The sequence below is a fragment of the Eublepharis macularius genome, chromosome 7 (assembly GCF_028583425.1).
Source record: "Eublepharis macularius isolate TG4126 chromosome 7, MPM_Emac_v1.0, whole genome shotgun sequence".
Classification (NCBI taxonomy): domain Eukaryota; kingdom Metazoa; phylum Chordata; class Lepidosauria; order Squamata; family Eublepharidae; genus Eublepharis; species Eublepharis macularius.
This window is the reverse complement of record NC_072796.1, coordinates 61,435,530-61,507,618: the sequence shown is the minus strand read 5'-3', so window position 1 is coordinate 61,507,618 and position 72,089 is coordinate 61,435,530. Positions and strand designations below refer to the sequence as shown.

General features: G+C 43.1%; 1 protein-coding gene across 1 annotated transcript; it reads right to left on the bottom strand.

Moving 5' to 3' along the window:
• Positions 1-22,876: 22,876 nt before the first annotated feature.
• CDH19 (cadherin 19) lies at positions 22,877-67,721 on the bottom strand. The gene is made up of 8 exons (XM_054984760.1): positions 67,658-67,721; positions 63,669-63,853; positions 61,392-61,645; positions 57,789-57,925; positions 55,272-55,393; positions 33,495-33,615; positions 26,443-26,682; positions 22,877-24,209 (listed from the first exon to the last, which is right to left on the bottom strand). Exons 2-8 carry the CDS (start codon positions 63,840-63,842, stop codon positions 23,764-23,766), a joined length of 1,494 nt encoding a protein of 497 aa, XP_054840735.1. The 5' UTR covers positions 63,843-63,853; positions 67,658-67,721; the 3' UTR covers positions 22,877-23,763.
• Positions 67,722-72,089: the final 4,368 nt, after the last annotated feature.

Sequence of the window (72,089 nt, the reverse complement as noted above, 5' to 3'; positions counted from 1 at the left end):
ATCGGAGCCAGCGACGACCCCAAATCACCAATCCACTCCGATCCTCTCCCATTTCCGATCCATGGATCAGGGATTGGGGAGGCCAAAGCGGAGGGGTGCCCCACTGTTCACACACACACACACACACACACACACACACACACACACACACACACACACACACACACACACACACACTTAGAACAGAGGGGGGGAGTTTTCAACCCGTCCCTGCCTCTCCGAATAGAGAGAGGCACCATGTCAACATGTTTCAGCCAGCTTTTTTTAAAAAGCAGGGACAGAATCCTCCATTCTTCCCCACCCAGTTTTAAAAGCAAGCAGCCAGTCTTCCAAAAGCATATTTTAAACACACACACACAGCTGTGAATGAGGTTTTCCCACAAAATACAGTGTTTTAAAAGCAGGTTAAAAACAGAGAGTGACAGACAGAAAAACAGCCATTCCTCCTACAAAGCCCCGTTTTTTAAAAAAGCAAAAAACGTTTGGAGTGCCCATGGCTACAGAACACCCCCTTCCCCCTCCCTCCCCTGGCTGTCTTCCAACTGGTGAGTGCGTTGCTGCTCCGTGGTGGAAGGAAGCCCTGCTGATCAAGGCAAGCTGGGCTTCCATTCGGGTTTCCAGGGTGACAGAAGGAGGGCAAACTCAGCTCAGGCATTCCCCTGGCTCCATTGCCATGGGAATAGATTACTGGTGCTGGAGTGATACTGATTGCCCCGATCAAGCCCCCCCCCCCCCGAAAGCTGGATCGGTCGCCATGGACGGCACCGATCCACCGGGTCCCGATCACGCGAACGCCATTATTGTGGGTATTTTTCTATCGTAATGCCGATCGTGCCCATCTCTACTTATGAGCCATTGCTACTAAGCAAGTCACAGTGTGGGAAGAGGATCAGTTCTCCTATTGCACTTCACTGTGCTTATTGCTAACTTGGGACCTATGTTTTTGTCTGTAGAAAGTGGTGGTTTGAGGAAATCATGAACCTGCACTCCTTGAAGTATATTTCTATTTAGTGAGGAGAGCTGCTGTAGCTCAGTGGTTAAGCGGTTTGGCTGTGAATCAGCACTCTACTGGTTCGAATCCCACTACTGCCATGAGTACTGTAGGTGGCACTGGATAAGCCTCTCAGCCCCAGATCGCTAGCTGTATTGTGGGGATAATAATAGCGCTTTGTTCACTACTCTGGGTAGGGCACTAATCTGTCTAGTATATAAGTGCAGTTATTGTTATTAATATTATTATTATTTCTCTATCTTAAAATTCAGCACATATTAACCTTCTAAAAGTGTTTCATTCCTGGTAGAATATGAGAAGAATTTACTAGATCTTCCTAACTAGACATGAGCACGAACCACATTACGAATTTAAAAAACCCACGAAATTGGCGATTGCGTGATCGCGATCCGGCAGGTCATAATTGTCCATGGTCAATGAATCAGTGTTTGGAAGAAGCCTAGTTTGGTGCATTTGGCCGCAGTTCGGGAAGCCAGGCAGTCAGGCGCCAGCAATCAATTCCCCTGGAAATGGAGCCGAGGGAATGTCTGAACACTGTCTGCGCTCCTTCTGTCGCCCTGGAAACCCGAATCGAAGCCCAGCTTACCTTGATCAGCAGGTCTTCCTTCCAACCATGGAGCTGCAAAGCAATTACAAGTTGGGAGAAGACACCGGGGGGAGGGGGTGTTCTGACTCACAGACACTCCAATCTCATCCCTGAAAACCCTGATAGGCAGCTCTGATGGCCAAACACAGACCTCCTGCATCGCTCTATGGGACCTCAGTTTATAAAAAGCACTGCACTCCCAGTTCTGGTTTTACTTTCAGTGAGCAGTGGAGTGGGACAGAGCTCTTGCTTGCCACTTGCTAGCCTTTGGGGAGAGAGACTGAGAGTATAATTGAGCTGGGATTTTTGGGATAGGTATCTATCTCCTCTGGTGCCAGGGCTGCTGCCAGGCCCTGGGGCCAAGCTCAGTGGGCACCTCGGCTGAGGGCTCACAGTATTATTACTAGTGCCTGATCTGGTCAGGCCTCTGGGAGTGGTGGGCTAGGGCTCTGGTCCCTCCCTCCCTCTTGTGCCAGGGCTGCTGTCAGGCCCTGGGGCCAAGCTCAGTGGGCACCTCAGCTGAGGGCTCACATAGTGTTATTAGTGCCTGATCTGTTCAGGTCTGTGGGAGTGGTGGGCTAGGGCTCTAGTCCCTCCCTCCCTCTGGTTCCAGGGCTGCTGCCAGTCCCTGGGGCCAAGCTCAGTGGCCACCACTGTGGAGGGCACACAGAGTCATCTCCTTTCCTGTCCTCCTTAATTCTAGTTTGGTGGCACAATGTGTCTTCCTCTTGTGTTGGCCGCCAAGGGTGGTTGTGGGGTGAAGTGCAATGGCAGTCCTCCTGGTTTCCTTGTGGAAAGCAGTATTGGGTGTGGCTTGAGGGCAGCAGAGAGTCCTCCCGCTCCCCCCAATTCACCTGTGGAGACTGTGAAGGAGGCCAAAGAGGTCTTTCTGCAGGGGGGCGAGAAGCTCTCTCAACATTTTGAGGAGGGATAGGTGGGAGATGGTAGCAACCTCTCATTCTGCAGGCCACCAATGAGCTCACCTAACTTGGGAGCCACAAGTTTTGTTAAGATAGTTGCAGTTATAATGAGATCAGGATCCTAACTGCAGGTTCAACCGAGTGTATTTACTAGTAGTTAAAGTATGATGATGAATTTCCCATCTAAATATACAATAAAGTCTGATTTTTAGCCTCTCAGATCTCATAGTTATTCAAATGCTTTGGAGTTCAAAGAAATGGACATTTGTTATGTGAGGAGAAAATCCAGAAATCAGAATCTTTTTAGCTAAAGTGCTTTCCTAATAAACATCATGAAAGCCCTTTTATGAAATACCCCAGCTGGCTGCAACTGGGAAGTTAATCACAATATGAAGCTGTGCCTCGATATCAGGATTTCTTCCAGTGAGCTCTGTGATCTGTAAAGAAGGCTCTGCCATAGCATTTCTGTGCTTTACATGCTATGGCCTGAACTCACAAAAATCATTTTATGCTGAAAAGAAAGGAAAGAAACACAGTAATCAGAATTTAACCTAATAAGGGAGCATGAAAGGATGTATATAATCATGGACTTAGTGAAAGCTGCTTGTGCGGTAATTCTCACTAAGCACTCGTTCATAATGTCCTTAGTAAAGCACTGCTTAAATAGATAGGGAAACTATTCTTGTCAGCAACTAAAATTACTGCAAGCACAGCAGTTCTTAAAATATTTTCAAAAAATTTCAAAGCGCAGTGAAATTGCTGTAAAGTAATCTAGTGGTCTAGGGAGACAGCACAGGAATGCAGATAGAGGTATTCCACTTTTAATGTCATGGCTGATTAACTCATCTCTGACTGAAATTCAGAGACATATCTTGAATATGGTTGCATTGACCAAAGTAATCAAGTGCAATTCTAGACTTAGTGATTGGCTACAGCCCAGCTCTATGTGTTGCATACCAGAAAGATGCACATTTCCCAGCCATTAACCTTGATCCCGCATTAGGAAAAATACTAGGTTGCTTGAAGTTCATCCAGCATGGGGAATAGATATTTTGTATAATAGCCCCCTATGCACTTTCTCTGGCCATTTTGCAGTAGTGTGGAAACTAGGTTGAAATATGGCTAATGAGAAGCACAAGGTTACATATTTTGCTTCTTTTTATATTTGTTTATATTGTTTATGTTGCTTTTCTGCATTTCACTGTTAGGCTTGAAGTTTGGTTTGTGTTCTGTATGCAAGCATTGTACAGATTTTATATGCAATATATGTGTTGTTTATAATACATAGAATGCTATTTTCTCGATGCATAAATAACATTTCAATATGTACATGTTATTGGAAAAAAATGTGATACAAAGAAAAAGACAATAGCCTGGAAATAAAGACTCATGGGTCTGAAATCAAAAAAGGAAATTTCAGGTTGTAATATAAGTTATGAGAAATTCTAGTAATTTCCCTTGTTCTCAATGCTTACGCTGGTATTTATAGCATGCACTAGATATGCTACTAAGAGAATCAAAGTGGTGGGGGTGGGTTGGTAGGAGCATGTGGATGGTGATATATTGCTATTAACTAGACATAGGTGCGAACCAAAAAAAATTAACGAACCAGCAGTTTGCGGTTTGGTGCCGATGATGATCCCGAAATTGTGAACCGCAACGAACATTTCCTGTTACCGAACCAGTTCGCGGTTCACGGTTCATTGGGCGCCGAATGGCCCCCGTGGCACTTATAGAGCCTATATTCCCAGGGAGTCTTTTGCAGGCTCTCCCCTACAGCCATCACCCAAGTTTGGACAAGATTGCAAAAGGGATCTTGGAGTTATACCCTCTCCAATCCAAGGCCCCCAGGAAACTCCCACTCAACACAATTACAGCCACTGGTTGACATTGGCCCAGTGTACAGAAGGTGGGTGGCAGGCACGGGGAGGCGGCAATGAGCCACCTCCCCTTTAGGGGGCGGGGGGTCTGGCTGCTCACCGGTGGCACTCCCCATGTGCCTGCCCAACAGGCCTAAGAGGAGCGCACTGGTATTCCTGGCGTTGGTGGGAAAGGACAAGTCATTCGGATGGGGGCCTGATCCCCCAGCAAGCAAGAGTCCTCACCCGAGGGTCCCAGTGCGGAACAGTGAGGAACAGTGCGGCGGCAGCCGACAGCACACACCTTCCTGCCTTGCCGGAAAGGACGGGAGGGAGAGGAGATGTCTTTTGGAGGGGAAGTGGGAAGATCCACAAACAACAGCGAGGCCTCCTCTGAAGCTCCTACTGAGCTACTCTGTGGTGGCAGCCAACAGTACCCGCCAACAGTACCCACCTTCCTGCCTTGCCAGAAAGGATGGGAGGGAGAGGAGATGTTGTTTGGAGGGGTAGGAGTGCTCCAGAGAGGGACAGGTCAAAAGAGGTTCTGTGAAGTCGGAAGATCCTAACAGCCGTGAGGCCTCCTCCGAGGATCCCACAGAGGAACTCTGCAGAGGCAGCCAGCATCAACCACCTTCTTGCCTTTGTGGAAAGGATGGAATAGGACAGGACCGGAGAGGTCGTTGGGAGGGGACTGAGTGTTCAGCAGAGGACGAGGTGATAAGAGGGACCACGTACTTGTGTGGGAGAGGAGGGCCGAGCCCGAGGCTTCCTGGTCGCATTGCGTAGCAGGACCGGGACAGAGGGATCCCACATCCACCCGGAAGGAGTGTGCAGACTGTTGTGGCAAAGGCTTGTCCACTTCCCCTGTGTCACAGTGGAGTCTGCCGCCAGCATCACCCACCTTCCTGCCTTTGCGGAAAGGACGTGACTGGTCGTGGCGGCATTACCCATTCACCCCTGCCCAGAGGGAACCGCTGTTGGCAGGGGCCACCATGACGTGGAATTTTATGCGCAACAGCAGTTGATCTGTCACTCGTGGCCCAAAGCCGAAGTATCATACAGCACCCACTGTCTGGCCTTCATGGAAAGGGTGTGAGGGCGAGGGACCCATTCCCCTTGCTCAGAGGGGGCAGCAGGTGACCACAGAAAGGGGGGGTACCGTGCGGCACCACACTAACACCAGCAACAGCTCCTAAGCTGCCCCTCATCCCCAAAAGCAGCAGCGGCAGACCTCAACCACCTTCCTGCCTTCACGGAAAGGACATGTGACTGGACGTGGGTCCCATTCCCCCCATGCACAGAGAGGACAGCAGGTACACATGGATAGGGGTGCACTGTGCAGCTCAAACCTGTCAAGCTCAGCAAAAGCTTCTGAGCTGCCCCTCAGGGTCCAAAGCGGCGGCAGCAGACAGCACCCAACTTCCTGCCTTCGTGGAAAGGGTGGGAGGGACCCATTCCCCCCTGTTCAGTGGGGACACCACGTGCCATGGAAGGGGGGTACCGTACAGTGCCACTCTCACATCAGCAATGGCAGCAGAGCTGTTCCTCGTGCCCAAAAGCAGCATCAGCTGGTAGCACCACATCTTCCTGCCTTCTTGGAAAGGACTGGATGGACTGGATGGGAAAGACAGGAAAGGTTGGGAGGCATCTGAGGAGATCCAGAGAGGGAGAGGTGTGAAGAGGGAATGGGAACTTGTCTGAGAGAGGAGGGCAAAGGGTCACCAGCCATGGAAGCAGCCCCGAGAACTGAGGGAGGTTTGAGCCCACTGTGGACAAGCTGGGCAGGCTACAACCCCAGGGTGGCTCAGAGCCCGGGTAGGTCCAGGTCCATGGGAGGGTGCCCCAGTAGGTTGAGATTCACCTTGATGAATGTCAACATGTCCAACAGGTCCCGGTGCAGATGTGCATGGTGGCAACAGAGGAGGTCTCCCAGGTGGGAGAACACCCGCTCACTCTGCACGCTGGTGGGAGGGCAGGACAGGATGTTTGTTGCCATGATGGACAGGTCCGGCCATTGGTCCAATTTCCTCGCCCAGTACTGCAACGGGTTGGCATGGGGGGGGGGCTCGATGGGCTCAGAAAGGTACTCGCGCACCATGGCCCCCGCTGAGTCCTCCACTGACAGGGACCCACCCGCCGTGCAGCGGCCAACCACGCAGTCCACCGACAAGGCCCAGAGGTCGAATGTGTCAGTTGGGGTGGTTCTTCCCTGGCATGACTCTTTTCCCACCTCCTCCCTGTCCCCCTCCCCCTCCTCCACTGCCTGCCCCTCACCGCTGCCCAGTTCCTTCTCTCCTGGCCTCTGTGCACTGTGATGGCATGGTGAGCCATGTGGCAAAGTGCTGAAGCAGCAATTGGAAGCCCATGCCCTCCACGACCAATAGGGGGAAGCCTTGCAGGGTAATCGTCTGAGCCACCACACGAACACCCACTTCCTGAGCCCTTGACCTCACCCTTTTCAGCGGAGCCACCCCCGACCCCGATGGAACAACTTCCTCCAGGGTGGCCTGTCTGACCCTTCCGCTCCCACCAGCCACACCCTCGAGGCAAGGTTTCTTGCTCAGGCTGCATTCCAGCGACCCTCCCATCGATCCTGGATCAGACGAGCTGGTGGCCCTCGGTCTCCCCCCGATGGATGTTATGCTGGCCGAGGACGGAGACCACAAGCTCGGGTGGTGCCTCTTCAGGTGCTGAGTCAGGGCCGTCGACGACAAGTGCTTCGGGTCATTGGCCCTGAGCACCAGGCCCTCACACACACAGCACCGCACCATGCAGAGGTCAGTAGGAAGGGACCGAAAGTGCGTCCAAACATTGAGGTTGAACCGTGGCCAACAAATGGTTCCAGGGGAGGGAGGATGAAGGGTTGCTGCTGGATGTGCCATGGAGCTGGCAATGGAAGATGGAGTGATGGGTGGACTGTAGGCAGGGACAACACCACCAGTAGTTTGGGATGGGGACGGGCTGGATGTTTCCTTGAACCCCAACCATCCCTCCAAGGATCCCTCGGCCTCCTCCCCCAAAATTTTCAGGAGTTCCTCTTCTGCCGCTGGCAAGACCTCTTTGGCCTCCTCCACAGCTGCAGCTGGTGATTTTGGGGGAGCGGGAGTCTCTGCTGCTCCAGAGTCCTGCACAGCACTGCTTCCCATGCTGCAACTGGGAAACTCTCTGCACTTCCCCCCACGACCACTCTTGTCCCCCACCTGAAGCCTCATTGTGCCAGCAAACAACAATTGAAAAGAAGAATGGAGATGACACTGTGAACCCTCAGCCGAGGTGCCCACAGAGCTTGGCCCCAGGGCCTGGCAGCAGCCCTGGCACCAGAGGGAGGGAGGGACTAGAGCCCTAGCCCACCACTCCCACAGATCTGAACAGATCAGGCACTGATCATAAATCAATGTGAGCCCTCAGCTGAGGTGCCCACTGAGCTTGGCCCCAGAGCCAGGCAGCAGCCCTGGAACCAGAGGAGATAGATCCCTATCCCCCAACTCCAAGCTGAATTAGTCTCTCTCCCCAAAGGCTATCAAGTGGCAAACAAGAGCTCTGTCCCACTCCACTGCTCACTGAAAGTCAAACCCAGCCTGGGAGCCCACAGCTATTTATAAGCACAGGTCCCATTGAGCTACACAATGTTTGGCCGTCAGAGCTGCCTATCGGGATTTGCAGGGATGAGATTGGAGTGCCCGTGGCTACAGGACACCCCCTTCCCCCTCCCTCCCCTGTGTGTCTTCTCCCAACTTGTAACCGCTTTGCAGCTCCGTGGTTGGAAGGAAGACCTGCCGATCAAGGTAAGCTCGGCTTCCATTTGGGTTTCCAGGGTGACAGAAGGAGCGCAGACAGAGTCCAGGCATTCCCTCGTCTCCGTTGCCAGGGGAATTGATTGCTGGCGCCTGAGTGTCTGGCTTCCCAAACCGCGGCCGAATGCACCGAACCAGGCTTTTGCCGACCGCTGGTTCATTGGCCGTGGCTGATAGCGAACCACCAGATCGCGATTGCGCCATCGCCATTTTCATGGGTTTTTGAAGTTTGTAATGCGGTTTGTTCCCATCTCTACTCTTATCCTTCTCCACAGTGGCACTGGAGCTATTTGCACATGTGCAAATCTCATGTTGCTGGAGATGTGTCCAGTGATGTACCCACAAGGATCACCTGATCACATGGATCTTTCTTATACACTAAAGTGCTTTGCAGTTAAGCCTGCTCCTTCAGACATAGACCTGTCTCCCATGTTATTAAGGATACACCTACAGGGCACCCAAATGAGCAGGTGTTCACATATCAATAGTTCAAGGGAAAAAACAATTCATATCGTACTGACAGGACATTGGTAGACTTCATTTCACCATATCAAGTACTATGATATGATAGTATAGGCTAATTTGTTGGAGGAGTTTGTACAGACTCCGCTTTTGTGTAAGGAATGGATCTAGATAAGTGGTTTGCAAACTGTTACCAGAGCCTGATATAATATTTAAAAACAGTGAGTTCAAAGTATGTATTCACAGTGCTTCAAGCCTGTCTTCAAATCTGTATTGTCAACAATGGCAGCAACTGAAATGTTGATTACAGTTCTGCAGTCTTTTCCTACCTTGTTGAATCTGTCATTCAGTATTGCTGCTTCCTCTTCCCATCCCAACAACTATTGCCTTCTCTTTCTACATTGCCTTTGAGGAAACCTTAGATTGTGGGAGGAAGACATTGTTAGATTTCCCTAGTTGGTGGAGACAGTCATGATGACTAGCAACAGGAAGACAAGTTATGGTTTGAAAGGAGCAAGGAGCATCTTGCTATTAGATTTCTTTATCTTATATGCCTTACCTGTATACATTACATCGTTGTGTCCTATCAGCACAATGGGGGGGGGGAATCACAATCAAGCTCTAGCCTTGCCCATAATCTGTTCTATTCTGCTTTAAAACAGCACAAAGTCAGTGTGCATAAACTCTCTTGTTGCTATTAGAAATCCTTGAAATGTCCCTGATGGTGCAGATGGAGCCTAGATAAGTATAGTTTTAGGCTCTGTGTAGAAACTGAAGTGGCCTGGGGGCCAGGCTAATTGGCATGACATGCTGCCTGAACATTATATTATGATAACAGGGGCAGTGGTCTCCAGGCATTCCTGCATGGAATCTTATCAGAGCCTTCGGTAAAATTGTTAATAGTGGTGAACAAATTTTCCTGAAAGACATCTCGTCTACTGCTATCAATTTTTCTCTGCAATGCAAACTTCAGGATCGTTTAGGGCACATTTCATGTCACCGACAGAGATTGCTCAGTTAAGAGGTAAAACTATTTCTCAAATGTACTGCTTCAGACTGCAGGTGGAGGCTTACATGACAGAAACTTGTCCCATATTAAAAATCCACAAAACCTAAATATAGAAATTTGTGAAGCAGGGAGAAGGTTAAGCTAGAGCTGCTATTCCTGAGTTTTTTCTCTGCAAGCATTCTTTTTGTATGGAAGACAATTCAGTTATTTGAGCTCCAACCTACAGCATAAAAAGGTTTTAGCAATCCTGGCCCAGCTGTCATGCACAAGGATATGGTTTGGCTGAAGTCCATTCCCTTGGCCTCAGACAAGCCTCCTCCTCTCCCCTAACTCTAATCTGTTCTGAGCTGGAAGCCAGAGCTGGTCTCTTTCCCTTGGCCTTCCTTAAGAGTTTTGAAGGCTGTACTCAGGGCTGAGACATCTCCAGTAGCCTCCATCTACCCAGAAGACCCAACCTATGAGGGACCAATAGTGCCTTCTGAGCAATTTCTGCCTTGTTACTTCATGCTCCCAGGATGGAGCTTCCCAGTTGACAGCTGGCTGTCAAAGGGTGAACAGCTGGTGTGTCACTCTTAATAAGGTATGTCAGTCTCCACACTGGGTCTGGTGGATACTGGGCTTCATCCTGGGGAGAGGGGAGAAGAGGGGTCATGATGTTGCCTCCATCCCCAACAGTGGTAATGCTCAGAGATTAGTATACCTCCTAATCTGTTGCTGGTGTAGGTGGCAATGAAGAGGTGCCACGATCCTGGCTTATGTGATCTGTTCCTATGCAAAAAAAGAGTGCCCTGGAAATAGGTTGAAAACCACTAAGCCAAAGACCTTTACAGGCGTCTAGGTTTATGTCCTGCTCATGTTAACAAAGAGGGAACACTGACCACTTGTATAAAGTATGGTTTTCTTTCTTTTTTTCTGTGAATAGTATGAGATGCAAAAGGAACCAAGCCATATACAAAGAATTTTTTTCTTTATGCATTTAAGTAGCTTACTGTCTTGTTCTGTTTTCACCATTTTCTTAGTTGAATATAGTATTCTTTCTTTGTCATGATTTACTGTCACAGAAACCATTCCACTTAGTACCCAGAGCAGATGTTCCCCACATAAAAAGGGATCTATCATAAATTATTTTAATGCATAATAATGAACACAACCTTTACTTTTTATTGATGAAGCTTTCTGTTTTATTTTTTATATTTAAAATGATTGGGTTTCCAATTGGAATAATATATTTTAAAAGTCCGTTTGAAATTTATACAGAAGCTACAAAAATATTATATTAACAGTGAAATCCTAAACAGAATTGCACTGTTCTAAGTCCATTAAAGCCAATGGTGTAATTACAAGGGTTTAATTCTGTTTAGAATTGTACTGTTAATGTAGCATTTTTGTATACATTTCAAGCGGAGGGTTTTCTTTCTTCAATAGACTTAGAAGATTATAACTCTAATGGCGCTGTAAGACTTCATTAGAATTAGGTTGATTATATCTTGCTTTAATGCCACAAGTTATTTGTGGTTACAATACCATAGGATTCATAAGGATCTTCTATAAATAGCTGAATGTTCATCTTTCCTATAGCTCTTCCCTCTAATTGGAATAAAGTGGAATTTAATAATACAGTGTCATATGTAATATGGCAAACTTCGTAAAAAGATGTCACAGGTATGATGGCCAGGTTCTTTTTTAACCTCCATCTTCAGTCACCACCCTCAGTGACTGTGGCTGATTTTTCTTTCCCATTCATGAGGGCTGTTCAGGGACTGTAGACTAGACATGGGCACGAATTGGAAAAAAAACCCCGAACGAACATGAACTGTTCTTGGACATGTTCATTGTTCATTGTTTATGGGGGGCAGAACCATCCCAACCCCCCCACTTAGCCCCCCTCCCTTCAAATCCACTTACCTGGCCCTTTAAAGATCCCTTTAAACTATCAGCTGACAGGTGGCAGGGTGGAATTCCCCCTGCCAACTGCCAGCTGATAGTTTAAAGGGCCAGGAAAACAGTCGCACAGCCAGGCTGCCTGCTCAGTGCGAGAGAGGTGGGGAGATTCTCCCCGTCCCTTCGCACCCAGGAGAATCTTCTCAATGTCCAATACCCTCCAAATTTGCAGGGGATATAGTCGTCACAGTCCTCTGAAGACCCCCTCCCCCAGTTTCAGAGAGATTGCACCCCAGAAGACCATGATCCATGGCTCTCCCCCTTTAGTCCTCACAGTTCTCTGAAGAACCCCCCCCCCGTTTCAGAGAGATTGCACCCTGAAAAAGGCATGATCCATGGCTCTCCCCCTTTAGTCCTCACTGTCCTCTAAAGACCACCCAGTTTCAGAGAGATTGTACCCTGAGAAAGGTATGATCCATGGCTCTCCCACTTTAGTCCTCACTGTGCTCTGAAGACCCCCACCAGTTTCAGAGAGATTGCACCCTGAGAAAGGCATGATCCATGGCTCTCCCCCTTTAGTCCTCACTGTCCTCTAAAGACACCCCCCCCCGTTTCAGAGAGATTGCTCCCCAAGAAAGGCATGATCCATGGTTCTCCCCCTTTAGTCCCCACTGTCCTCTGAAGACTCCCCCAGTTTCAGAGAGATTGCACTCCAGAAAAGGCATGACCCATGGCTCTCCTCCTTTAGTCCCCACTGTCCTCCAAAGATCCCCCAAGTTCAAGAGAGATTGCACCCCAGGAAAGGCATGATCCTTGTGCTCCCCCCCCTTTGCTGTCATTTTCTGTTCACAGTGGCAAAAATGGGACTCTCTGGTGAAAGCTACTTTGAGGGGTTACAAACTGATCTTCCCAATATCCAATACCCACCAAGTTTGCAGGGGACATAGTCTTCACTATCCTCCAAAGACCTCCCAAGTTTCAGAGAGATTGCACCCCGAGAAAAGCACGATCCATGTGCTGTTATTTTCTGTTTACAGTGGGAAAAACAGAACTGCCTGTTGAAATGCAGCTAATTTGAGGGGTTACAAATTGCCCTTCCCAATATCCAATACTCATCAGATTTGCAGGGGACATAGTCCTCAGTGTCCTCCAAAGACCCCCCAAGTGTCAGAGAGATTGCATCCCAGGAACAGCATGATCCACTTGTCTCCTTGTTCACTGTCATTTTCTCTTCACAGTGGCAATTTGGCACACCCGGCTGCAGCAATGCTGTATAAGCCGGGGGTCATGTTTTGCTGGCTTGCCCGGGGAGGAGACAGACCCCTTCCCGGGCATACGGGCATTTGGCTGGGGGGCGGAGCTTGTGCCTTAGTAGGCTGCTCCGCTCTCCCAGCCTCTCAGTGCCGCCTTTTCTGCTCGGCCCACCTGCCCCGCCCTGTCATAGTGCAGGATTAGCCGGCTGCTGTTTCCAGAGCCAGGTAGGATTTTTTTGCCCCTGTTACCTGATTGGCTGTTGGTTCGGGGTTTTTTTCACCTACTTTGCACTGCTGGCAGAGGTTGAGGGTTTTGGCCTGGGTGGTGCCATTTAGGTTCCCTGGCAGGAGATTTTTGGGGAATAGGGAGCGGGCCGGTGAGCACCCACTGGCATTTCCTTCAGATGTGGGGGAACAGGGTCTGCCATCTGTGCGGTATGCTTGTGAGGCTACCACAGCATGGGCAGATGCCTGTGGGGATCCCCAGGTACAAGTCCTTCCCTCATGCTGTACGGCTGGGGTGTTAGGAGCTTGGTGGGGGGATCCGTTAGCCTGGCTGGCCGGGTTGCAGCTATTCAATGGATGGCCTACACCCGGGGCTTTGGGGCTCGCCCAGACAGGCCAAGGCGGTGGTCAGGTGTGACCCCGTGGCTTGACCTGTACCGCATAGTTGGCCCTTGCCGTAGTTATGCAGTTTATATTGTTGTTATATTAATAAACGGCCATTTATCTCCAAGCCTGTGTCTGTCTCATATTCCAGCTAAGTTAGCAAAAACGGGAATATCTGCTGGAAGTACTTCGAAATGTTAAAGCCAGAAGGAAAGCCAGAAGGAGTTCAGATAGAGGTCAGTCCCTCCCTCCAGTTGCCAAGGGGATTGATTGCAGCAGGCGTCAGACTGCCTGGCTTGCTGAACGTCTGCCAAAGGCAACAAACAAGGCTTTTAACGACTACCTGTTTGTTTAGGATGGGGCCTCACGAACAGCTTGCTTACGAACAGCAGATTGGGCTGTTCGTGGGTTTTTTATGTTTGTAATGCTGTTTGTGCCCATGTCTACTGTAGACTGCTCCAGGACTGGAACCTGGGCAAATTGGAGATCTGATCTAGGGTACTGAGGATGTTTCTGCACATGTTGAATAATGCAATTTCAATACAATTTAGCAATCCTTTGGAAGTGGATTTTTTGTTTCACACATGAAAACAGGCTGATTCCGCACACGTTGGATAATGCACTTTCAATGCACTTTATCAATCGTTTGAGGTGGATTTTTTGTTCTGCACACAAAAAAATCTGTTACAAATGATCTATAAAGAGGATTGGAAGTGTATTATCCAACGTGTGCGGAATCACTTCCAGTTCCAAATGATCACTAAAGAGCATTGAAAGTGCATTATCCAATGTGTGTGGAAGCAGCCTGAGAGTAGATATTAGATACCACACAGCCCCCTCCTATACTTTCCTTTCAGCCTAGCAGTAGAATCCCAAGTCTCCACTGATTGATTAGTGTTTGGCCATCAGAGCTGCCTATCAGGGTTTGCAGGGATGAGATTGGAGTACCCATGGCTACAGAACACCCCTTCCCCCTCCCTCCCCTGGGTGTCTTCTCCCAACTTGTGACTGCTTTGCTGCTCCATGGTTGGAAGGAAGCCCTGCTGATCAAGGAAAGCTGGGCTTCCATTCGGGTTTCCAGGGCAACAGAAGGAGGGCAAACAGAGCTCAGGCTTTCCCCTGGCTCCGTTGCCAGGGGAATAGATTGCTGGTGCCTGAGTGTCTGGATCCCCGATCAGAGCCCGAACGCAATAATCCTGGCCTCTTCCGATCGCTGGATCGTTGGCCGTGGACGATCACGATCTGCCGGGTCACGATCGCGCGATCGCCATTATCGTGGGGTTTTTTCGATCATAATGCAGATCGTGCCCATCTCTATTCGTGGATAAGTCCCATCTGAAGAATTGGCTGCCTTTCTCTTCCTCTGACTCCTTTCCTTCTCTCTCTTACAGAGGACCCATTGCCTTTTATTGGGTGGAATCTCAACACATCCTGGGATTAGAGATTGGTAGTGATGCTTGAAATGCAGAACTGAAAGCCACCTGTCCCAACAGGAAACAGATACTGGGAATGAACAAGCTTGCCTAATGCTGTGCTACTTTTCCTGTAATATATCAATATGGTTGCTGCCCTAGGTTTTCATTGTCTGGTGTCCTGAGAACCGTGCTTCTCTGCACTGATTCATGGAACACTGTGGTTCCTCTTATTACATACCCGGCATGTCACCCATAACAGAGAGAAAAAATAACAGAATATCTCCATCCTGTTCTCAACAGGTCATTGTCTCCATGATCCTCAGTATACTGTTCTATAAACTGCTGCTTTCCACCCCATTCTTTCACAGTTTTCTTCCTTCGCCCTCCTAATTCTCTTTTCTGCATTTTCTAGATCATCTTGGTAATTGTTAGATGTCTTAAAAAGCTATGCCTTTGTTTTTGGTGCCAGAAGTTAGCAACTGGTTGTGGTTATTCATTGGTGAGGAAACAGAGCATTCTACTAGAGGCATTCTTTCTTTATTATCTTTTTACATATTCCAGGAAGGCTATTTGAGTTCTCTAATGTACCTGAAGAAGATATTATTATCTCTTTAAACAGCCTAATCTGTGATGATGAAATGCTTATTCTCAATCTCATTTTATTTCCTTCACATTCTCAAACATTTAAAAACATAAATCTGTGACAGCAATATATAGATTTGGGAGGTCAGCCAACTTCTGATGAATGGTCACAAAGGAAGACCAATGAGTTTCTGTTCCATTTATTATGGTCAACCTGACCTAATGTTATGACGTCACCCTCTTCTAAAAAATAAAATTCTTTCGCTTTCTCTTTTGTATCACATAACCTGGTTTTAAGTTTATTTCTCATATATATGGCAACTTGCATTTCTCCAAAGGAATAATTCTTTTTCTCCTCTGTCAATATTTCTAGCCTACCTTCTTGATTTCATTTTGTATCTTATCTGAGTTTTCCCTTGTGTTGCAACATATCCCATTTTTATCATCAGCAAATGCCATTAAAGTGCTCTTTATCTCCTTTTCCAGATCATTAATGTAGGTGTTATAAACAACGTGAATCCTCTTTTGCCCCAGAGAACATTTTCCTCCATTTGATATATTGAAGTTTATCATTTTCTCTTATTTATGATCCTTCAGCTACTTTCCAATTCCCTTGACAAAATGGGTAGGTATAATCCTTGAGAACATAGAATAACCTGCTGTCTTATTTACCTTGAGGCTTTGATTGGGTTTTTTTCCTTGTTTGTTTTCTTCATTCCTGGTGTTCAGTGCTAGATTTCATTAAAGCACTAGTATAAAGCACTAGTTAGCTCATAAACTTGGTATGCTTTCAAATGCCATCAAAATTATTGGTTTCTCCTTTGCTCAACATAGTGCTGCTCTGGGCTGATTTTGTGTAATGTCAGGAAGCACCTGTACCTTCATAAATATGGAGTGCCACACAATCCATGTCAGGCAGTCAATCTTAAAAAAAAAAAAAGGAGTGTCTGCTGGTGACATATTGAAGATCCACTTCAATGAAGTGCTCACATATCATACTTGATATTGTGCAGCTGGATTCACTGCAAGGTATTCAATATGAATAAAATTTGAATTATTCAGACATTGCTTTGTTCTGAACTTTGAAATCATGACCAAATCTGTTAGTGTCTATATTTAAGACTTCCTGTATTTATCACTCTTCCTAAATTTAACACTCTATCCCTCTAAAACTCAAGACTCAGTTGTAATTAAAAGTCCACCGCATTTTATCAGATGGAATGTGAGACCGTCAAGTCTCTTGCATGGTAAAGATGATCATTTAATTGTCAAGATAGTATATTGTTAAATGCTGATTTGAAGATACCAGACACACATCATGGAATCTTTGCCACCTAATTGTGTATGTTTTCTTTTATATTTTTGGCTGTATTTTTTTGTGGGACCCCTCAATTTTAGCTTTTATATATAACGTTTATTGTTGTTTTTAATACTGCAAATTGCTTCAGTCCTCATTTGAGGGAGAGGCGGTATTAAAGTTTAATAAATAAATCAAGTGAGAGAAAGAGAGGGGGAGTATACAGTTGTACCTAATGGATTCATATGTTCCTTTGTAATTGCATCTTTCCAAATGGTTTTTCAACTGGAACTTCATCTTCTAATGTATTAATTGTAAGACATTTTTTGGTCCTATTCGTGCTCAAGTTAGTCATGATTAAGACTGTAATTGTATAGCCACACTTAAACTGTTTTTAAGTCTATGTATGCTGGTACAACACAGAGATATGTTGGTTTAGAACTGTGCTGGTATCACACTGGCATTAACTCTACATTGATGAAGATGTATTAGCATAAGGATGAGAAATGGGTAACACTGCAGGTATGTCAGGGGAGGAGTGGTCAACATCCTGTGCCTCGTCAGTCCATATCCCCCATTATCACTCCAGCCTAATTCCAACCATAGAAAAGAAATCCTTTTCTGCTGCCTCTCACTTTCTGTCCTGGCTGGGCCTGATGATTTAGGCCCAAATGAGACAATATGGTATCCCCTGGGACCCCCAGAGGATGCTTCTACCATTCTACCACTGAAATTTCCTCAATTTACAAATTCCATGGGGGGCTGATCCTGCTTGGGAGTGCAGCACAGGAGGAGGAGGGGCTTCTGTCTCCCCTTACATACTATTTTCATCAGCCCAAATATTGCAGTTTTAGACTCTTGAAAATGGTGTGCAGGGAGAGACAGGAGCTCCACCTCCCCTCTATGCTGTAGTGTGAAGTAGGATTAGCCCCCTGCAGTGTTTGTAAAGAGAGGGAATTCCAGCAGTAAAATGGTGACGACAGCCCTGAGAGTGCATAGGAATGCCATATCATTTAGTTTGGCCCTCGGGTTTTAAAACCCATCCAAATACAATAGCCCATCCAAGGACTACACAGCCCTCCCCCTCCTCATTTTGTCCTGGTGATCAGAGGACCCTTAGGAACCACATGGGTTAAAGTACAGGTCTGCAATTGGAGGGAGAATTGACAGAAATTACTGCCCTCTCTTTTACAAATAGAAAGGAACCGTGAGAGGAACTGTATAGTTCCATGCCAGTAAATGCTTAGTCCTGAACTTATTTTAGAGAGTTTTTTAAAAAACCAAAAAAAACCCCAAAGTGACAAGGTTGCAGCACAAGGTTGGAATGTCAGCAATTCAGCAGAATAATTGGAGGGGGGAATGAAAAGAACCGAAGTACAAACAAGCAATCATAATAGTATTTGTGCACATTATAGTACCAAAGTACCAAGGAGCTCACATATCCCTTTACCACAATCCCATTGCTCATAAAGTATTTATCCACACAGTGCAGAATGTATCTCACATGGAAATGAAAAAGAAGGGACAGCAAGCAGGATGGAAAGAGAGAGGACCTAACTTTTCCTGCATGTGAATATTGTTTGAGATAACTTAGAAATGTGCAGGTGTCTGATTACATGAACGGACCCCTGGGCCAAGCTACACATGATGAATGACACTTGAACAGCAAGTGTATTTCTCCCTGTTCACTTGCCCTCCACTCAATCCACTTGCCGTTCAAGTGTCATTCATCATGTGTAGCTTGGCCCTCAGACACACACAAACTTGGAGGTAGGAGTTCCAAGAAGAGTTGTTGGGCAAGGGTGTCAAGTGGCAGCAGTTTGGGAAATGTATTCATGATGAGGCCAGAGAGCAAAGCATGTATAGCTGGACTGGGGAGAAGCAACCGAGCTTGTACCCTCAGGAAATACAGACATGAGTTGAAAAGCTGAGGGTCAGTTGTTGTTATAGGGGTTGTAGAATAACAGAGACAAATATTTGCTTTCCCAGGGTTATGTTGCAGAACCTTGACTGACAATAAGGTATTGATTGAACAGGGAGGAAGGAGGCTTGACAACTGTTTTGTTTTCATGTTTGCAAGGCTAGTTGCTTGCTTAGTTAAATTTTTGTTGTATATCTTTGAATTAGATGAGTCACAGTAGTTGAAATGATGTCCAGTTTAATCTTATCAGCTTGTTCTGAACAAGGACAAAGTTTGTTACATGTATTCCATGAGAAAGGTTTGCTTAAGCTAAGAAGGAAACTCATCTCAAAATTGACAAATTAGAGGATGTTGGTATGGTCATATGGATTTTTCATCATTGAATCTATGGGCCAAGCTACACATGACGAATGACACTTGAACGGCAAGTGCATTTCTCCCTGTTCACTTGCCCTCCACTCAATCCACTTGCCATTCAAGTGTCATTCGTCATGTGTAGCTTGGCCCTATATTAGATAGCGTTTCGTAAAAGACTGCTGAATCTCTCAGACTTGAGTATCTAATCTTTCAGAAAGTGCTTTTGTGAGATTCTTAAAACTGTATTTTATCTTTTAGAACAGAGGGCAAAGCTACAAGTGACGAATGACACTTGAACAGCAAGTGTATTTCTCCCTGTTCACTTGCCCTCCACTCAGGGCCAAGCTACACATGACGAATGACACTTGAATAGCAAGTGTATTTCTCCCTGTTCACTTGCCCTCCACTCAATCCACTTGCCAGGCAAGTGTCTTTCGTCATGTGTAGCTTGGCCCTCAATCCACTTGCCGTTCAAGTGTCATTCGTCACTTGTAGCTTGGCCCTAAGATATATAGGATAAGGGGTTATGATGACATGCATGCATATCTTTTCCCATTATCTTTTACATATTATAGTACAATATATGTATTTGTTATCTGTGTATACTTGACTGTTTTAAGATGGATTTGACTGATTTTAAATAACAGGCTTAAGGACAATCATAAGTGATTATTGGCTGGACACATTGTTTTCACTTTATACCTGGAAGATGCCTTTTGGTGGCAGGCAACAACATATTTTTAGGTGACCTGAGGCAAGGGCTACGACTTACAGTATGTCTTCTGTGGGGCGTGAAGTCCTGAGCAGAGGCTTGGCCTTAGCGTTGGCAGGATTTAGTTGGGGGGGATGTTAGCGGTACAGTGAGTATCCTTGGCACATCCCCATTAGGGGCCTGTCAGGATCAGCTGGCATGCTTTACGGTGGCCAGTTGAGAGGGCAGGCTGCCTGGTGGGATCCCCTGGACAAGTCCTTCCCTCATGCTCCATGGCGAGAGTGCTTGGAGCTTTAAGGGGGAAACCATTGGCCAGGCCGGTCGAATCCCAGCCATGCATTTGGATGGCTCGCATCTGGGGCAGTGGCTCTTGCCCAGACAGGTCAAGGCGGGGTCCAGTGGAGTGACCCCAGGGCTTGACCTGTACCTCTGGTTAGGCCCTTGCCAGGGTTTTAGTTGTTGCAGTTCATGTTGCCAAAATAAAAAGTGGCCCTTTATTACCCAAGCCTTGTGTCTGCCTCTTTATTCCGACATGGGAGGGGGGGGGGTAACTCCTGACTTCTCCCAGTCAGAAGGCTGTTTACCTGTAAGAGATAAACTGTGAAAGAGAACAGCTATCTTCAATACAATGTTGCTTTAAAACAAAGACATTTCCACATGTGTTTTAAAAGGAATGCCCCCCCCACCATATTGCTCTTTAACACTTAGGAGGAGTTAGAGGTGTCAGAAAGAAGCCCCTGGGTTAGGTGGAATGTGAAGAAGTATGAAAGCTTGAAGGATAAAGAGTCTTTGAGAGGGGTTTTTCAAAGTGGAAGGGACAACCCTGCATTTCTAACATAACCACATTGTATCCAGTATTTCATTTGTTCCATTCTTGCAATGTTCCCAGTGACAGTCTAACAGCTTCATGGTGCAATGGCCATATTTATTAAATGCTTTTCCTCTGATCTCCATGTTGGATATATTGACCTCTTGCTGGAAATCCAAAATGTTCCCTTAAATTGGGAACAATGTTGTCTATTGTTTATTCTCGGAACTCTGGCTCCAATCTCTGTTTACAATCTGTGTTCATGGGTGTCTCCACCATTTAGTACATTGCGTTTTATTTAATTTTGGTGAAATGATTGATTACACATATTTTAGTTTTATTCTTCACTGATGATGCAGAAAGCTGAAGGAATTTCTGTGCATTTTCCCCATTGCTTCAACTTTTGCAATTCTATACATGATTAAAAGTACAGGAAATAATACCTGAAAACTGAAAGTACCGTTTTTGTCTGACTATTTTATTTCTTCCAACTTCATGATTTCTTCTGACTTACTGGGAGCTCACATCCCATTAACAGATGGTTTTTAGCTTCTAGCATCAAATGCATAGAACTGATTCACCAGAGCCCAAGAGGAAAAAAAAATGTATGAACATGTCCTTCCATCCTTCATGCTGGATTTGCAAGAAAGCCCTGGAAACTTTTGGAAGCAGAGGAAGAGTTACACTGTAACTTTATTTCATTTTATCCTTATAACAGCCCAGTATCCTCAGGACAGGATGAAAGAATATAGCATCATTCAAAAGTCTTGACTAACTTCTGTGGTTGTGTTGGAATTTGAACCTATAGCTGAGCCCAGCATTCTATCTGCTATTCTGCTATCATCAAGCAGTTGTGAAGTTTCACTAGATTGATTTGAAGTAGAATGGGAAACTTGTTGTCTATGAAACTCAGTAATGAAGCAAACTGGCTAAAAGGATTGTGGTGTCTCCTTCCATGGACGCTTCAAGAAAAGCCTGGATATGAAGCTGTCAGAGGTGCTTTAGTTATATTTTATTCTTTTTTAAAGTAGGGGATTGAGCTAGATCACCAAAATAGTTCCCTTCCAGTTCTAATATACTACAGTTAAGGTAGCTTGTAAAGTGTTTTTACTGGCATCTTTTCTTCTGCATCTTGTTTGCGTGTGTGTATTCACACTCTGAAGTGTACAGTTCATTTGGCTCTTATTTTTCCACTTTTGCATGTGTTATACAGTGAGGTTTTCCTGGCTGGTATAAAAATAAGGTAGCCAATTGCCCACAAGAGCCCCATGGCACAGAGTGATAAGCTACAGTACTGCAGCCCAAGCTCTTCTCATGACCTGAGTTCAATCCTGGAGGAAGCCAGGTTCAAGTAGCTGGCTCAAGGTTGACTCCGGGCCAAGCTACAAGTGCCAAATGACACTTGAATGGCAAGTGTATTTCTCCCTGTTCACTTGCCCTCCACCCAATCCACTTGCCGTTCAAGTGTCATTTGGCACTTGTAGCTTGGCCCTCAGCCTTCCATCCTTCCGAGGTTGGTAAAATGAGTACCCAGGTTCCTGGGGGTAAAGTGTAGATGACTTGGGAAGGCAATAGCTAACTACCCCGTAAAAAATCTGCCAAGAAAACATCATGATGCGATGTCCCCCCATGGGTCAGTAATGACTTGGTGCTTGCACAGGGGACTACCTTTACCTTTACCTAATTGCCCAATTTCCCTTATCACAATGCAAGCGTCCAGGCATTGAAATGTTTCAGTTGATTACGTGAAGCTGAGGTTATAAACCAAAACTTAATGGAAAAATTATAAATAAGAGGTAGGGATCGCTGCTCACTGGATGCTATTTGAATGCATTTGATGGATTTTAGATCACTGCCTTCGGTGCTGATTAGTTATACAGATAAAGTGACAGGGAAGCAAAGTTCTGAATGAATTTTATACTGACTATAGATAGTGCAAACAAAAAATACAGTAGGGAAATATAATTCTGAAGCCTGACTAAATTCCCAAGAAATGAAATAGAAAGGGAGCATTTTCTGAAGAGCTGGATTAACATTAAAGTGTTTTACTATCTTATTATCTAATGTTATACATAAAGTTTTATGTTCACCAGCTTAGCATTTTAAAGATCTTTAATACTGTAACAATAAAATTGAGTGCTGCAGCTAATTTTTATTCCATAATAAAAAAAAAAATCTGTGCTGGGAAATCAGTCATCTTTTAAACTCTTAATAAAAAGGAAATGCCCAGATGTGAATAGTATTGGGTTTTATGCAACACGGTTGATTACCATATTTAAACTGAATATTGATTCATTCTTGAACCTGGTCCATTTTTACTCTTTTTTAGAATGTGCCCATGAGGAATTAATTGGGACTGTAACACACTGCTCAATAGTTTAATAAAAAGTCACATTTAATTGAAAATAAATGTTGGCTGTTTCAGAAAACTATATTTTAGCATTGATAAATTACCTTTATTTGAATATGAGCATAACTGAAAATAAATACTTTTGTTTTCCTGAAGTATATTGGAACTCTGAAACAACAAACAAGATCCAAATCACATGCATACCTGAACAAATGTAGGATAAAAGCCAAGATAAAATGGTGGACATAACAGATAATGGAGTTTTGAGAAAACATTCCTAAAATTTGTCTCAGAGACATATTACATTTTGTTCTGATTTTTCCATCCAGGTTTTCCATGTTTCTAAAGTGATCCATAGCTTATACTAAAGTAATACAAAATTATGTTTCTGTTATAAAACATATTTATATTAAATCTTTAGTTTACAGTTATTGTAATGATAACAGCTATGTAACTAGTTGGGAGGCTTAAATTGTACAACGTTTTTACAAATAACTTGCCTCATTTTTTCCAGTGCTCACAATACAGACTTTTCAGCCCAGTACCAGTAGCTAGTCAATCCTTTTCAAAATGTGAGAGTCCCATACATGCTGAAGTACAGAAAATGTTGCTTTAGCAGTAGGTACAGTGTGACACTGTTTCCTAATCCTGACCTCATTCTGTGCAGCAGGAGAAATAAACTATGTGCTGTATTTCAAAAGTGCTTGCTTTCTACTTCCCTTAGGTTCCTTCCCCCCACTGCTTTGATAGAATAAGGGAGCCATACTGTTTTTTTAACTCTTTCTCCAGTTATGTTGTTTCTATTCCCTAATAACGACATACTTTGTAAACCACTCTGAGTGGGCATTAAGTTGTCCTGAAGGATGGTATATAAATCGAATGTTGTTGTTGTTGTTGTTGTTATTATGCATTATTTACAGATCTATGCACACTGTTTTACTGCTTGAAGCCCAATTGAACAAAGTCTTCATAATTTACATCCAGATCAAATGAACTCGATCCCAGTGAGCTAAGAGATCCAGCCACTGACCCATCTCCTTCGAAAGCGTAAGTCTGAAGGGAATCATAAGGGGGAACATCTGGATCTGAGTTGGCTTCTTCTAGCTTTTGAGAAATAAATTCCCGGAATACAGCACTCTCAGGGCCGACTTGCAGAGATTGCCTGTAAAGGCTCTGAATTTGTGTTGTTACGTTTCTTCGAGGCTTGTGCTCCCTCAGGACTGATTGGTTCCTCAGCGTTGCCATATCAAAGGCCTTGGTGTCTTGCTCTCCACCTCCTTCATCATCATACTTAACAATGTTCTCTCTGAACTCTTCGCCTTTCTCATGAAATAGAGATTGTTTCCTCTGCTGCCTGAAGGCCAGAATTGCCAGAACAAACACTGACAAGCAAACAAAAAAAGGGGGAAGAAAACATTGGTATGGGTCTAAGGAATACAAGAAAAGTAAAACATACCGATAGTGATGTCACTCCAAATTCAAAGTCTGCTTAATGTTATGTGTGAACTGTAATTATGGGGCATAAATGAAACTTCATGTTGGCTTCAAAGGAATTTATAAAATATGAAGAGAAAAGATCTATTTGTAAGCCATTAAGAACTTGAAATGGTAATGCCATCCTCAAAATATTTAGCATCTCATGTTCAAAGTTCTGTTGAAAGTTTTATTCCTTTTCTCAGACCAAGACTTGGAGAAGTATAATTATCAATTTTAATATGTAAGCTCATTTGCATCCAATGTATACACAAGTGTTTTATCTTTGTATATACTCATTCTCAGTTGTAGCCCCTTCTAGGGTTCAAATGAAGTATGGGGCATGACTGGTGGATGCTGGAGTCCCTCCGCAAATGGGAGGTAGGACTGGAGAGACTGACAAAACAGATCTTTGCTTTTCTCAAATGAATTTGCTGTGAGCTGCCACAGCTTCCCCCCACCCCGATGGAATGTCATGGTTGCTTTGGGGACAAGCAGAAATTTTGGGGATTTTCCCTTATTGGCTTTTGGGGAATGGGGCAGGTTGCTCATGATAGGTAGGGAGAATTGGCAAGCATCCTGAGGCATTGGGTGTCATGGAGGTTTATCTCCTGAACAGCTCATTATGTGTCTGGTGATATAGTGGGTTGGAAAGAATGGTAAACAAAACTGGTATAATTACTGGCTGAGTTTGGGGCAGCCATGTTAATCCTGCTTAGTACAGCCCACCCCTTAAAATATGTGAGCATATTTTAATATTATGACATCGATAAGCCATGTCATAACTAGTTAAAATCATGTCTTTTTTGAGGGTGGGGTGGAGGGGCTGGGACAATATTTTCAAAGTTAAAGCCAGCTTTAGATAATCTTGAAGGGCATAACTATGATCAAAGAAAGAGAAATAAAAGTATTACAGTAAAGTATGGAACACATAGACTGCCCCAAACTTCATGAAACAACCAGTGCTCTTGCCTATTTTCTACCTCAGCCTTGCAACAAAAAACACAGGCTACAACTGAGATCTATTGGCTGAGAGAATTCTCACTTCAGTTGATTGAAATTATCCATCTCTAGGCATTGATTGCTTTAGTGCACTGGAAATATTAATGACATTTCAACTGTTCAACTTTGTTTGTCAGCACACAAGATCCAGAAATAGGTGAGATTGCTGGTAGAAGAGGTTCAGAAACAAGAATAAGCTGGTTACAGGTAGCAACTGTTAGACTGAGTGGCAAGAAGTGGTACTTTATATGTGAAAAAATCCTACACAATCAGTGGCAAGGATGAGAATTGTATGAATGAAAATCTGCGAAATATGAATGCAGTATGTGAGTAGTATGAACTTGACGTTGTGCATAAGACAATGGTGGGTCAATAAGGTATGTGAGCAGTATGAACACGTTTTGTGTGCTTGTGAGAGGGATGGAAGAAGGTAACTGAGCAATGTAGAAAAAGAACCTATTGCATATATATATATATACATTTCCAGAGGAATTAGACAACCTTAAACATGCATGCCAAAGACTGGCAAGCCAGACCATTTTTCCACAGGCAGGGTTAGTTCTCTGCCCAAGCCTCTTAGGGACTTGCAAGGTCACTGACTTAGCAGAGGGAAAGTGGGGGACATGGCCTGTGTCTTCCGTTGCCTCCCAGATGTGCACATATGCCAACTGAGTCCAATGTGAGCTGCTGAGGCACTGGAAGCTACAGTGGTGATTGGCTTGGTTCCAATGGCTTGGATCTCATGATACACAAGCAGAAACTGCTTTCTGGACTTAGCACAGTCTGCTTGTGCAAGATGTTGTGCAACACCTTGTGTTTTCCTCCCAGAAATTAGTTCCAAAGGTCTTGTGCAAGTGGAAACTCAAGTGGGGATACAATAAGTTTGGCTTAGCACAAGTGGGTATCACAGTCTTTTTTTACATTGCTGGTTGGAAAACAGCTCTAGAACAAGTGCTGCATCCAACTCAGAGTGTCTGGCAATGTTACACTTTATCTTTTCTTCCCTTGGTCATCATACCACCATGTTCACAGCTATATATTGCGGGTGGGGAAGGTACTTGAGTCAGACAAGTTGCCTACCACTGTAAGGCAGACATATATAGTCAAATGGAATGAATGCACCTAACTCTTTTTCCTTACCTAATATAATTAAAGTACAAGCCACAATAGCAACAAATGCTTCCACACTAATGCCCAGGGCTCCATATCTACAGAACCTGAGATTGGCTTCAGTATCACAGTCACACACAAAGACTGTTAAGGTGCTTGTGCTGGTGAGAGATGGAATGCCATTGTCAGCAATTAGGATTGGCAAGGCAAAAACAGACTGCTCTTGACGATGGAAGTCATTGCTTCTGGTAAGAATTCCTGCTGTATTATCTACGAAAACAAAGATGCATATATCACTTACAGGTATTCTCTAGTTCAAGAAAATATTTTACCAATTCTTATTCATTTAGAATTTATTCTTATTTATCATTACAAAATTGTGGGAAATTATTCATAAATATAGAACTGAACTTTGGTTAAAACAGGAGCCAGTGTTGTGTAGTGGTTAGAGTGCTGGACTACGATATGGGTAAACTAGGTTTGATTCCCCACTCTGCCACTGAAGCTTGCTGGGTGACCTTGGGCCAGCCACTTTCTCAGCCTGACCTGCCTGTCAAGGTCATTGTGAGGATAAAAGGGAAGAGAGGAAAATAATGTAAACCACTTTGGGTCTCCATTGGGGAGAAATGTGGAGTATAATTAAACTCAGGATGGCCAGACCATTTGAGCCTGAAGTCTAAAGAAGTAATTTCTTATTCAGAATATAGTGAACTTTGCAAAAAGTTAGCAGTATTGATTTATTCACCTAGCCAGAACATTCAAATAATTAGCAAAGTCAATATGAGCAATGTATACTTTAGTTGAATTTGAAATAGCTCTTCTTCTAACTCTCAGAAGGCTGCCTTTAAGTGGCCTTCTTTCCTACAATTTCATCAGTTGTTGAACTTAGGTTTTCCCTTCAGATTAGTTTCGATTGGTGTCCCCCTATACGAATCTTTCTCAGCCTCTGGGATCAATACCAATGCTGCATAACATTGCAATACAGAAAAGTCATTCATATGATGTCATCAGTATATCGATGAAAACAGTGTAACAGGGAACAGGAAACAAAGTTAAATAATTGTGAACTATGCCTTTGTCTATAACTTTGTTTTAGCAGAACTAAATCCATCTAAAGACTTCTTATTAATATTAAATCTTCATTTCATTTAAAAAACTGCTTGCTGTTTATCCGTTTCTGATATTACTAGCACTTGACAGTTTAAGAGATAATGGGAAAGTTATCACTGCTACAATGTGCCATACTTAGAAAACAATTATTAAGAGATAAAATGGGATTTTGAGATTGTTCTGAGTATTTTTTTAAACTTCAGAGTACTATCTCTGCAGTTCTATGAAAAAGCTGTGTTCAAGTATGAATCTGCTATAAATTCTTGATAGAATTCAGCACTCCTGGCAGGTGGCAACAGCCGCCTTAGCCGATGGCCATCTTTTGCCTCCACAGATGGGCGGGTGGAGGCAGACAGACACTTCCTGGGCATCTGTGTATGCAGCGGGGGTGGAGCTTGCAGGCTTCTTCAATTAGCCCTAGCCCCAAGAACCCAGAGAGCATATGACCGCTCTCTGGGTACAGCATTTCACTGGCTTCAGGCGAGAGGCTGGCTTCAGCCAGTTGTGATCCATCCCGGTTGAACACCTGTTACGTTTTTGCATGTTCCAGAAAGGTAAGGGACAGGTGGTCAGTTATATTAGAAGCCAGCTGGCGATGCTGGCTTTTGCTTTCAAGGTATGAGGCCTTGCTGATTGCATGGGGGACTTCCGCATTTGGAAGATGTTGGAGGGGTGGTCTCACGAGGCAGCAGCACCAAGAGACCAAAGGCAGACCATCTCCCAGGGAATTCTTTTAGGCCTGAAGGCATCATGGGTTGAGGTTTGTAATTCTAGGTCTGAGGAGGTGCTTTTCCATGTGGCCTCCTTGACAGCCTTCTTTGGTGCACTGAGAGTAAGCGAGCTGGTTCCCCAGTCTATAAAGGATCCGTCGGGTCGTGCCTTGCTTGCCAAGGATGTAAAATTTGAGGGGAACAGAGTTGTTATAATGATCCACCACTCTAAGATGGATCAAAGGCACAAAGGAGCGGTGGTCAGCTTTGGCCCTTGTGAGGTGAAGGATTTGTCCCCTGTTTTAGCTCTCTGGAATTACATTGAGCTCAGGGGGGATGAGCAGGGAATCTTTCACCATTCTGAAGGGTCCCTGCTGATCAAGTACCAATTTTGGATGGTCACAAGGCGGGCGCTTAATAAATTAGGCCTGGCAAGTGTCAGGTTTGGAACCCATTCATTCCACATTGGGGCTGTGTCCACTGCTGCTGTCATGGGCTTCTCAGGTCCCAACATTCAGAGTGGGGCGTGCCACTTATCGGGCATACATTCAGCCACTTCAGACACGTTAACTTTTGATGCAGTTGCTGATGCTGTTTTCTTTTCTGGGTGCTGTTGGTTGACAGGAGTGGCTGAGGATCTTCATCTGTGGCCACAGCATGGTTTTCTGGGCATCCCACCAGGCCAAGAGGATGGTGATTGGGTCTCAGCTTGGCCTGGGCCAGTGGGCCACCATCGAATGGCAAGCTAGAAGAGGACTTTGGTGGACCGGGCTGCTCCCTCTCTTGTTTGAGGGGAGGAGTGGTCCTCTTCCTCATATATTGGTTGTTCACCTGGACAGGAACAACCTCAGATTGATGAAGGGTATAAGGACCTTTCCTTGCAGGCACAGGTAGACTTGCAGGAGATCAGCAAGCGCTGGCCTGGTGTCCTGATTTTCTGGTCGGCAATGCTTCCACATCATGTGTGGAGGGAAGCATTGGACCCTAAGGCATTAGAATGGGCTAGGCGGAAGACTAACAGAGCCCTGTGCAAGGCTATGTTAGCTGGGTTGGGAATTTATTTGCCCCTTCTGCAAATTAGGGCCGAATTTGCAGACCTCTACTGAGGAGATGGTGTGCACCTTTCTCATAAGGGTAACAGCATATTTCTAGATGTTTTACAGCAAGGGCTCAGGTTGGCCTTAAGCCATTTGTGGGGTGCTTCAGCCTAAGCTGAGGCTTGGCCTTGGCAGTGGCAGGTGAGAAGTTAGGGGAAAATGAGCAGGCCGGTGAGCACTGTTGGCACATCCCCATTAGCAGGGAAGCTGTGTGTCAGGAGCGTTTGGCTGCTTTACAGCCCAGTTGCGAGGACAGATACCCTGGTGAGGAATCCCTGGACAAGCCAGTCTCCCCCCACAGCTTTATGGCTGGGTGGGGGAGCTTTAAAGGGGTGAACCACTTAGCCTGGCCATACTGGGTCCTAGCCATATGATGGATGGCTTGCACCCGGGGCAGTGGGTGACTTGCCCAGACAGGTTGGGGCAGAGGTCCAGGAGTGACCCCAGGGCCAGACCTGTACCTCTAGTTTAGGCCCTTGCCATGTTTGATAACGTTTGCTTTTACATTAATAAAGCAGCCATTTAGTTCCCAAAATTATGTGTCTGCCTCTTCTTTCCAACTGTGGTGGCAAAAGAATAAGCCCAATGTTGGATTAGTCCAACTGTTCCTGTACTCCAGCTTCCTATTGGCAACAGTATCCAGACAGATGTTTCTGAGAAGTCTACAGGTAGGACATAGTGGCAGCAGTCTTCTCCAACCTTTGGTGCCCTGTATTCTCTTCTAGTCATCAGGGATCCATTTGTCTGTCATATATAATAGCCATTCATAGGCCTAGCCCATATTTCTATATGAGATAGTTGTGGAACAGGGCTTTCAACAGCTATTTATCCTACACATATCTGTATATGTCTGGCAGTGTCTAGAGTTCTTTATCTTAGCAAGACTATATAGAGTTATCAGTACATAATAACCTTAGGATGTTCTTATGTTCTACATGAAGAAATAAGACCAATTAATATATGACACAAGAAAAATATGATGAGAAAAACATTATGAAGTAAATTTGCCATGTAATTGTTAAGCGGTGAGCATTCACAGGAAAAGTTCAGGAACTGGTAGTGTTCTTAATGTGAAGACTCATTGAAAACAAAAGGGTCAATGATGTGCAAAATGATATGGAAAAGTAAGGTTGCTATATCCCATATTTTAAAAAAATGTTATTTGAGCCAAAGACCTCTCCCAAATTGTCTGCAATTTCACAGATTAAAAGGGATTTGGTGCTCTAGAGTCATAGGTCAACACAAATTTTCCAATTTATTTGGTAAAATTGTAGTAAGTAATAGTAGTAGTAAAATGTATTTATTAAAATTAATTTATTGAAGCTTTTATAATATTTATGTATTTCATACTGTATTACCAACATTATATTAAATAACAGCCTGCATTCCTTTTCCCAACAGATAAGGGAATAACTATTATGAGGGACAGAATATGTTCCCTCTCTATGAGACCAAGTCTCTTTGTTTTCAGGTTTAATGGATAAAGTTTAACAATAAGATCAGGAAGGTATAAGGTAAAATACAGCTTTAGATACCCAGTAAAAAAGGATGGTGACTGAACAAGAATAATACAATTTTTGTGAATGGGATGTAAATCTCCGCAAAAAAAATCATTAAGATATAAGAGGTGGAAAATGAAAATAATACATAATGTATCTGAAGGCAATGGATATGTAACTATCACAAAGCTGGTAGAGCCGCCGGGCAGACTAATGATGCCCCGCCCAGCAACAAGAGAGACCCTGCCCAGAACTGGCTGAGTGAGAGGGGGGTGAGGGGGTGCGGTAGTCACCACAGGGCAAGGGGGGCGCCCAAACGAGCCCTAATGGGCAACCAGTAGGCCCTTATATCCCCTCACACACCCTCAAACTACCCGAGGCCACGGGGGGGGCAGCCTCAAAAAGGGAGTGGCTGTGGCCTTTATTCCAGGCCCACCGAGGTGAATGCACAGGCCACACTGTTATCCCCTCCCCAACTCCCTGTGGCCAGAACAAACTTAAAGCGGCCGCGATCGCGTGCCACTGAAATGCAGCCCCCGCCGCCGATCGGGCCGATCCCGCCCCTCAGGGCTGCCGCCGCCGCTCCAAGGCCCACCGGCCCGAAAAGGAACACCGGCGCCGGCGCCGCGCCACACCAAGGCCCTCCGGCCAGCCAGCAAAGCTGCAGCCGAGAGCCGCAACTCCCAAGCTCGGGGAGGAACAGCAAGCAAGCTGCGTCCTCTCCGAGCAAAACCTTGAACTGAGGCTGGGAGAGTGGAGTCGGCGCGAACAGCACTTGACTCCGCCCCCTCCAGCAAAGCCCCGGATGCCCGGGAAGGGAGCCTGTCTCCCACTCCGGGTGGGGCAGCAAAGAGGCGGCTCCCAGCCTAAGCGGCGTTTTGCCGCGGCTGGGAGAGCCGTCTTCTGTTGTTTAATAGCCGTAGATAAAAAATAAACAGCTAGATTTTGGAAGGGAAAAAAAAAACAATCAGATCACTGGCTAACAAAAGTTTGGGAAGCAGCAAAAGAAATAAAAGTACCACTGCAATGGAAATATTAACTTTTGCTGGTGTGATGACAAAGATTTCTGTCTTGTGAAATGTATACATAATAATTATGGTTTTGTCTCAGACCACTTTCAAACAAGCTCTTTGCCTCAATTTCAAAGTGGAGCGGGTTTTTGTTGCTGTCATGCAAGTTATCTAATCTGTTTTCCTTCTGTGTGCTTCCCACTTTTTCCCCTCTGGTTTTCCAAACCACTTTTGATACAATGTTTCTCTTTGATGCAATATATCTGTTAGTTGACTGCTCAGACTATTCCCTAACATAGCATTGCCTCTGCAAACCTGAGGCTCTTTGCAAACCTTGTCTCCTGGCAACAATCAGCTATGTGAAGGGGCTGCTTTGCTTCTCCAGGCTAAGCTGGGGCTTTTGCAGTACATTCTTTTGATGGGCTGACTCCTCCTTTCTTTTCTTTTCAGGGTAATAATAATAACAACATTCAATTTATATACCATCCTTCAGGACAACGTAATGCTACACTCAGAGCGATTTACAAAGTGTGTTATTATCCTCATGACAATCACTCTGTGAAGTGGGTGGGGCTAAGGGCCAAGCTACATATGACGAATGACACTTGAACGGCAAGTGGATTGAGTGGAGGGCAAGTGAACAGGGAGAAATACACTTGCTGTTCAAGTGTCATTCGTCACTTGTAGCTTGGCCCAGAGAGAGCTCTGAGAATGCTGTGACTGATCCAAGGTCACCCAGCTGGCTTCAAGTGAAGGAGTGAGGAATCAAACCTGGTTTTCCAGATTACCGTTCTGCTGCTCTTTACCACTGCATCCTTTAATGTGGTGGGTAATATTTCCTAGAAAACTCAATAAAAACAAATTTTAAAAAGTGGGAACTAATCCAACACTCTGTTGTCATTTGATCACACTAGGGTTACCAGGTCCCTTTACCCCGCTGGCAGTGTGGGGTACCTTCCAAACATCCTTGCATATGTGCTTTGCATGCATGTGCTCCCAGCATAGTGCAATGACATCACTTTCAAGAGTGATGTCATCATGTAGGCTACAGGAGTGCTCCTGAGCTTCATACTGGGCCATGTTTGGGGCCCAAACTGGACCAGCACAAAGTGCAGGAGCACTCCTGGGGTCTGCACAATGACATCCCTCACAGAAATGACACCTGTGCGCTGCACTGGGAGTGTACCCCAGGAGGCCTGTTCCCATGCCTTTCCCCCCTGCCACCAGGTGAGTGGTAACAGGGGGCAGAGGCTGGGAGTGGAGGATCCCCACCCCCACTGGGGGATCAGCAACCCTTGATCATGTAGAGAATTGCCCCTGAGCTCCATCTTTCCCATTCACTGCAATCAAGATGAGTATCCCTAGCTCATCTCTGATGCCCCAACTTTACATCCTTGCGGCATACTTGTGGGCTAGATTTCACTTATTACCTTTCTATCTTGCCACTTCTAGAAAAAAAATCAGAAGTAGCAGGGTAGCTTTACAATGATCCTGTGAGGCAGTAAGATGATGACATATGAAAGCAAAGATTTAAGTGTGTGGAAGCTTTGTATAGATAATTGTTTCATGGATGAAACAGAATCATGATTAATTCATGGTTAGGAGAGTACTCATCCTTTAAAAGAGTATTTCCAAAGCAACTAAAGTGACACCTACTTTGATTATCTTTGACTGCAAAACTGGAGCTGTTTGTGGCTTCAGCCAAACTGAAGAAGGAGAAATGGTGGTGATTTTCCATAGGATTGTCTTTATCCACTGCACTGATGGTCTGAATGAGCTGATATTAAAAATTGGAGAACAGGTTGTTTAGAACCAAATACCATTGGCTGCCTTTTAACACAATAAGCCACAACTACATGTAAGACTTTCTATTCAATTAACAAGGTTAGAATTTTCCTCTCTCTTTCAAGGGCAGGAAATGTGTAGCTGCTTCGGTTAAAGCACATTATTTAGCACAATCCTGTCGGGCTTGTTGATTTTCTAATGTCTTACAATTATACCACTTGATTTTGTATTGATTGGAAGGAGATAAACATTAAATTCTTGGGCTAATGCAAATGGCTTCTGAGATTGAAATGAAAAGGTTAAATAAAGTTTCCATAAGCAAAAAAAGTATAAACTATTCTGCCCTTCCTTTGTTCTCCAAGGTGAAAAGTATATCATTCTATATTTGAACACATCCTTCAATACAAAAACCTATTTCCTTCCAGCCCACAAACATCATAGGCATCACTCAAGTGATGTATTATAGTTGCCGTGACCGCGAGATTGTGACAAGTTCATGTGCTGAATTGTTGATTCTTTGAGATTCTAACAGATTGATTATGGAAACACTTGGTGTGTTTTCAAAGAAACAAAATAGCCTGTATTTCCAAATGCATTGAACCAGATTGCCGTTTGTAAGAGAACAAAGTCAAAATTATCATCTTTGCATTCAAAAATCATAGATTCCATCTTCTTGAAGAAACAAGCCCTGTTGCAGTTGTTATAACGAGCACTCAATCTACTTGCAAAGAGTAAATATTTGTTGCCATTATCTATTGATGCTCTTCTGTGAATCATGTTATCAGTGACAACATTTTTTATCTTGCTATTTCAGTTCAATATTATCTTCCCTTTTCATGCAAAGCCAGTTCATGTCTTTCATTAGCAGGGTTAATTCTTCTAAAGTAATCTTTAATTGCTAATTATTTGTGGCTTAAAACAGGTGCCGAGTCAGAGAAGCCTATATACTGTTACTGAAATTACTTTCTGATTAAGCCACAAGCATAGTTCATTTCAGCAATGCTATGGGCTAATGGAGATTTTTAGAAATATAAGAGCAAGATCTGGATCCAGTAGCACCTTAAAGACCCAGATCTTGCTCTTTTACTGCAGACCAACATCACTACCCACTTAAAACTATCTTCTATAAATATGTCTCTCTTATTTTCATGGCTAAAAGCCTAAGTTTATCAACTGCTATCTTAGTGCTTAGGTTAAGTACAAGTTCTGTTCAAAAAAGTGTTGTTTCACTGTAACTTGAACCAATATAGCATAATTGTAAAATATGGCCCTCTTGTTCAAGTCTGCTATCTCTTCAAGCAGTTTGCATCTAAGAGTTGTTAAGTGGAATCTTCTTAATTCCTCTTTGCCGAATTTCTCCCTGGAATTTCTGCCTGAAACCCAGCAATCTGTTTCCATTCCTGTTTTTAAGAATTTGAGACAGTTTCAAAGCCATTCCTCATTCATGAAGAAGAAGCCTAGATCTCAGAATGCATGCATACTAACCACCACACCACATTGTTTCTGATAGGTAAGGGAAGTTCTTAACACCCACTCCCCAGTTATGTAAAGGATGAGATATTTTTTTACTATCCTTTTCACTGCTGCTTTCCCCCTCCCAGCAGCTTATATTGATCTCTCCTCCATTTTATCATCACAACAACCCTGTGAAGTTGGTTAGCCTGTGATTGGCCCAAGGACACTCCGAAAACTGTAGCAGAAGTGGGAGTCAGCTCTGTTTGACATCCTAACCACTACACAACACTGTCTCCATTTTTTATCCTCATAACAACTCTGTGAGGTAGATAAGGCTGAAAGGGCTGAAGTTACAAAAGGACACATAGAGCACCATCATGTGGTATAATCAGAAACTATATTATCACTTGGGGGGGGCACCCAAATCCTCAAATATAAGTAATATAAGTTAATGATGGAAGTCAAAGAAGAAAAGAGAATAAGAGGAACTAATTGTTATATCTAAAAAGAAAATTCTGGAAAAACAAATTTCACCCCCTCCCCATAACAACCCTACATCAGGTTCAGCTCCATGGCTTGGATCCAGATTAGTGTATCTATGGGCTCAAGGATATCTATCCCCAAGAAGAAAAGTTGGGGGGCCTTTGGGGCTGCCATAGAGGAGCAGGTCAGAAAACTGCATTTTGTGGGTGGAAATCCTTGTACCCACAGAAATTCTACTGTGCACCCAAACATATCCCTGCACGGCAGAATCAAGGAAAGGGGTCCACACACATACACACACCATTTTCTCTCAAAAACCTCAGAGGTAATAGAGGATATTTAGGTGGTGGCCACATAAGCTTTTTCTGAGGCTTGGTCTACTTATGGCAAATTGAAGTAGATGAAGAGGCCATACCACTTCAGTCTGCAGGTGAGAACATCACATTTTGAAGATTTCTACTATAGAGAGTTCATGTACATTGTTTTTTTAAAAAAACACATAAAGGAGAAAGATGCTAGCATATCCTTCATATGCTGTGCAAGTACTCCACTTACAGGGAAATGGGAATGTAGGGAAATGGTAAATATGTAATCCTTTACTTGCAGTCTGAAATGGTACAGCCCATACTACTATCTCAGCCACCTAATTATTCTTTCATTTTGCTGCACAGTTATACAACAGGCCAAAGACTCTTATCATTCTCCTGTGATCAATGCTGCTGACAAAGTTAAAATGGTAACAGTAGCCACAGAGGAAAAGAAACCTCTTCTTTCTTTTTGGTAAGCTTTTGCTGAGAATTTCAGATCCTGCTTTTTTAGGTGAAATAATGTCCAAGGATCAGGGTTGCCAGCTTCCAGGTGGTGGCAGGTAATCTTCCACTGCCACACTCATTGCCCACTGCCAAAAAATGTAGCAGCAGCAGGAGAAAAAAAAATAGCATGGCTAATGCAGTGACCTCATTTCTAGGGGGAACCCCAGAAGTGATATCAATTGTCATAGAGGTCTGTGGATTTCCTAGAGCATCGCAGTGTGACTTTTACCTAGAACGTATGCCACAACATCAGTGACGCTTTTCCTGGGCTCTGTCCCTGGAAGGCTCCAAGGTGTTGCCCGCAATGGGCTGGCAAACCTTACCTAGAATTCTCATAGTGAAATTCTACCTGTTTAAATCCACAAAGGGTTAAGACTCGTGTAAGTTTGTACAGGGTTGCACTGCTAGGGTTTTGCCTTGCTTCTTCACAGGAAACTTATTTCACACAGATGAGAACGTAGTAATATATGGGATGTACATAACCCCTGTGTTAAGGAAAATTGTTATTGTGTGGTCATTTCTTTCTTTGGTTGGTCCTACTAGTGATGAGGAGCCCCAGTCTAATCAAGGCATGCCTGTGCAGCTTCAATTCAGTTAAAAAGTGAATGTTTGTATTGTGCACGCTCTTCAGTTTTTAACAAATAATTTGGATCTACAATATCTTGCTGAGGTGATAAATTACTTGATATGCCTGAGTCAAAGGATGGAGGGAAATGGCCAGAAAGTTAGATTTTTTTAAAGTTTTACTTTTTCTTCAGTGTTCCTTGGCTTGCTGAAATGTAAATTAACAAAAAACAGCATATTTTTAGGAAAGCCAGCATCTCAATTTGAAAAACAAAACAGTATGCTAATTGTTTCTAAATCAAGGTCTAATGCCTCCGTGGTTCATAATAAAGCCAAGTAGCAAACATAGATATTGTGTTTGTAAGGCTGGATCAGCTGGTTTATTGATTGTGCTGAAATCTAATTGCCAAGAATTGTGTGATATCAAGGCTCATTAATCTGAAAACTGTAATAATCTACAAGGCAGTGGGGAACACTAATAACTCGGGAACATGGCAGGTAACTATTTACACAGAGAATTTATTAGTATAGAAATTCAGATATCAGAATTGAGCAGCACATTACAGTTACATGCAGAATATAGATTGGCTCAGGGTCTCACCACACAAGACAAAATACACTCGAATTATACAGGTAATTTGAGTGTATTTTGTAATTTGAGTGTAATTCAAGTATATTTTGTCTCCTGTGGTTTGACCCTTAGTCAGAGGCTTCCTGACCTCAAAAGGCTCAAAGATCTCACTATGTATTAGGATAGGGGGTGAAGTGAGAGAAAAGTAGATGAACCTGAAGTACTTGTTTATGGTCTAAGTCATTCTGAGCTATTTTTCTTATGTGTTTATCTTGTTCACTGCACACCTTCCCTAATAGTTGTAGGGGAGCTCTTCTCGGAATTTTGGCTGCAGAGCAGTATACCTGATTCTCATGTTCACAGAAGTGTGTGCACTCATGAGACTTGAATAAGTTTTACACATTTATGTATAGTCTTCATAGTTACTGGGTAATTTCTCTTTTCAATCCTTGGTTCTGTTCCAAAAAAGATTTGCAAAAGTTGATGAAAGGTCAACTCAATGAAACTCCTCCATTAAACAAGGAACAAATTTTAATTGGGATGCAGCTGGAGGAATTTCCAAATTCCCAATTTAAATGAAATACTGGTGAGACTAAAGAACTCACCTGTGAAACTTGTGCAACATCTTGTGTAACCTGGACTGCTACATGTTCTTAGCATGCTAGCACAGCACTCACACTGGCTACAGATCTTTGCCACACTAACTACATGCCACAGCATTGCATGAGTAGAAGCCTAGAGTCAGGCTCCACCTGTGGGGCATGAGAAGGGCTCACCCTCTAAGATGCCCTTCTCCTCCAGGCTAGCCACAAAAAAGGGGAGGATGGGGGTATACTGCACCCTCACACCCTCTCTCTCCACAGAGGACTTCTGCCTTCAGAGCACAGAAGGCTGCCTGCCTTCTTCCTCCCTGGTGTCCCAGGATGGCTTCCCTTTTATAGGATCATCCTGGGTGGATCCCTACCCTTCCCTTGGGCTCTACCTTTTCCCAGGGTCTAGCCAACATCCTATCCCCAGGCCTTGAAAGATCCTCCCCAACCCCAACCCCTCTTGGCCTTTCATGGCTTGGCTTCAAGCTGGAGCTTTCTTGCCTCTTTTCTCCTACGCAGCTTGGTGGCCATGCCTGTGCATCATGGAGCAGCCCTGCCTTGGTCACTGGCAGGGTTGCTGCTCCAGGGAACATCCTGGGTGCCTGCTAGCCTCCACCATTACCATGAGAGAGGCTGTTGGGTTCCTCCAGAGGCAAGGGTGTGCCAAGGCTGGCCGCTATGAGGTGGTGGTGCTCGGCACATGCTGCCCCAGTAAGTTCCTCAATGGTTGACTTTGGCTGTCCTCTCGGCCTAACATCAACAGCTGTGGCTTGGGAAGGCAGGGCCACAGTGTCCCTGGCGGACTCTGCTCAAAAATCCTCATTACACCGAGCCAGTGTCTAGGGTCGGAGGGCCCTGACTGTGAACTGCAGAACCATCCAAATTTCATGTATTTCTGGTTTTGGCAAAGCAGAATGGATTCCTTTCATTCTTCACCAATGCTCAGCAAAGTAGATGATTCTGCCAGTCCCAAGTTCATAGGTAAAATAATTTGTAAATTAAGATTGGAAAACTAGTGGGCATGATAGAGACCTTATCTTCACAGATTCTAAAAAGGGCTCTGAATTAGTCTTCTGTGCTCAACAACCTCTTGATGTCTTAAAAGTGTTAACTAATGTCTTATTTATCAGAAGTATCAAAAAGGCATATTAAAAAAAACACATCTTCCACCAATTTTTATCTGTACTTTATAGTAAAGGTTCTATGAATGTTCCGTTTTCCTTACTAATATTTATCATTAAATTTGCCAGCCTCCAGATGGGGCCTGCAGATCTCCCAGAACTCAACTGATCTCCAGACAACAGAGATCTGCTCTCCTGGAGAAATGGCTGCCTTGGAGAATGAACTTGATGGCATTAAATCTTGCAGAGGTCCCTACCTGCTGTCTCCAGATTCCACCCCCACAAAATATCCAGGTATTTCCCAACCTGGAGCTTGGAACCTTATTTATCAATCACTACATACAGATTATCAATATTATTTAATTTAATCAGACTGTTTCTCCCCTACAAAATGTAGTGCTTGAATTATGTAGAAGCTATCATTTCTCAGGAGGTTTGGAGTGACTATTTTATAGGGAACTAAGATCAAGTAAGCAGCCTTCACATTTGCTGTAATTGCTGACTATTTTATTTTATACTAAGTGCTGGAAAAATAAGTGTTGCCTTCCTATCTGTGACTCAAAGGTCAACGCACACACACATGCTTTAAGACCTAATAAGTAAATTGCCAAGCAAATTGCTACATCAAAGACAATTCACTGCTGATTTTCATATTATAGCTTTTTAGTGCTAGAATAAATATAGATTATAGAAGAGTGTACCAACAGTAGGGTTCTACACTAGGGATTATTTTTATTATTCTCTCTCATCTGTCCTCCATTGAACTCCTTGAATCTACCTTTTTCATGGGTGCTTACTACTGTTTGCAGCTATTTATTTCTCCATTTCATGTAGGTTTTCTAGATTTGGGGGTAATGGCTGGGGAGGATGGATTTTGGAGAGACAGTCAGTAGGGATTTGATGCCATTGAGTTTGCCCTTTGAATCGGCCACTTCCTCCAGGAAAACTGATCTCTGGAAAGCAGCTTTAATTCTGGAAGTTGGTAATCCCAGTTTCATGCCCCCTCAAATAGCCTTAAGCCAACAACTAGATATTATGGCATCATAACAGTTTGCAGTTAGTCAAGTTTGGCTGTTTTTGGACATTACTAAACCTGTCTAGAGTGAAACATTTGAAGCTGCCATAGCAAATAGGATCACTGGTCAATTAATTGATTTGCTATTCAATAGCTAGTATAAGGTTTTTAAAATTATTATAAACATCAATTCTTACTGGTATTTTACTATAATTGTAGTGTTATGTACAATTTCAAATTGTTACAAATAAGTTTCTGATGGACATCATTTTAGTGAGTTTTTCATAAAATTTTTGTATGCTAATTTTTTTAATCGATCTGTGGATGTTTTTAAAGATTTAACGATCCCTATCATTTTTTCATTAAAATTTGGATATGGATTTTGCAGAAATTTTATTTTTGTTTTGTAAAACCATTAGTATAATTATTCAATTGGCCACTGATGAAGTTTTTGTTGTTGAGAAGTTTTTATTGCATTAGATTTATATACCGCCACATTCTATTTATATACTGCCCTTGAGGACAACTTCATGCCCACTGAGAGCGGTTTACAAAGTATGTCATTATTATCCCCACAACAATCATCCTGTGAGGTGGGTGGGGCTGAGAGATCTCTGGAAAAACTGTGACTGACCCAAGATCACCCAGCTGGCTTCAGTGTAGGAGTGGGGAATCAAACCTGGTTCTCCACATTAGAATCCTGCTGCTCTTAACCACTACACCAAACTGGCTCTTCTGTTTTAAGTTTAGGTACTTAGTTATTGTTTTTTACACACCTATAGCATTTTAGATCATTTTAGTTTTAATTATGTGCATACAATAAACCATCTATCTATAAATTATATTTATTTTTGTGTGTTTGCCTATAACTGGCTTACCCTTTTGAATTTTCAGTGTATGCATTAGATAATTTTATGACTTCCTTTAACATCTTTTGTTTTGGGGTTGGTTGCAGATTTTGGTTAAGATTTTTAACACTTCCACTTGCTTATGCCTGTTGTTTTTTACAAACAACAAAAAATTAAAAATGTATCCATAACAATATACTCATAGGAAAAAATGTAGCTAAGATGGCCCCTTCCCGGCCGGACACAGAGCGGCTTGGTCAGAGGCTGCATTTGCAGTCCCATTAGCAGGAAAGGCTGACTGTGCCTTTCCCGGGCATCCTGGGTGGGCGGAGCTTAAGGCATATAAGCCTGCTCCACCCTTCCTTCTGCTAGCAGTTGCTGCATTTTGCTCGAGCTCTTTCAGCCAAACTCCTCTGAGGCTGGTTTTACTGAAAGCCTTCAGGGCTAGGCAGCAGTAGCTGCCTTGGAGAAGCTGTGCTATTTCCCTGCTTGCTACCTTCAAATTCAAGGAAGAGAGCCAAGGCTCAGTGTCATGCTCAGCGGTTTGGCAGAGATTTTTTTTCTTATTTACAGTTGGAGCCTGTTTATCAGTCATGAGGGATGAAGCAGGGTTATACCCAGCCCCTGCAGGCCTCTGGCCTACCTAGGCTCCCCCCACTACCACTGTTTTTTTTTCTTTGTTGAGAGAGTACTTCCAGCAACAGCAGTAATAGGCTTTGCTGTAGGCCACAGGGTGAATTGCAGCCATCTGAGGGGTGGATTAATTCATGCATAATTGCTTCTGGTTTAGCAGGGTGGATGCTGATAGGACCTCCTCTCTTTGTCTAGGCATTTCCCTCCCCTGCCATTTACACTTACTTAGGAGGGAGTATTTCCAGCAGCAATAGCTCGGCCTAAGGCCTTCAGGCAGCAGGGGCCATTTTGCGGGAGGGCTTTATTATTCAGTTTATTCAGTTGGGTGCAGCCATTTTGAGAGTGGCACCCAGTGGTCTGCTTAGCCTCCTGGCAGCGTGGCCATGTTGTGGAGGCATTTACAGTATGTATAGCTCTGGGGGGGTGGCCAGTTTGAGTACGGGCTTTGTGTGGTCTGATTTGTTGCCTATTTACTGGCAGAAGTGGCCATTTGGGTGGTGCTTTTGCATCTTATCCTGTGCTGGGGGTGGCCATTTTAAGTGTGTCACATTGTAGCCTGCTTAGCCTCCTAGCACTGCCGTCCATTTTATAGCGGCCTCTACAGCCTACACAGTGTTTGGGCTGCAATTTTGGGGGTGCTGTGTTCCTACTGGGATTTGAAGCTCTAAAAGCAGTCATTTTACAGTACATTACATTACTGTACATGTCCATCATGCCATCTAAAAAGGGTAGTAGCCCTGCTAAGGGCAAACAGCCAGTGAATAGGCCTCCTGCAAAGCGGCCCTACCTGCAGACTCATCCTTTGAGGATGATGAAGAGGCCAAAGAGATGAAGGAAATACTGGGCTATCAGTGTCTATCAGTCAGGAGGGCTGAAGCAGGGTTAGGCCCAGCCCCTGAAGGCCTCCAGCTTATCTATGCCTCCTGCACCCCATTGTTTTCAGTTTGAGAGAGTACTTACAGCAGCAGTGAAGGCCTCGCTGAGGCCAAGGGGGGCTTGCAATCATCTGAAGGGTGGATTTTTTCACACATTATTGCTACTGGCTTAGCAAGGTTCTACAGTCCCAGGGTAGTGGCTGGTTAAACACCTGTCCCTTCCCTGCTCAATTTTGCAGACTTTGTAGGCCTAAAGAGCTGTTTTTAGGTTTTGTTGCTTATGTCACTCATGCCACCTAATGGCATGCTGTGTTATTGCATCTGCTGAAACCTGCAAAGCTGTCATGCAGGGCACAGAAGTCTATGATACGATATGATCTTTGTACCAGATTAGCACAAGTGATAGCCAGTAGCAGATCTGCCTCTAAACTGCTGTGATCCAGTCATGTTGAGGTGACAGTGGACTTGATTGACAAGGTAGGTAAGTCCACTGGCCCCTAGTGCATGCCTGTGGGGGCTCCAGGGGTCAGGCGACAATCTCTGGCTCCCATGTTTAGACTTCTTGGTTGTATCATCTGGGGTCTTGCCTTTGGGTTTCACAGTTTGGCCATTGGGTTATTACTTGACTCAGTCCTAAAGGGACAGTCATAAAGGGAGCAGCATGTTGGGGGTTAATCTTCCTCTTCAGGAAGCAGAGGAGAAGGATTAGGTGGACCTGAGGAGGGAGACAAGTAAATGTGACTTAAGAAGGTTTACTGCACCTGGGCCAGGAGGCTGCTAGCCGGCCTCCTTTATAGAAGCTCCAGAAGCTGGTGGGGCACTGACCCTGGTCTCCAAGATATTGGCACCTAGAAGTGGAATTTCCTTGAAGTTTCCACTGCCTTGGAGCCCAATGGCTTCTGGGTTTATTTCAGGGGCACTGGTGGGCTGAGCAGGGGCCCATTGACCAGTCAGAATGAGGGTCTTACTATAGACCATATATTCTTGGAATTTTCCAGTCCTCGTGGCAATTGGATTGTGGAGGAGGAAACTAGATAACCTCTCAGCCCACTTCACATGGACAAATAGGCAGTGGTGCCCATACCTAACCCTCTTTCATCTAAGTGGCATAGGATTTTGAGATGGGTCCTGGAGACTGGAGACTAGGATTTTGAGATGGGTCCTGGAGACTGTTTCAAGGCAACACCTAGTCTCTCCTGCAGATGGAATGGTGCAGCTTGTTCCTTGAATTTCCTCTGAGCTATGCCTGCAGAGCAGGCTGTGGTCGCTTGGTAACCAGGCGACATCACCCTCAGCATTCAGTAAACCTATGACCAAGTAACCAGCAGTTGCCGCATTTTGCTCAGGACATGGTCCATTATCTGGGCAATTTTCTTTTCGTGGATCCTTGGGGCACCGGTCAATGTGCCTGCCTATCGACCAGCTTTATTGGACTGGCTGAGGAACTTAGCATCCCATTGGCCCACGAAAAAAACCTGAGTGCCCTGCATCTGTATTTAAATTTTTTGGTATTGAACTAGATACTGTGAAGCAGAATTCTCAATTGCTGCCCCAGAAGTTGAGTGATTTGCGGTCCTGATTGGCCTCCTCTGTGGGAAAGCATAGGATTTCCCTGTTGGAGCTCCAGCAACTAGTGGGACACCTGAATTTTGCTTGTTGGGTTGTGGTACCTGGTCGAGCATTCTTACAACGCCTTTGTGATGCCATGGGTGGCCTTAGGCTGCTGCATCATAGTCTACAGATCAGTCAGGCTGTGAGGGCTGATCTCCTGGTCTGCTAAGTTTTTTTTTGGCTTTTTATAACATTTCTTTCTGGGGGGAGGACCTCATACTGGAGGCAGAGCTGCAGGTGTCCTCTGATGCTTCTGGGTCTACAGGTTTTGGGGTAAATTTCTGGGGGCACTGGTGTGCTGAGTGGTGGCCTGAACTCTGGGTATATCTTGTGTCTCACAAGCGCTCTTAGGCATTACATCGAGTTTCGTGGAGACAGTGAGGGGTTACTTTTCCACCATGTGAATGGCACCCCTCTTACTAAGTACCAGTTCTAGGCGGTCACAGGCAAGGTCTGGCAGGCATAAGATTTGGCACCCATTTCTTCAGGATTGGAGCTGCCTCCATGGCAGCAGCCATGGGTTTTCCTGGGCCTGCCATCCAAAATATGGGGCATTGGTGGGCCTCGAATTACAGAGCTGACGTGTGACCCCTAACATCCTTGTAAACTTGGTTCTGTTTCTTTCTTTAGATGCTGTCTCTCGCCGTGAGAGGCTCCTCATCTGCAGGCACACCATGATCTTTTGGCTGGCCCATCAAGCCAGGATAACACCAATCGGGTCCCAGCTTGGCCTTAGTGAATACGCCACGGTCAAGTGGCAGGGCCATAGAGGCCTTCGTTGGCCAGGGTTGCTTCCACTCCTCTTTGAGGGTAGGACTGGTCCACCCCCTCACATCTTGGTCATCCACCTAGGTGTCAATGACCTTGGCTTGGTGAAGGGCAAGGCCCTGTCTTTGCAGACCCGTGAGGACTTGCTATTTATAGGCATGTCCTGGCCTTATGTGCTGATCATGTGGTCAGCAATGCTTCCATGTGTGGTATGGTGGGAAGACTTGCATCCTGCGAGGATGGAGGGGGCTAGGCATAAGTCCAACAGAGCCCTGGAAAAATCTCTTGGTGGGGATCTGGGGATCTACTTGCCACACCAGAGAATTCAGGCCAAGCATGCTGACCTCTGTTGAGGTGATGGGGTCCCCCTTTCGGTGGCTGGCAGCAACATATTTTTGGATGATCTATGGAAAGGACTCAGGTTGGCCATAAGCCACCTGTGGGGCATGAAGGCCTAAGTAGAGGCTTGGCCCTAGTGGTAGCAGGTTAGATGGAAAATGAGTGGGCTGGTGACCCCCATGGCACATCCTCATTGATGAGGAATTGGGGTCTGTCAGGAATGGCTGGTGGGCTGTACAGTAGCCAGCTGTGAGGGGAGACTGCTACATGGCTACCCTGTACAAGTAAAGCCCTCCTGCTGTATGGTGAGGTACTGCAGGCTTGGAGGGGGGACCATTTGCCTGGCTGCCGGGTACAGCCATGCATTTGTATGGCTCAACCCTGGGGCAGTGGGGGCTCATCCAGACAGGTCAAAGCAGAGGTCTGGAGTGAACCCAGGGCTTGATCTGGACCACTAGTTAGTTAGATCCCTTGCCATAGTGACAAGATAAGTGGCCCAATTTTATTCCCAAGCTTTGTGTCTGCCTTTCATTTTGAAGGAGGGAGAGGAGCTTTTCAGTCATCTTTGCCTTGACCCAACATGAATGAAAAAATGGGGAGGGTCCCAACTGACAGCTCCTTTCTTCCTGTTGTATCATTTTCTCAAACAGCTTTCATAGATAGTGTAAATGAAACATTTACATAGTTTGTTAATATTATTCTTCTGCATCTGACGGCTGTAAGAGGATCATATTTTATTACTTTTTATTTTACTGAACACCCCTTTTTTACACATGCTGTTTTGAGGTGTTTCACAAATTAGTGAATTTTACATGGGTGCTGCTCTGAAAATGATTTGTATAAAAGGAAGTGAGATATTGTGTAGTTGATATGTGGACCGTTTAAGGTGTAGAGCTGTAACATAAAAGTATAATGAAAATCCATTTAAAGTGTCTGATAAACATGATGGATGCATTTATGAAACAAAATCCATCTATTTATAAATTTAGCTTATATTATCAACCCAACTTTTCAGGTGATAATTCTAAGCACTTTTTTTAAAAAAAATCCATTTCTAGAAGGTAAATCAAAATGTTCCGCAGCACCCAGATGAAGGAAGAATAAGATTACAGTCATTTCCTAAATGTAGATACAGAACTTTTCAGACTGCTGAACACTAAGTGAAATTTATAAAAGCATGTTTTTTGAGCAGTTTACAAAGCTAAGCTACTCTCTCTTCATTTCGTTTTTTTTATTTTAAAATGTTTTTATTGCAAAAATTATTCAAATACAATAGCTGTAAAGATTCATTGGAAAAAGAACATACATCATAATAAACTTTACTGTATTAACTATATACATAGATTAAAATTTTCTAACTACGTTCATTTTTGTCTCTTATTTTCTAAATTATTAATTATATTGATTTTGACATTGCGATAATTTCACATTTGTTTGGTTTTATAAGTTGAGAATTGATTGGTATTGCTGGCTTTGAGTTTGTACTTCATTTTTGGTGACATGTTCAAAAAAAGGTAACTATTTGTTTTAGGATATATATTAGTTCCCTTACTTTTGAGTACCATTGGATTATTAATGGAGGTATTTGTTTATTCCAACGTGAGGAAATCATTGTTTTTGCTGCTTCTAACAAACTGTTAAAGTACTCAGTGCAAACAGTGAATAAATATACACACTATAAATTCTCATACAATCTTCATAGTACATTAAATAAATAACAATAAACTACATTGCAGTAAACATTTCAATAGTCTTTCCATTACAATCACAGTCCAATGAGAATAGTCTGTCTTATTAACTATATCCTTTGCAGAGCTGTCGGGATAAGGTCTTAAAGTGACGTGCAAATGAATTGTGGACAAGACAGGTAAGTACATTGGATTCAAAATCCTTGTTCTTTTTCTGTTTATCTCCTGACAGGTCAGATACTGCATCCCAGAGGAATGAACCCCCTCTAACACCCCAACAGGAAAGCCAGCTCATTCAACCTTTTTTGTCAATTTCACTTTTTCAAGGGCAATAACAGTGTATATATATTCCAGACCCAATGGTCTCACATTCACAACTCTTAAATGTGACATTATGTGATAGGATACCAAGAAAAATGTTTGTTAAACTAGTTTTTGCAGGCAAGTCGTGAGTATGATTTGTTTGTAGATTTGGGTTTGTTGATTTCGATGATAATTTTAAAAATTTTGGAGATGAGGCCTTTCCTGGTTGGATATGGCTGGTCTAATATGTTTTCAAAGTCTGATTTGGGTTTGTGTAATATATCTGTTAACAGGCTTTGTGTACTCATATGAGAGAGTTAGATATATGAGAACCATGGAATAGTCTTGTTTACTTTCTTGTCTAGTTCCTCTTTTGTTAGTATTCCTTAGTTTGATGCTATATCTATTAGTCTTGTGATGTTAAGTTGTCTCCAATAGTTTCAAGTTGTTTGATCTTTTCCAAGTGGAAACCAGACTTGCAATAAAAATGTGGAGTAGCGCAATATTTTTGGAAACATTTTTGCTCTGTCCCAAAATTTGAATTTTTCAGTTAAAAATATTTTTTTCCTCATCTGAGATGGGTGGGAACAATGTTTACACAATAGTTCATGTATTGTCATGGGGTGGTGAAGAGGTTACAAGATTTGTAGCCAGTCTTGATCTTTTCTCCGTTTATCTATCTATTTATTTATTTATTTATTTAATCGCATTTCTAGACTGCCCTCCCCATCAGACAGGCTCAGGGCAGTTTAACAGCAGCTTAAAACAATAAAAACATTATAAAAACATTAAAACATCATATCAAACAATTAAAATTGGCGGTTATAAAATATTAAAATACAGCATTGTCCTGCATGGGTGGTGGAAGGTCTTCAGTGGTATGGCCGGCAAGAGGACAGCCTAGCCCCCACCAAATGCCTGGTGGAACATCTCTGTCTTGCAGGCCTGGTGGAAAGATAACAAATCCTGCCAGGCCCTAGTTTCCTCAGACAGAGAGTTCCACCAGGTCGGAACCAGAACTGAGAAGGCCCTGGCTCTGGTAGAGGCCAGGCGGACCTCCCTGGGGCCAGGGACCATCAGCAAGTTCTTAGTAGCTGATCGAAGCGACCTCCGGGGAACATATGGGGAGAGGCAGTCCCAAAGGTATGCTGGGCCCAGTCCGCATAGGACTTTATAGGTCAACACCAAAACCTTGAACCGGACCTGGTACTCAACCAGTAACCAGTGCAGCTGATGGAGGATAGGTGTTATATGAGCCATGATTGGTGCTCTGGCAACCACCCATGCAGCTGCATTCTGAACCAGCTGCAGTTTCCAGATCAAGCCCAAGGGAAGCCCTGCATAGAGTGAGTTGCAGTAGTCTAATCTGGAGGTGACCGTTGCCTGGATCACTGTTGTAAGGTCATGGGTCGATAGGTAGGGAACAAGTTGTCGAGCCTGTCTTAAATAGAAGAAAGAGGATCTAACAACCGCTGCGACCCGTGCCTCCATAGACAAGGAAACATCCAGGACTACCCCAGGCTCCTTACTCTCAACACTGGCGTAAGTGGCACTCCGTCGTGAGCAGGGAGCCGGAGTCCCGCACCCATGGACCCTAGACCCACATGCAGGACCTCCGTCTTCAAGGGATTCAATCTCAGCCGACTCTACTTCAACCATCCAGTCACAGCTCGGAAGGCACATTCCAGGACATCTGGGGCAGAGCCAGGCCGGCCGTCCATCATCAGATACAGTTGGGTGTCATCTGCATATTGATGGCACCCAAGTCTGAAACTCCGTACCAGCTGGGCGAGGGAGCGCATATATACGTTAAATAGCAGGGGGGAGAGCATTGCCCCTTGAGGGACACCGCACACCAATGGGTGGCGGGATGACAACTTCTCCCCTAGTGCCACCCTCTGTCCCCGACTATGGAGAAAAGAGACAAACCACTGCAGAGATGTCCCTCGAATCCCCACATCAGCAAGGCGGTGGACCAACAGGTCATGATCGACCGTGTCGAATGCTGCTGATAGATCTAACAATATCAGCAGCGCTGACCTGCCTTGATCCAGCTGTCTAAGGAGATCGTCCATGAGGGCAACCAGCAATATCTCCGTCCCATGTCCCGGAGGGAAGCCCAACTGGAAAGGATCTAGGGATGAGGAATCATTCAGGAAGACCTGCAGCTGCTCTACCACCGCCCGCTCAATCACCTTATCCAGGAACGGGAGGTTCGAAACTGGGCAGTAACTGACCGGGTCGGTAGGGTCCAAAGATGGTTTTTTCAGGAGAGGCCTAACCACAGCTTCCTTCAACGCTTCTGGGAAGATCCCGGAGCTCAGAGACATGTTGACAATGGCCTCCAGGGCATCCCATAGCCCATCTACGCTGGCCTTCACCAGCCACGAAGGGCACGGGTCCAAGGAGCATGTGTTAGGCCTAACTGCTTGCAGGATCCTGTCAATCTCATCCCCAGAGAGTGGACTGAAATGGTCTAATATTGTCCCAGAAGGCGGCCAAGGGGCCTCCAGTTCGCACACTGTATCAACTGTGGCTGGGAGATCACGGCGGAGAGACAAGATTTTATCAGCAAAAAAGCTCCCAAAAGCCTCACAGCTAATATTCGAATTTGAATTTTGATGGTCCCCTCCTGATAAGGAGACCAAAGACCGAACCACATTGAACAGTTTTGCTGGGCGTGAGCTAGTTGATGCAATGGAGGCTGCATAGAACTCTTTCTTTGTAGCCTTCACTGCCATCTCATAGGCCTTCATAAACGTCCTATAAGATGCTCTTGTCTCTTCGTCACGAGTTCGCCGCCACACTCGCTCTAGCCATCTCAGCTCCCGATTCTTCCGATGTAGCTCCTCTGTATACCAGGGAGCTAGTTTGGTATGGGGGCGGAGAGGGCGATGGTGGGTGATTTCATCGATGGCTTCGGAAAGACGGATTTGCCAGTCTTCCACCAACTCATCCAATGAGCTGCTAGTGAGCATCGGATCCCGCAGAGCATTCTGGAAACCAATTGGATCCGTACGTCTCCGCGGGTGAGCATAAATAAGCTCACCACCCTTGCAGGGGGGAGGTGAGATATCCAGCTGAGCCTTCAGGACCATGTGGTCTGACCATGGCACCAACTCAGTTGTTTCTAGCACCACATCCATCCCCATCCCAAAGATCAAATCCAGCATGTGGCCTGCTTGATGTGTAGGGGCCGAAACAATCTGGGAAAGTCCAAGTGCGGCCATGGAGGACACCAGGTCCACAGCCCGACTAGAGGCGTCATCGTCAGCATGGACATTGAAGTCACCCAATACCAATAGTTTTGAGTGCTCCAAGGCCCATCCAGCCGCCACCTCTAGCAGATGTGGCAGGGCATCTGCTGGTGCGCTGGGTGGCCGGTACACCACACAGATGGCCAAACTTTCCTCAGCACCCCACACTGACCACACTGTCAATGCCGGAGATCTCCGGGATGGGGAGCGGCCTGAAGGAGAAAGATTCTCGGACAAGAATCGCCACCCCTCCCCCCCAGCCTCCCGTTCGGGACTGATGAAGGACTGAGAACCCAGGTGGGACTAGTTCATTCAAGGCAACCGTCTCACCCTCCCTCACCCAGGTCTCAGTCACGCATACCAGGTCCACATCATTTGCCACAAAATAATTGTGCAATATTCTGGTCTTATTATTTATGGACCTGGCATTACACAACATCAGTGTCGAAGCATCTGTATTGCATTGGTAAGGTAGATAGAGTATGCATATGACAATAAGTCAGGGTAAGTGAATTCTCCATTAGAATTTTTCTGTCTCAGGACTTTGAAGGAGATTCCTACTCAATAGGAAACTATTGAGTATGGATTGCCATTTTTTTCACTGTTTCCAGTGGTAGTGATATTGGAATGGTGGGGAAAAGGAGGATTATTTTTGGAAGAACAAATGCTTTGACTAAATGATAACTGTTGTATCATGAGTTTTGCTGTTTGTTCCATTTGAGCAAGTCTAGTTTTATTTCTCTGATTTTTCTGAGTGTAGTTATATTTTATTAGATGATTCAAGTTACAGTGGATATTAATTCCAAGATACAGAAGGTAATTGTCGGCCCATTGATAATTATATTTTGAGCAGATTTTTTCTTTGGTTTGCTGTTTAATGTTAATAGGGAGTACTGTTGATTTAGAGGTATTGATTGTTAGGCCAGAGACATGAGCATGTAGATCAAGGGTTTCCTGTAGATGTGGTAAGGATCCTTTTGGTTTCATGATATAGAGTAGCATGTCGTCTGCAAACATACTTAGCTTGTGGATTTTTAATGCTATCTTTATACCATGGATTTTAGAATGTGAATCTTAGCAGCTAAAGGTTCTAGTGTGACAGCAAAGAGCAAAGGTGAGAGGGGACATCCTTGTCTCATTCCCCTGGAAAGCTTTATTAATTCTGATGTTGTTCTGTTTATTTTTATTTAAGCTGTTGCTTGTGTATATTGTATTAATTGCTCGAAGATATTTATTCCCAAACTCCATAAATCTTAGGAGCTCTTGTAGGTAGATTGTTTCCAAAGAATCAAAGGCTTTTTCAATGTCAAGAGAGAGGAGGATGGCTTCTATCTGTTATTGTTTGCATATAGCTAGGATAATCAATAGGGGTGTGCACCCCCAAAAGATTCATATGTCCTGCTTCTGGTTTACCCAGAGCAACTATTTAAGCTGATTAAGGATTCAGCCACTGTTTCCAATGGGAAATGCTGCTCCTGGTTTTCAGGGGGCTTGGGGGGGCCATTTTCTTCCCTAATAATACCAAATTTGCAGGGGATCCTCTCCCAACCCTTCTCTCATGATCACCCACATTTCAGGGATATTGGCCTTCAAGAGGCCATGTTATGGCCCCCAAAGTAGGTCCCCCCAGCTGCTGCTGATCTCCATTGTTCCCTATAGGGAAAATGAGGGGGAAGGTTCCCAGGAGGCTGGGGGTGGCATTTTGCTAGCAAGGTGCACCAAACCTGCAGGGAACCCTCTTCCAACCCTTCTCTCATGGCATTCCAAGCTTCAGGGATATTTGACTTTGGGGAGGTCATGTTATGGCCCCCCAAATGTCTCCCCAGCTGCATTATTCCCTATGAGGACTAACTTCACACCAGAGAATCTCAATAAGAAAACATTGATTTAAAATGCACAAAACCATATGAAGCAAATGAGTGTGCAACTAGAAGTAAACTATTGGACAACCCCCCTCAGCACAACCAAACTGATGAAAGAGGTACAACTTCACTCCAAAGATTCATCTATTGAATTCAACCCAAACCATGTGGTGAAAACTAGTGGGCCTTTCTAAGAGGTTGAGGTGTGTGTGGCATTTTGGAAGCAAAGTGCACCAAACTTGCAGGTGACCTACTCCTACCTGCCCTCTGAAGATCACCCTATCATCAGGGAGATTGGACTTTTAGGGGGTCATGTAATGGTCCCCCAAAGATGGTTGACCATCCCAGCCACCCCAATTGTCTGTTTCTATTGCAGGAAAATCCAGATTCCCACACAGTAAACACATGGATTGTATAAGCAATGCACTTCTACTTACCATCCACAGCCCAGGCAGCACAACAGAACCAAACCAAAACTGCCCAAAAGCCCAGCACGCCCAGAACTGGCTGGCCAGCCAGTCCACATTATTCCCTTTAATGGGAACTTTAAGAAATTATTTTCTCAGGGGCACTTATGCACACATCCCTGTGACAGCCAATCAGAACCAAAAGCTCCAGAAACCCCCAGAGCAGGCTGGCCAGCCAGTGCCACTTTTCATTGTTCTGTATGAGGACCAACCTTCACATCAGAGAATCACACCAACAAAAAGTCAATTTAAATAAATTTAATTTATTAGATTTATGGTAACAGCAGCCATTAATGTTACATTAACATTTATTACATCAATACTAAATTATTAAAAGAGGGACTACCCCCCCCCCCAATGCTGGCTTCAGGCTGAAACTGTGAGATACTCTAGGGGAACCCGAGGAAATCTCTATGTACAGCATGGAGACAGAGAGTCTATCCAGCAGGGGAAGTCTCTCAATGTCTCTCTGTAGGCCAAGGAAAAATGTATGCTGGCCAAAAAGCAAGCCTCCATTTTATATCTCCTGTAGCATCTCCTTCCAGAGAATCTATTGGCTGGAAGGAGGATGCAACAGTAGGATTGGACACTCCTAAATCCCCCCTCCCTTCTCTGATCTCCCTCCTTCCTCTCCCTTGTACTACTATCCCTCCTTAACTACCCCACCATTCAGAAAAAAAGGCAGGGATCTCTGACAGCAGCACTTTTCTTGCAGTTTGCAAGCAAATTTGCAAACAGCTAGGCAAATGCAGCTTTCAAGCTTCCTGCCTTTTTTTACCAGATGGAAGGGGGAAGAAAGAGGTTATATTAAGTCACTCACTCCTTCTCCCCCTTCCTTCTGCTAAGAAAGATCAGGAAGCTTGCATTTTGCAGAACTTTGCCAGCTGTTTGCAAATGCAAACAGCACAGCAAAGTGCTTCCGGTAAACCCGAAGCAACCCTAATCTCTTTGGGTTGCTCTGCTTCTGTATTTCCAAATTGGGGCCAGCATGCTGGCCCTGATTTGGGAATACTGAACCGTCCCAAATTGGGCCCTAATATTCAATGCTTTATAAATATTTTCTGTAATGTCTCTTCCTGGGATAAATCCAGATTGAGCTTGTTGGATGTAATGACCTATGAATGAATTTATTTGTTGCGTTATGGTTGAGGTATAGAGTTTGTAGTCTTGATTTAGTAAAGATGGTATGAGGCTGGGTTTGGGGGATTTCCCCCCCTTGTTTGTGTATTACTAGTATTGTAGCATTACTCCATGTTGGGGGGGTGGTTGTAAACTTGTTTCTAAGATATTCTTGCATGCATTTGTTAATTGCTGGACTAGTGGCAGGTGCTGGTGCAACAGGGTGGAAGATGCAAAACACTTTTTTTGGAGGGGTGGAGAATACCACTTTGTTAGGAGATGAAAAATTCTTGCGATACAAAGGTACAGGAAAACTTTTTTTGTTGTTGGTTTATATTTCAGTGGAACTACCAGCTGGTGACTCTGAAGAAGCACAAGGGTGGGGAGGAGAGCACAGAGGAGTGCACACCAGAAACTTTGATTTTATTGAAATATTATATTTGATGTATGGATTCTTGACAGTTTTAGTGCTTCCACTGGTCTTTGAGACTATTAATAGAAGATTTCCAAGTAGAAAACCTCATTCCTGCACCCAGAATATCTGCTCAAGAGATAGCTTCAGTATCATTGGTGTCCTAGCGCTTTGATTGTTAAATGTAGGCCAACAGCAGCTATATACAGAACAGTGCTGTTTCTGTTTAACACCAGTAAATCTCACATAGATGGACACCACATAGTTATATAGGTAAATAAATAAGTTTGAATTCATATATCCTTAAGTATGATCTTCTACTATTCAAAATGATCAAGTGCCCTCATTCCTCCCTCCTCCCTTGCACTGACCTCTGCCAAATGACCCTTTCCTTGAGCTGCTCTGACTGATCAGCACAGCAGTCTGTCAGCTGCACAATTTATCTACACTTTGGACCTGAGCATTGGCTGCAGGTAAATACTACAGCCAGGGTGAGGGGATGGGTATTGTGTTCAAGCTGCAGAGGTGTCATGTAGAGGAGAGTGAGAAAGGAAGGAAGGCTGAGTGAGTGGCCCTGTCCAGGTCCCAAATGAGGAGGACCATGTACACTTTATCAGGCTCTGGATATAAATTATTATGCTCGATATTATGGAAACTTTCCCCCCTTATATTTATGAAATATAACAATATAGAACGCCATGCTGTTAAAAGATTTGTTGGATCCAATGAGTAGTGGTGTTAGGGCAAAGCAAGAATCATTTTTAACAATTATTACATTTCCTATAAACAATCAAAGATGTGTTTGATCTTGGGAAGTGGGGATGGGGGGAAATACAGCAAGACAGCTAGTCTTACCTGTCCAAATTTTGCATTTTCACACACATATATTTCATAGTATTCAGAGAGTTCTGGCCAATATTCATTAACATCAACAACTTGGATAGAAACATTCACATTTGATATTTGTTTGGGGTTCACTGAACAAAAGAGAACAAAAATCAATATCGATAGCTTACAATAAATTCTACAGCATGTGATCTGTTATAACAGTTGTTACAAAAGTTCACCTTTTGGCCAACAACAGCTGATTGGCGGCAAAAAAGGAGGACCAACAATGCTGGAGAGACCGTGGGGGTACCAGGTGCAAGGTGAAAGGATTTTTCAAGGTTTTTTGATCCCTACACATTTTAATATTGAGCTTCATCAGGGGATCTTCTTCGCCTTGCATGAAGGTAGCTACCAAACTGCCTTGAGAAAAGTCTCATGTATAACTGAAAGTCTTGCACCACTAGACTGGGGGAAGGATTGGCTCTAATGATTTGGCTTTGTACCTTCCCATGTAGCAGTCCCTCTGATGCATTTCATTACTGTTGCATTCATGTTCCATCATGTAGCCTGCACAGTTTATCACACACTAATGATTAAGGATGTTGTGAACCTGCAGGAACCTGCACCACATCTTTGATATAGCAGCACTGTGCAGACAATGAAGGCCTTCTCAACGTAAGTCCAAGGCTGAAGAAAGCAAAGGCAAGTAATGAATATGAAGAGGGCATAGATCCCTATCTGTTACACCCATTAAAACAAAATATCAGGCAAATCAAATGGGTTGCCAACTTCCTTTGCCTATCAAAGCTGTCATGCTTTTGAAAGCTGCTTGGAGGACCACTGAATCACAGGTAGAAACATCCCTGTCAAGGCTTGCCCATGATAGCTGTTAGGCATCTGTCAAACTGCTTGCAATGGTGCAGGAACCCAGCTAGAACATGAGATTAGGCAATGTTACATCAGAGCAGCCAGACACACTCTGGTCATTCAAGGTGTTGGTTGTTTTTTACCCATGATAGATGGTTACTATACCATTGGAGTATTACCAGGCACAGGAAAGACTGTTTTTAGTGTTAATAGCTTAGAATATTAGACTCATACCGTTAAAAGATACTGTGTGGTTTTTTTCATGCTATTTATTTATTGATTTGATTTATAGCCTACCTTTCTCATTGAGACTCAAGATGGATTTCACAATGCAACAAAAATTCAATCAAATAATACGAGACATTAAATAAACACTATAATAGGACTAGGATCACAAAAATTAGAAATAATGCAAACAAGTATCAGACATCAAAAAAATGAAGGAAACAGAATTATAAAAATAGAAGACAATGCAGTAAGAACATTTTACATAGAATAAACAGTGGAATAGTCCACAGTCCTGTTCCCTTTATAAAAGTGTCATCCTGAATCATTCCTTTAGATTCCTATTTCTCTTATAAGAATGCTTTTTGAACAATACTGTTTTACATAGTCTGCAGAATTAAAGATATTTGTTTTGATATCATTTATTTTTGAGCTCTCTTCACATTAAAGAGCCCCATTCATATTTTTGAAAGAACAAAATTCAAGTAATCATTAATGGATTGGTTGGGATTTTCATTGAAATGTATGTAGGTAGAAATCAATATTTTGACACCTCCTGCCTGTTCACAATTTTGTATTATTTACTATCAGTGAGCTACAGCAATCATTGTATTCTCCATACAACTGTGCAACAATGATATAATATCCAATGATGCTGAGATGCAACCAGTTTGGTGTAGTGATTAAAATTGGCAGGACTCTAACCTTGGATTAGTCACCACTCTTTCAGAGCTCTCTCAGCCCCACCCACCTCACAGAGTGATTGTCATGAGGATGATAATAATACACTTTGAAAATCACTCTGAGTGGGCAGTAAGTTGTCCTGAAGGGTGGTATACACATTGAATGTTATTGTTATTACTAACCACACTGTATTCCACAGTCACATATAACCATTTGAATCCAAAGGAATTGTAACCAATTTGCATTTGATTTTGAAAGAAACCTCATAGGTGAGATCTATATAAGGGATGAGTTCCAGGTTTAATTGCAACTATACAGAAGTCTGACTGATTTAGGCCTTGTGTTCACAATTAATTTGAAGCATGGGTTTCTGACTGGTATTAAATTAAACCCTGGCTAATTTCATACCAGTCAAAAAAAATCTGCTGTGAAATTAACCAGGGTCTAATTTAACATTAGATCTTGTACTAGGAGAGCAATTTATATGTCTTAATATTTCTTAAATAGTTAAAGCTCCCTTCCTGTTACATTCTTTTTCCTTTTCTCTTTGGGTAATCTTTTATGGACTATTACAAGACCTTGAAGCTCTAACATTATTTTGCTTCCACCAAAATCATCAGTTGAATAATACTCTATAATATAACAAGCAATAGTAACATAAAAATAGCATACATACTCTCAGTTCAGAAAGCAGGGATATTCAGAAGATAATTGCAATGAAGGCATGCACTATCTCAAGCAGAGGGTGCTATAAAAATTCTTACTTACTTGATTCAGTGGCTGTAACGATTAAATATTGCAAAGGTGCTATCTCTCGGTCCAGCGGTTTAGTTACAATGATTGTTCCATTGTGTGCATTGACGCTGAACCGTCTATTTAAATACTTGCTGGGGACAATAGAATACCTGCACCCCAAAGTAAAAAAAAAATGAGGCTTCATTATGCACCAAACAAAAAGGTTCCTTCTGAAACAAGTATATATAAGCTACTGTCAAGAGAGATACTCTATTGACATGAATATGGACATGTGCTCCACAATTCAGAAATCATAAAAAATGTACACTGATAAACATTTAAAATTCACTGCTGCCAAGATCAAAGCACTTCTTTTTTTGAAAACTAAATACGCCTCAGACCAATATTAATGTGAACCAGATCTAAAATGCATTATTCATTCTTATTTCACAGGCATGCTTGCAGCAGGTGAACAACTTGATGGAAAAGAAACAGCAAAGTGCCACTTGTGAAATGACTAACACTGGTAACTAAGTTGGTATGTAACAGTACATTTATTTTATCACTAGCTTGATGCAATGCCATAAACACAACACAGGAAGGGAGAAAATCACCAGTTGGATGTCTTCCATTCCCATTTTACATGTTTTCAAAAAGGATATATTTGTGGTGAAATGGAAGTGGGACTGCCATCTCATAAATCAGCATATCATTTCCTGAAGCCTTTTGTATCTCCTTCCTTACCAGAGAACTATTTTTGTCCTTAACGTCCTAAATAAGCTAGGGCCACCTTCACCCACAAAAACTTACCATGCAGTCATGTCATAAACAGTCAGTGCTGCATAGTGGTCAGAGTAACAACCTAGCACTGGTAGGGCACAAGTTCAAATCCCCTCTCTGCCCTGAGGTTACATAGGTGACCTATGATCTGTTGCATTTTCTTTCTACCTAACCTGTATGCAAGGCTGTTGGGAGGGTAAAGAGAATAAGTGAGTACACCACAAATACTGGATAAAATGATTATCATCATGCACCATGCTCTGCATGTTATTGCTCCTGTTGTTTATTTATGTGTAACAGAGCTTTCTTTCTGGTGAGGCATAGATGGTGGAACTGCCTTTCAAAGGAGGTTTGTTTCACTTAATAGATTTCAGATGTAATGAAAAATGAATGCAACTTGAGAAAGCTTTGAGGACAACCTCAAAGTCGCTGCCTCGAATGCTTCATCTAGCTTTTATGACTTTGTTTATTGCTATGCTGTTTGTTACATATTTTTATATGAATTTATTTTACATTTTAGCTACTTGGTGACTTTCATTGAGGTGGATAGTAGAAATACTTTTAATAAACTAAACATTCTTTTTTCTGCGCTTCATCTCTTTCTTCAATGGGCTAATGGGTCCAGCGACTGTTTGGAAGAATCATAGAATCATAGAGCTGGAAGGGGCCATACAGACCATCTAGTCCAACCCCCTGCCCAGTGCAGGATCAGCCTAAAGCATCCCTGACAAATATTCATCCAGCCTCTTCTTGAAAACTGCCAGTGAAGGGGAGCTCACCACCTCCCTAGGCAGCTGATTCCACTTTTGAACTACTCTGACCATGAAAAAGTTCTTCCTAATATCCAGTCAGTACCTTTGTGCATGTAATTTAAGCCCATTGTTTCGGGTCCTACCCTCTGCTGCCAACTGGAACAGCTCCCTGCCCTCCTCCAAATGACAGCCTTTCAAATACTTAAAGAGAGTAATCATGCCCCCCCTCAATCTCCTCTTCTCCAAACTAAACATTCCCAAGGCCCTCAGCCTTTCCCCATAGGGCTCAGTTTCCAGACCCCTGATCATCCTCGTCGCTTTCCTCTGCACCCTCTTGATTTTGTCCACTTCCTTTTTGAATTGAGGCCTCCAAAACTGCACACAATACTCCAGGTGTGGCCTGACCAAGGCAGTATAGAGAGGGGCTATGACCTCCTGTGATTTCGACGCTATGGCCCCTTTGATACAACCCAGGATTGAATTGGCCTTTTTTGCCACCGCATCACACTGACTGCTCATATTCAGTTTACAGTCCACTCTTACCCCAAGATCTCTTTCACATACACTACTGCCCAGAACTGTATCCCCCATCCAGTATTTGTGCTTCCCATTTTTGTGGCCCAGATGTAATACTGTGCACTTGTCTTTGTTGAATTGCATCCTATTCACAGCTGCCCACTTCTCCAGAGTATTCAGGTCTTGTTGAATTTTAATTCTATCTTCTTCGGGTGTTTGCTACTCCTCCCAATTTGGTATCATCAGCAAATTTAATGAGCAGCTCTTCCACTCCTTCATCCAGATCATTGATAAAAATATTGAAAAGTACCGGGCCCAAAACTGAGCCTTGTGGCACCCCACTGGACACCTCCCTCCAATCTGATGAAACGCCGTTGACCACCACTCCTTGCGTGCAGTCCTCTAACCAGTTCCCTATCCACTGAACTGTCCTATAGTCCAGTCCACAGTCTTCCCACAGTCCACAGTTTGCCCATCAGAATGTCATGGGGGACCTTATCAAAAGCTTTCCTGAAATCCAGATAAATCATGTCAACAGAGTTCCCCCGATCCAGTAAGCTGGTCACTCAATCAAAGAAGGAAACCAGGTTGGTCTGGCAAGATCTGTTAAGGGCAAAACCATGCTGACTTCCCCAGATCACTGATGACTCATGATACCATCAGTCTTGATGCAACTAAGTAGATCTGGGTCTGGGAGACCTCTGAATATCGAAGTATATCAGATTTCTTTTCTGTTTTTGATCTTCACTACCTAAAGTCAATACAGTCTCTTATTCCATTTGGCATGGGGATTGTTTCTTAACTCACCTCAATAATCAGAATCTAACCCTATATTGAAAATCAATGAAAATAACATAGGGCATTTAAATTGTTATTTTCCAAAAAACTATGGTTTAACTAACAATTAAGTAGGTTGGATTCAAAGATCTCTTCTTTCAGAGGAACCGCATTTCCTCTGGTGGATGAGACGGTGTGGTTTTTGCCAATTTCCCTTCCCACTGAGGACTTCCTTGCTGTTTGTAAGTGTCCCCAGATCCCTTAGCAGATTGGGTGGCTTATACTGCTATCTTACACAGTCACACCCTTCTTAGCCCATTGAATTCAGTGTACTTAGAATGGTGCGACTCTGTTTAGGGTGGCACTGTGAGTGTGATGCAGCAGGACAGGATGTCAGGAAAGTTCTATTTCACCAGTATGCTCCCCTTATAGTCTTTTGAATCTAATCTGGTATATCCTAATTGGCAGTGTAGCTAAAGGCAATACGTTCAACTGAGTGTTCCCTTTATGTGTTCCTTATGTGTTCAAATTATCCCATATCAAGTATTCACTTTAATTAAATTATTTTCTTTTTTACTTTATGCTTCCTTTTGCACAACAAAATCTTTACTTCTATATTACTAACCAGCAGTTATTTTCTAGATCCCAATCTACAACTATACTTTCCAGTAAGTCAAAGCAGGTGAATACTTTTTTTTGCACACAATAAGGGGCATTGAAGTGCATGGGGAAATTCTGAAAGTGAATCAGAACATACATTTCATTTGGAACATAGCATTCAGTGTATTATCTTAAGGAGTTTTAAATGTACCTGATCGGACTGTTGGCATTATCTGGATCTCTAGCACTCACAGTCCCTACAAATGAACCAACCACAGCCCCTTCAGAAATTTCCATCGCATATTCCTTTGAGGTGAAAACTGGAGGTTCATCAGCATCCTCCACACTGATCTTAAGTATAGCTGAGTCTTCAAATGGCCCATCTTGTAGAAAACGCTCATCTATGTGTCTGTTGACACCTTTGACTGTAATTTCATATCTACTTCTGTTCTCGTAATCTACTCTCTGTAGAGGAAAAAAGTGGAAAGTGGAATATTTTTCTTTCAGCATTAGGAAATTAATAATAGATCAATGATGAGTGAAAGATTAAAGACAAGAAAGAATGGTACACTTCTTTGGGGACTGTTTTGAAAGTAGTTAATGCTACATTTTTTTCCCTTGCTGTAAAAACATGTTAATTATTCATCTTTGCTCTTCTTTAGTTCAGTTTTACTATTAGGGTTGACTTTCAAGGCTCCATAGTCTGTTCCCATGTCATGACTGGAATATCATGATGGTGGATACAATTTACCTTTTATCATTAAATCTGGATGATTTAATGCTGTCTGCTGTGTTACTGCTTTTTGTTTTCCAGGTAGGTTATATATTTTCTTTGACCTAAAAATATCTTCTATTGAGGAAATCATTTTATGCAAATTTCATTTAGTTAATGAGAAAGAAAAGTTACCAACTTTCACTCGCTTTCAGACTTTTGGCTAGTAGGAGAACTGTTAGGGAAGGAAGCAGGAAAAGTCTGCTATCCGGTCGGCAGCAGCTGAATAAGATCTGGCATTTATTTCTCCTCTTTTCACTGGTAGTGAAGGCCTGGGTTCTAGAGAAACCAACAGAAAGCCTCTTGTTCAGCTCTTAGCCTCTTTGGGGAAAAGTGAAAGAGAGGAAGAGAACACCCATAAGGCTCCCCCTCCTATTTGTTTATGCTATTTTAAAAAACAGTTTTGGACCAAGGAAGGAGTCATACTTTGGAGCCTGAAGTTTATGCACTTCTCATATTATAATTCTTCACCACCACCAAAAACATGATTTCATTTAAATGTTAGGTGTTCCTGGAAGGGGGAGATCAGGTAGACTCTGGTGTTATTAAAAATACTGTGTATCATACTGTGATGTAAGCTTGGAAGTAAGCTCACTTAACGCAGCACAATTGAATTCTAAATAAATGTGTTTGGATCTGGGACATTAAGTGAATGTCTTAGTATTTTGTAATGTAAGGAGATAAATGAAAAAAAAAATGGATGTCATGACAGACATATCTGAAATAGGATTACCAGCCTCCAGGTGCAGCCTGGAAGTCTCTCAGAATTACAACTGATCTCCAGTCTACAGAGATCAGTTACCATCCCCAGTTTCCAGTTTCTAAATCTTCAGGAATTTCCTAACCCAGAATTGACAACCCTAATTGAAGTGATGTTAACTTTAAAAAGTAATTTGTTACGATACAAAGCATACAAGCAATTAATACCTACAGTACATTATAATGCCAACAAGTATGTTCTTGAAGTATGTTTTGATTCGAAACGTGAATCTATGTAAATGGAAGAAAGCTTCATTGAAATTAGAGGGGGTTGTGTTCTGGTATGAAGCATCAACAATTTTTATTTGCCCACTGATGACAAATCTCCGTTAAGAGAAACCGGTTTCTCTCCGTGCATGCCATAGCCACTCCTGGATTTTAGTTTCGGAAGAATAGGATGGAATGTTATATCCAAACTAAATGTGGCATTGGAAGTCCATGATAACCTCTATCATTTCTTTAAATTTATTTTACTAGCAGTTTCAGGGACACCCAAATTGGATTGGGTCCATTGCGCTGGAGATTGGCCAACCTTTTCCTCTCAACTTTGGTTCCAATGAAAACCCTTCCCCCAGCTGCTATGTATACTCATTGAGAAAATATGTGGATATATTTTACTTATCATAGCAAATATGTGAAGGGGTAAGGTGATTTTCATGACTGAATAATTTCTTCTAAGGCCCATGGTTTTGAACCAATTTGGCCTCCTCACTTCTGTAACTAGAATGAATTAAAGAAAAAAAGCAATCCAATCAGAATCTCCAGAACCTCATTTAGTTTGGACCTTAGAAACTGATTTTTATATACATATATAGCTTATCATGACCAAGAAACAAAATTATAACAACCAAAGTATTTGACTATGCTATTGTTTTATGGGTCAGAAGCAACTTGACAGCACATAACACACATTGATTTCTATGCTGTTTCTTTGTTAAGTATGATTTGAAGTCTCACCTTCTTTAATATGACAATTCCTTCTTGAGTCTCATTGTTAGTATCAATGTCAAAGATGTGAGAGGCATGTCCTTCTATTTCATACTTCATTGCTGCATTATCTCCTATGTCACCATCGTCTGCCAAGATTTTGCCTACAATGGTTCCTATGGGTGCTGCCTCAGAGATATTCATATGATAAAGTCCTTAAAGAAATAACCGTTATTATGATGATAGTTCCAACAAACCCTTGAACATCAACATGAGAACAACTAAGAATAAGCCAATTTAGATTCTAAAGGTCACACAAAGAATTACAGTTAAGGAATATTTCTTATCTCCACCTATGAATTCCTTTCTTTGGTGATGCATGTCCTATCAAGTTTCATCAATTAATTTATGAGCTTCAAAACAATCTGTTGAGATGGCACTTTTCTTTTTTTAAAGTTTTCCTTACATCTCAGTAAAAGGATCAGGGCATGAATTAACCAGCATTATTATTGCACAGCAAACACATTTCTCAGTATGAGCCAATGTGTCTCCAGAAGTATTTATTCTTTTTGTGTCTCTATTTGGAAATATATTTCCTTAACAAAGGATGAGTTATATGAGTGCTCTGAAACAATAAAATGTAAAAAAAAATCAGTGTCTTTCTACACTGAGATCTGTCTATATTCCTGCCTGACAACTACTTCTAGGACAGCACTTTGAGTACCTTTATTTAAAGATTTGAGGTTATTCAAAAGCCATGAAGGCAATGATTCTTTGAATGTGATACTGAATTTATGATGTAATCTACATACATTAATCTAGAAGTAAGGATCATCCAGCATAGCTCTGTTTCACTTTAATTACTGGGCTGGATGGGTCTGTGGAATACCTAAAGAGTTACCAAGGAAAGGTAATGGTTTGGATGAAGCTCAGTCCAAAAATGACTAAGCTGCTACTGGCTAATGATACAGTCACTCAACGACGGCAGAGTCAGCTTCTTTGGAAGGTGCCATACTCCTCATGAAGGAGAAAGTTCTTTACCTGTGGGAGCTGCTGGATCCTAGCCTATGGTTGAAGGCCAGCATCATAACAGGCAGCCACCTGAAAGACCACCTACACACCTGCTGAGAGCCACTGAGAGTGAGCCACTGGGGCTGCTGAGAGCTGTGGTCACCATACAAGCCAAACACAAGCCAAGAGCTGCGTAGAACCACCCCTCATGTTGGGAAGGATCTGATGCTGTGCTGTTTCTTCTCCATTGATCACAAGGTGCTACTGGAATGCTGGGGGTGGAGCAGCCTTATAAGGCCTCTGTCTCTGCCCCCCAGAATTTCCCGGGTGCCTGGGAAAACCCTGGCTGCCTTCCCCTCCTTTGGGGAGGCAAATCCCAGCCCCCAGCTAAGTGACTATTGCTGTGACCAGGTGTGCATTTGGCATGTAGCATGTTTTATCAGCTTTGCCAGCTATGGCTGCTACTCAGAAAGTGTGACAGGGCCATGATGATGCATATTCTGATCACATCCTTTAATTCACTGTTATGTACTTTACTTGAGACTGTCTTTGAAGACTGTTCAGAAACTTCAGTTGTCCAAAATATGGTGACCAAATTACTGCCTGAGGCTGGGTACAGCAATCATGTTGAACAATCTGCTCCAGCTGCCTATCTGTTTAGGGACACAATTCAGAATGCAAGCTCCTATTTGTAAGGTCCTATATGGTCGAGGCCAGGGCACCTCCTCCCACATGGTTCAGTCCACAAGTTAAAATTATCTTTGTAAGCCCTACTCTTTGTGTCTCCACCTATAGAGATGAGGCATCTGGCCATAAGACATAGGGCTTTTCCACGCCTTACTTTTGGAGTGCCTTCTCCAACCCTGAGATTTGTCAGACCAAAACATTTCTTTTAACCCAGGCATTTAATTCAGGGATCCATCTTTTAAAACTGTTTTTATAGTTTACTTCTGATCTGAGGATTTTCTTATGAAAATAATTTTAAAATATTAAAGTTGTTTTATGCTGCTTTATTTTGTAGTTGTTACGGTTTGTTTTCATGCTATGGTTATATGATTTTATTGTACCATGTTATTTTGTTGGTGACCTTAATCAAGTCTCTAGAGAGGTGGCATATACATTTCCTAAATATTAAATAAATGCGTTCATGTAAAATGCTTTCTATGTAATGCTAGTTTTTATATGTAAAATGTACAGAATTATCTCCCAATCTTAGACTGATATTTTAAAAATTTGATATTCAGAAAAAAATCTACTTACTCTGGGGAAATTTTGGAGGGTTGTCATTAACATCTGAGAGGCTGATAGTTACAGTTGTTGTTGCCGAACGTCCACCCATTTGACCAATTATGTCTTGGGCTTGGATAACAACAAAATACCGATCTATAGTTTCTCTGTCTAGTGGGGAAGATGTTCTTATCACTCCTACAAAGATATAAAATTTAATATCCTAAAAACTATTTTCTTACAATGACTTTCTTCCTATAAGGTCATAAATATATATCCCACAGCATTGATTCCAATTTAGACAGGGCACTTCACTTCCACAAACAGGCTTCCACATGTGAACTATTCTCTGGTTGCATGTAGGCTGAAGGAAAGATAATCCCTCATCCAGTAAAAAAAAGATAATATTTATTCACTGTAGCCTAGACTGGGGTTTTGTAAGCAGTAAGCACTAACAGTGGACAGAAGATCAGTTCTAGTAGTTATCAAAGCAATCAGTATCAACCACCAGTTTGTCAGGAGAATCCCTGTATACTGGTGTGTTAGTCTTTTATAAGCAATTGTAAGTAGTTTTTAGTTCTTATTTTGTAAATTCACTTTTCCTTTGCTCCCATTTAAAAAGCTTATAACAATCATTGGTTAAAAGGAAATCAAGAAAATTGATCCTATACTCTGTTGCTTAACAGACTACAATAATTGGATGGCTAGTTAGTGTGTTGGACAGCAATTAGACTACGAGTTAATTTTGATTTAACCAAACATAGCATTGAAATAACTAAATGGAGTGGAGGAATGGAGAAGAAAAAGACGGCAGGAATGCTTGACCTCTTTTCCTCCAGGTGTTTTTTCTGTTTAAATCCTCCCTCTTCCAGTTGCTTTTCTTCTAATGAGAAAAGATACCTTTGTGGGGAGGACAGCAATGCTGGAATTTTCCCTACTATTTATTAGCTGAAACTTATAACTATATAGGCCTGCGTTTGATTTAAAAATGTGGGAAACATTGATTTCATGTTTCATGTTACATCTACAACTAAAAAGCTTATAGTTAAAGCTTATGAACTACAACTATAAAGCTTACTAGATTGCTTCGGGCAGCTCATTTTCTTTACTAACAATCTTCATTGATAGGACAAAATGCAATTCCGAGGTCTTCAGAGAAAAGATTGTGTGTGTGTGTGTGTGTGTGTGTGTAAATGGAACATAAAAATAATATGATAATTTTCAAAAGTTTTCAAAGTACCTCTTTAAAGAAATTATAAAACATAGTAAGGTTAACTTTTCTTCTGCAAATGCTTTTGCAGAAGCATTTACAGAATTTATGAGTAGAACAAGAGTATATACCAAAGGATAGGTTTAGCCATTGCAGTGGAAACCATTTCTTAACTAGAAGAACAATTATGCATTAAACATGGGGATTGGATTGCAAGTCATCTTACAATAGTGGCAGTAGGAGCAAGTTTAGGCAATTTCCACTCTTATTGCAGGCCCCTGCATCTCACATGAGAATCCTGAGATCCTGTGAGAGTGTACTGGGCTGCAGCAGGAAGAGGGAGATGGAGGGGAAAAACTCTTCTGCGCATCAAGTTCCACTCACATAATTTGCAAGTATCAGTCATCACAAAGACAACACTTTCAAGGATCTGCCTTGCACAGTTGTTGTAAAGGTGGATTACAAAAATAATAATTTTGCATTGCTTTTGCCATTTTTTCATCTCTTTCTTTCACCTAAGTGCTTCATTAGTGATACTATAGTAGTTCTGTTCATAGATATCCAACAATACCTGTTGTTCTCTCCACAGAAAAGTAGGGCTGTCCTTGAAGAATACTGTAAAACAGGCGGACCCCAGTTTGATCTGAAGCTGTAACCTGAATCACTGACGTTCCTGAGAAAACATTGTTTCTTATTTGCTTTCAGATAATATAATAGTCTAGCAGGCAAAAAATTATCCTATAGTTTGGAGCAGATTTTTTATTTCCTATAATGTATTCAACATAAACTTACCTTCTTTTTAAGCTACATGTTGTATATGAAAAGTCTTATACTCTTATCTTGTATGAAATGTCCATGTCTTCTCCATTCTCTCAGATCTAGCAAAGAAAACCTGTTTCACATCCCTTCTTTCCCCCTCCCCTCTCTGTGTTAACACTGTGAGCCTTTTTGTTTGGCCGACTTTCATTGCTGGTGTTTCTAATTTGTTTTTTTTCCTGCCATTTTTATCCTATGAGTTAAAAATTGTGTAAATTTTATAGTAAAACTTCTGTACAATGAAACAGAAAATGGTATAAAAACAGCCTCACAGCTTTGATTTGCACAGAGGTGCAATTGAAAACAGATTTTTTTAAAGTTGAAAATTTATACAGCAAAATTTAGCAGCACCTTACTGAAGTATGAACTGCTGGGCAACCAACAAAGCTTTTTTTCATGGGATCACTGTTTGTAATTATTTGTCTAATGATAGCTCCCTTAATATTATAATGATATATTGTTTATTTCTTACATTCATTGAAGTGTAGTCTATTAAGTAGAGATGGGCACGAACTGAAATACAAACCAAAATCCATCATGAATCTGGCCGGTTAGTGGTTTGCAACATTGTAACATTGTAACATCACTGCACTTTCCTCCTGGCTTTAAAAGCCAGAAAAGGATTAAATAGCTGCTTTTCCCTCCCTCCAAGGCATGTTTCAGGCTTTGCAAAGAGAAAAAAACCAAGCATTTTGCACAGCCCTTTGGAAACAAAGTGGCAGGGAAGCAGCAGCAGCTTCCCTGCCACTTTGTTTCCAAAGGGCTGTGCAAAACATTTTTTTTCTCTTTGCAAAGCCTGAAACATGCCTTGGAGGAAGGGGAAAACAGTTATTTAATCCTTTCTTAGCCCTTAAAGCCAGGAGGAAAGTGCAGTAATGTTACAATGTTGCTACACTGTCTTGCCTTTGGGGGAAGAAAAAGAGAGTATGTGCATACCCCAAAGAAGGAAGGGAAAAACAGCCATTTAGCCCTTTGCAGACTTTTAAAGCCAGCAGGGAAGAAGCAAAACAGCCGGCAGCTTTTTTCAGCTGATGGGGATTCCCTTCCCATCAGCTGAAAAGTAGCTGGCGTTTAAAAGGGGGAAACAGGAAGCTCACACCCTTACTCTGCAGACCTGCTGCCCCAGAAGTGATGTTTTTACAAACCACATGAACCGGTTTGGGACACAGGGCAAGTTCATGAAAGTTCATGGTTCATGAAATTATATGAACCTCGAACCTCCTGGTTAGCTTTTTTTTTTTTTTTTTGGTTCGTGCCCATGTCTATTAAGACAAATGCATGCCCCACTAACTCAGGCTGCTCCTCCCTGCCTACCACAGTCCTTTCTTCTTGCCTTTTTCTTCCTGGTAGCCAGTTAGGGTCGCCAAGTTGGGAAATTCCTGGAGATTTGGAGGGTGGAGCCTGAAGGTGGGGTTTGGGGGGGAGGAGCCTCAGTGGAGTATAGTACCATAGATTTCACCCTTCAAAGCAGACATTTTCTACAGGGGAACTGATCTCTGTTGCCTGGAGATCAGTAGTAATTCCAGGAGATCTCCAGCTACCACCTGGAGGCTGGCACCCCTATAAGCCAGTCAGCTAGGTCAGTCTCCATATTGTCTTTAAATCAGAACGGCAAGCAAACAGGTATTCTGTCTCTTTAAAGCCTTTAATTTCTTTGGGAAATTATTATCCATTGCTGTTCCAGTTCCTAGACACCTTGACCACATTGCAGGGCCATAATTTTCATTAGAACAAACATTTCCTTTGTTCTTACAATCCCTTGTTTCTTTTGCTGGAAGTTTTTCAGCCTCCAGCATTTAGTAAAGGCGAGCCTTACAGTTGTTTTAAAGTAAAGCATGATATCATGCATTTTTGTGGAATAATACCCAATAGATAAGTAACAACAGATCAATTGATCCTTGAAGTCTACATCTGAGCCCCTCTAAATTTTTCCAAAAATAAAGGCAATGAGCTCTTATCTTGGACCAGTGAAATGATGTACACTTTCCTCCCAGAGTCAGTTTTAGCTAGATTCTGTTTGTTTTTTATTTTTGTTAAAAGGCTAAAAAATAAACATTTCATTACAGTAGAACCCTATTGACTGTGTAAAATATCCCTCCTGAATAATTCAGTTTTGCATAGTTTGCAGAATGGCAGGAGAGAGGGATCTTTACAAATCCCATCCGGCAGGTCATTCCGTAAGGTGGGGGGCACAATAGAGTGGCACCTGCAGAAGGCTTTGTTCAGGTGAGTGAAGTTGTAGTGGAACTTGGGGAGAGAGGAGGTTCTGCAGATCTGAGGGACCAAGGCCATGAAGGTCTTCATATATGATAGCCAATACCTTGAAATAAGCCTGGTAACTGATGAACGCCAATGGAGTGATGAAAGAATGGGAGTAATATGCATGTTCTTCCTAGCTCTTGAAAATAATGGAGCTGCAGCATTCATCACCATCTGGAGTTTCTGAGATAGAGGGGAGACCTATGCAGGGTGAATTATAGTAGTCTAGTCTCAGTGTTAGCATGGTGTGGATCCAAGTGGTCAGATCAGCTATGTCAAGGAGGGGGGCAACTTGCAGACTAGACTGAGTTGGAAGAAAGCATTTTTTTGCAGCTGCATTAACTTGCTTCTCCAGCAACAATGCTGGATCCAGTGTAACCCCTAGGTGCTTAATTAAGTCAGCAAGGGTCACCTGAACCCCATCAAAAGTGGGAAGCATAATGTCCTTCAATATCTCCACCTTTCTAATTAGCATCACTTCTGTCTTGTATGGCTTCATTTTCAATTTGTTCCTTTTCAGACATTTGACCACAGCAATCAGGTAATATCTCAAGACCTCTACTGCATCATCAGGGGATATTGATAGAGAGATATAGAGCTGAGTGTCATCAGCATATTGATAACATCCAGTTTCAAAGCTACAGATGAATTATCCTAAAAACTCCACGTAGAAGTTGAATACCATGAAGGAAAAGATTGTGCGCTGTGGAACTCCGCAATACAACTCCCACACTGAAGATAGCTGGTCTCCAAAGACAACCCTTTGAGTCTTATCCATGAGGAATGATTTAAACTAGTCCAAGGCCTATCCTCTGATACCTTCTTCTGCCTCCAAATACCTCAACAGGATGGCATGTTTTACTATATCAGAGGCTTCTGATAGATCCAGTAGGAGCAACAAACAAGTATAGCCTTTGTTTAAATTCAACCACAAGAGCCATCTCTGTCTCAGAGCCTGGACTTGGTCCAGATTACATGAGTCAACTAAGAAGACCTGGAGTTGGTCTACCACTGCTCTTTCAATCACCTTGCCTAGAAAGGGAAGTTCAGAGAGTGAGTGATAATAGGTCATATCATTTTTGTGTGAGGATGGTTATTTTAAAATAGTGGATGGATAACTGCCTTGTTGAGAGACTAAGGGAAGGTGCCCTGTTATTAACTGATTTATGGTAGACATCAAGGACTTACATGATTTTAGCAGACAGGATGAGCAAGGTTCCAGTATACAAGTGGTTACCTTCTCAAATACCAGGATCCTGTCAATATCCATCATAGTAACTGCGTCAAAATGGTACATAAGCAGGCCAACTACAGATATTAAACACTAATTCCAATACTCTAAAAATGTTAGCTAAGGAGAGTATTTCTCTCTTTTTTAATCTCAGCAATTTTTTTCACCCTCCTGTTACTTTGTACATATACATATATAAGCTACTGTACTAATTTTTCACTGGATATAGTTTCAAGAAATGATAATAAAAAACTATGGGGGGGGTACTAAAGCAAGAGTACTGTATCAATCCCTAATTTAATGCTTGTGGGGTGGCTTAAAAGAAACAAACTCATAACAAGCAATGCATCCGAGACACACAACAGGGCTCTGATAGCTTTTTATATCCTTGAGGTCTTTAATGAAAATTTTCCACTGAACAACAGACAGTACGATCAATCTACAGGAGGCAATTTTGTCTCCAGTTGGGAATCAGTTCTGTCCAAGATCCAAATCTGACTCTATCCCCAAGGGTCTTGAATAAGATTGTCTTGAATAAGATTATCCCCGTGAAGGAAATACTCTTCAGCAATCTCATTTCATAATGCGATGTTGACGTCTGGCTCATTTCTTACCTAAGTTCTAAATAAAAATACAAATTGACCTCCCTCATGGGGAAAACAAGACCTAGAGCCACTTGCCACGGTTTTCTATCATA

Bases quoted from the DNA above. Each gene is read 5' to 3' on its own strand.
- CDH19 (XM_054984760.1), bottom strand. From the start codon at position 63,842: ATGAATATCTCTGAGGCAGCACCCATAGGAACCATTGTAGGCAAAATC. The intron at 61,646-63,668 runs GTGAGACTTCAA...TTTCCTCTACAG, and splicing joins GAATTGTCATATTAAAGAAG to AGAGTAGATTACGAGAACAG. The intron at 57,926-61,391 runs GTACATTTAAAA...TTTGGGGTGCAG, and splicing joins AATGCCAACAGTCCGATCAG to GTATTCTATTGTCCCCAGCA.